Source organism: Myxocyprinus asiaticus, chromosome 4 (assembly GCF_019703515.2).
Source record: "Myxocyprinus asiaticus isolate MX2 ecotype Aquarium Trade chromosome 4, UBuf_Myxa_2, whole genome shotgun sequence".
Taxonomy (NCBI): Eukaryota; Metazoa; Chordata; class Actinopteri; order Cypriniformes; family Catostomidae; genus Myxocyprinus; species Myxocyprinus asiaticus.
The window spans coordinates 21,571,979-21,644,067 of NC_059347.1; the positions used below are offsets into that span (position 1 = coordinate 21,571,979).

The 72,089-nt window shown below is 39.6% G+C and overlaps 2 protein-coding genes across 2 annotated transcripts; both read left to right on the forward strand.

The window, feature by feature from the left end:
* The first annotated feature begins 6,173 nt into the window (after positions 1–6,173).
* On the forward strand, positions 6,174–14,568 carry erap2 (endoplasmic reticulum aminopeptidase 2). Its single transcript, XM_051696015.1, has 19 exons — positions 6,174–6,289; positions 6,782–7,383; positions 7,718–7,856; positions 7,995–8,129; positions 8,225–8,345; positions 8,455–8,609; positions 9,029–9,142; positions 9,549–9,680; positions 9,793–9,924; positions 10,018–10,086; positions 10,259–10,434; positions 10,573–10,652; positions 11,020–11,203; positions 11,373–11,529; positions 12,473–12,657; positions 12,976–13,137; positions 13,262–13,402; positions 13,536–13,617; positions 13,708–14,568. Exons 2-19 carry the CDS (start codon positions 6,890–6,892, stop codon positions 13,852–13,854), a joined length of 2,805 nt encoding a protein of 934 aa, XP_051551975.1. The 5' UTR covers positions 6,174–6,289; positions 6,782–6,889; the 3' UTR covers positions 13,855–14,568.
* Positions 14,569–34,351: 19,783 nt separating this feature from the next.
* LOC127439800 (leucyl-cystinyl aminopeptidase-like) lies at positions 34,352–53,472 on the forward strand. The gene is made up of 18 exons (XM_051696010.1): positions 34,352–34,712; positions 37,981–38,803; positions 38,945–39,083; positions 40,454–40,585; positions 40,663–40,783; positions 40,950–41,101; positions 42,202–42,315; positions 42,415–42,546; positions 42,690–42,821; positions 42,960–43,108; positions 43,501–43,592; positions 45,287–45,470; positions 47,461–47,617; positions 47,760–47,944; positions 48,323–48,484; positions 48,586–48,726; positions 50,947–51,028; positions 51,138–53,472. Exons 1-18 carry the CDS (start codon positions 34,694–34,696, stop codon positions 51,267–51,269), a joined length of 3,048 nt encoding a protein of 1,015 aa, XP_051551970.1. The 5' UTR covers positions 34,352–34,693; the 3' UTR covers positions 51,270–53,472.
* The last annotated feature ends 18,617 nt before the right edge of the window (positions 53,473–72,089 follow it).

Genomic DNA, 72,089 nt, shown 5'->3' on the forward strand with positions numbered 1-72,089 from the left:
AAATGAGTTTCCCAGGCACTGAATATAACTACAACATAAGCAGCTGTAAATTCTCCTAGACCATGCAAGACAGTATCCATTAACCTTCGAAAGGTAGGGGGCGATCCACGTGAACCAAATGGAAGAACCGGGAGTTGCATGAGGCTAGTAGGGGTGTTAAAAGAAGTCAGTTCTCAGGACTCAGGGAACAGGGGGACTTGACATTGCCCTTTACATCCTGTAGATCTATAGTACTAATGAACTTGGCTTTCCCAAATTTTTCAATGAGTTCCATAATACGGGGCATAGTGTAAGAACCGAATTTGGAAACTGAATTAAAATAACCTAAATCAATACAAAAACGTATGCTACCATACTTTTTTGCATCATCAAAGCAGTAAGCACTTTTACTGGCCAGGGATGACTAAGGACATAGCTGAATTTTGTAAAATGTGTCAAGAATGCCAACGCACTGCCACGCAAAGTCTTTCTAATGTTCCTCTTATGCTTTTGCCAGTCATAGATGTTCCTTTCCAGCAACTGGGCATGAATACTGTAGGCCCCCTACACAGAAGCAGAGCAGGTAACAAGTACATGTTGGTAATTTGTGACTACTCAACTCGATATCCTGAGGTTTTCACTCTAAAGAACATCAAAGCCAAACCTGTAGCCTTCTGCTTTATTCAGTTCTTTTCTTGAGTCGGCTCCCCCTAAGAGATACTTACTGATAGAGGGTCCAATTTCACCTCCATACTATTGCATCCAGAAACTGATGGGCTTGTTGAACATTTTAATCAAACCCATGTTCAAACCCATGTTGTATGTGTGTATGTATGGACAGGTGCATCTCAATGAATTAGAATGTCATGGAAAAGTTCATTTATTTCAGTAATTCAACTCAAATTGTGAAACTCGTGTATTAAATAAATTCAGTGCACACAGACTGAAGTAGTTTAAGTCTTTGGTTCTTTTAATTGTGATGATTTTGGCTCACTTAACAAAAACCCACCAATTCACTATCTCAAAAAATTAGAATACATCATAAGACCAATAAAAAAAAACATTTTTAGTGAATTGTTGGCCTTCAGGAAAGTATGTTCATTTACTGTATATGTACTCAATACTTGGTAGGGGCTCCTTTTGCTTTAATTACTGCCTCAATTCGGCGTGGCATGGAGGTGATCAGTTTGTGGCACTGCTGAGGTGGTATGGAAGCCCAGGTTTCTTTGACAGTGGCCTTCAGCTCATCTGCATTTTTTGGTCTCTTGTTTCTCATTTTCCTCTTGACAATACCCCATAGATTCTCTATGGGGTTCAGGTCTGGTGAGTTTGCTGGCCAGTCAAGCACACCAACACCATGGTCATTTAACCAACTTTTGGTGCTTTTGTGTGGGCAGGTGCCAAATCCTGCTGGAAAATGAAATCAGCATCTTTAAAAAGCTGGTCAGCAGAAGGAAGCATGAAGTGCTCCAAAATGTCTTGGTAAACGGGTGCAGTGACTTTGGTTTTCAAAAAACACAATGGACCAACACCAGCAGATGACATTGCACCCCAAATCATCACAGACTGTGGAAACTTAACACTGGACTTCAAGCAACTTGGGCTATGAGCTTCTCCACCCTTCCTCCAGACTCTAGGACCTTGGTTTCCAAATGAAATACAAAACTTGCTCTCATCTGAAAAGAGGACTTTGGAACACTGGGCAACAGTCCAGTTCTTCTTCTCCTTAGCCCAGGTAAGACGCCTCTGACGTTGTCTGTGGTTCAGGAGTGGCTTATCATGAGGAATACGACAACTGTAGCCAAATTCCTTGACATGTCTGTGTGTGGTGCCTCTTGATGCCTTGACCCCAGCCTCAGTCCATTCCTTGTGAAGTTCACCCAAATTCTTGAATCGATAAGGCTGCGGTTCTCTTGGTTGGTTGTGCATCTTTTTCTTCCACACTTTTTCCTTCCACTCAACTTTCTGTTAACATGCTTGGATACAGCACTCTGTGAACAGCCAGCTTCTTTGGCAATGAATGTTTGTGGCTTACCCTCCTTGTGAAGGGTGTCAATGATTGTCTTCTGGACAACTGTCAGATCAGCAGTCTTCCCCATGATTGTGTAGCCTAGTGAACCAAACTGAGAGACCATTTTGAAGGCTCAGGAAACCTTTGCAGGTGTTTTGAGTTGATTAGCTGATTGGCATGTCACCATATTCTAATTTTTTGAGATAGTGAATTGGTGGGTTTTTGTTAAATGTGAGCCAAAATCATCACAATTAAAAGAACCAAAGACTTAAACTACTTCAGTCTGTGTGCATTGAATTTATTTAATACACGAGTTTCACAATTTGAGTTGAATTACTGAAATAAATGAACTTTTCCACGACATTCTAATTTATTGAGATTCACCTGTATGTGTGTGTCTGTACGTATGTGTATAATTATTTTTTATTTTTTATTTTTATTATTATCTATGTCTTGCTGCTGTTTTTGTATTGTGTTTGTATTGTTGTACACTGGAAGCTCCTGTCACCAAGACAAATTCCTTGTTTGTGTAAGCATACTTGGCAATAAAGCTGATTCTGATTCTGATTCAAATGCTCTGCAAATTCATGAGTGACATGAGTGGTTACCATATTTGTTATTTGCGTATAGAGAAGGTGACCCACCCAGGGTAAAGAATGCCACAATGTCTTCACTGTTTTACACATACTCACAGAAGAACCGTTTGCTGCATTTCCCATGATATTAAAGGATATCATTCACCAAACCATTAGTACAACCTTTAAGAGAAACTTAAGAGCTTAACAGTTTATCTGGTTCCTTTATGTCTGTGACCTAAGCTACTGTTCCCTGAAACTTGTTTCATCTCTTTACCACCCCGGACTTCTTAGATTTCACTGGACTGTTTGGCAAATCACATTCATAAAATTCATAAAACATCTTCATTCTTCCTATGGCCTGATCTGATCTGGACTGAGCTTATGTTAACACCAAATTACAGGTACTACTGGGGAGCAACAGATCCATCAAAACCAGAAAGTAATTGCCTATAGTAACTAGATAAGGCAAGTTCTCAGCTAACCCTAGTTTCATAAGATAGGACTGCCCATTTCCTGTACTACATCAGCAGTTGAATAAAATTGTTCTTCACCATAAATACATTTAACCAGTACAAGAGCATCATTACTAGGAGAATATTCAGATACAAGATGAGTCCCTACTCTGGTCTACATACCGACCATTCAGTTCAACAGAGGCTGTGACTTGACTTGGTATAAGAGTAGTACTGGGCTCAGGCATTGCTATTCAAGGAACATAATAAATGTTATTAAGCTTTTTGGTTAAATTTGGACACATTGGTTGCTTATGACTCATCTGGCCACAGCTATCACACTTAATAGTCTCAACTGTCACCAAGCTTGGGTCTTCAGTTAGTTTCAAATGTACCTCACCTGTTGTCTCACCACCCTCTGACACTGAAACTGGCTTGTGGGATGGAAGTATCTCTCTTGCAGACTTCCACTGGGCAAAACTCCAATGCTCAGTCTTACGTCTAGCTGCCACGAAGACATCTGCAAGTCCTGCTGCCTCCTCAGTAGAGGATGGATCATGCTCTTTAATTCATGTTTGTAGTTCTAGGCACAGCATTCTCAGGAATTGTTCTAATATAATCGTCTCTCCAATCTGTTGAGCAGTCTTTCCTGCTGGCTTCACCCACTTGTGAAACAGGTCCTCTAGCTGAACATACAGTTCCTTGGGGTTTCTTTCACCAGAACCTCTACAGAGCAGAACCAAAATATAGCTTCTTTCACCTGTACATAATCAATTGCTTCATCCACATCAATAGAAACATAAGCCACACAAGCCTTGCCAGTATGCAGGGAAACAAACCATATGGCACTAAGTTTAGTGATGTCTCCTGATGGTGTCAGCTCAGTAGTGTCCCCAGTAGCTCCTTGCAGCACCTCCCTTTCACCTTTGACAGGCTCCACCTCCACTACCGCCTCTACACGGACTGGCATTTTTGGTGCCATCACAACTCTGCTTCTGAAGAATTAACTTACATCTTTACCAAACACTGCCCCCTTGCTGGATGCATCCCACCCCTGCTACTATCTTATGAAAATGCGGACCAAGCAAGCATCACAAAGCAGTATTCAGAGTCCATATTTTCTTTTATTGACTCATTCTGACAACTTTATACACATTTCTGGTCAAAAATGTACATAAAATAGAACAGGTAAAGTTTTAAGCTCGAGACAGACAGCACAGCACAGCACAGCACATTTCATCTAAAGGTCCAAACCATTTGACTCTAACAGGGAGAACACAACCATTTAATAAGCAGTAAATAAATTTCTAAGCATTTTACAATAAATGACAAACAATCTAAACATAAATTTATGAAATATTTCAAATAAAATAAGTGGAACTGCTGTGCGTTGAACATGCACTACACAGATGCCTTTCACGATTGCGCACCATCTCCGTGTCAATAACCGCATCTCCCGCTGCAAGTGTTTAGACGCGCTTCTCCCATGAACATGGATGGGGAAAATGGGGTGGTGGATGCCGCAAGCTGGGTCCTTGAGAGTTGTGGGCCCCTGGGCTTCAGCCTGTGTAAGCCCGTGCGTTAATGCACCCCTGAATGTGACAGGAACCTCACGCACTCTAATATACCGCTCACTGACCCATACTGTAGCCACAGATCCTAGGCGAAGCAAGAGGAAACTTATCCTTTAAATTGTATTTTAAACAATGAAATGAATAAGAATAAATAAAAAACTATATTGTTCTCCTCTTCCTTTGCTAGTGTGCACTCAGACAAAAAATTCAAGATAGCCTATGCTTTTCTACAATTCATCATACCATACTTGTAAAGAGAGAACAATTGAGTTATAGAAGGACATCAGGTTTAACCATACAACTAACATAAGATGGGAACTGAACAACATTCATTGTGTTGTATACATGTAAACCTATATCACCAGTGAATATGTATTGCCATTATGGAAGCACACAAACAATATATAAATGGTATGTATTGCCATTATGGAAGCACACAAACAATATATAAATGGTACAGGCTCAGTATAAACCTTTGAATGTGGGCAATGCATTAAAATCATGTGCAGACTCGGGCAACATAAAACAAATAATAAAAATAATAAAAATTTATTTTATACAATTATTATTGTTTATTATATACTATATTATTACTTTTATTACTAATTCATGTACTAATTACTAAATACTGCATATATATTTACAACAACCACAAAAATAATAATTATTTGTATTAGTATTGTTATTATTTAATATAATAAATATATTACTATAAGTAGTATAATATTAAATAATAACACTAATGATAATTGCCATTATTTTTATATTTATTAAATAATATATTTGAATTATATTAGTAGTGATAGTATAACAAATGTTTGCTGAGATGAGACATAGGATCTATGTGCAGGCTTTAATAAAAATGATGACAGGGAAACAACAAACAAGAACTGACAAAGGAATGCAAAAACTAAAGGGTATTTATACGAACAAAAGCTAATGAGGGAATGGAAAACAGTTGAGAACAATCAGGAACTAATGACAGTGATGAGGGCAGTGCATACTGGGTAACGTAGTCTGGGGGAAACACTTCAAAATAAGAGTCCTAGGGAACACGAAGGAGACAGCCTGTGGGGGGTGGGGGGTATATTTGTAACTTTATACTTTGTTAATTAAAAATTTTTTTTTAGAACATGTTAAAATTAACATTAACCAAGATTAATAAGTGCTGTAAAAATATTGTTAGTTCATGTTAACTAATGTAATTACAGTAACCAATGTTAACAAATTCAACCTTATTGTAAAGTGTTACCAAAATATATTATCCAATGTTAGATCATTATACCTAATGCATTTACTAATGTAAACAAATGGAACCTTAATGTAAAGTGTAACCCAACAATGAATTTATCTGCCAAGGTTATTTCCCACAAGTCACTTTCACTATATGCCCCATCATATAACAGAACCACAATTCAGAATCAGAAATCACAAACAAATTTAGCATCTTGTTTTACAGTAATTGGGCTTGGCATGTTTACTACCCTGACATGACCTGGCTGTTTGTACTTGCTGATGACTGTAGGTCATTCCTTTGTTCTGTGGCTTGAGCCCCACTCACTGTGCTGTCACTGAAATACTGAAACACAGCCAGGCAGCACATGCCCAGCAGCTGCTGCAAACCAGGAAATTGAGGGCAGGACAAATGAAAGAGAAAATGAAAGCAGCAGCCACAGTAATACAGCTGAAATTCAGGTAAAAGCACATTTGCTGTAACAGTTAAATGGAGTGTGTTCAGAAATAATGTTTTTTACTTTACAGAGACCCGATTACAGTGTCACAGAACCATGCCAGAATAAGGCTAGTGAGCTTGTACTGTATCTGAGTAGATCTCCGTGTATTATCGTGAAGAGGGTGCTGTATCACATTACAGAGTGTTATGATAGTGAAGTATGATGGGCACTGTTCTGTTCCCATGCATGTTATTATAAGCACACTTGTGTGGGTCTTTTATTTTGCATGACATATCAGTATTTTGTTTATAGATAATTCTAGCATGTTCCAGAATGCTCTTTTTCAGTAACATATGCTCAGTGTGCAATGCAAATAATGGGACCAGTTGATTATTGCAAGCAATGTACAGCACCTGTGCTAATTTACCAGCATTATGTGCTGTAAGAACACATAGCGTTACATTTGTTTACACAGGCACCTCATGTGAGCCTTAACTTTCCTTTCTTTCCACAGGGTACAGTGACTGCCGTTATGTCAAACCATTCCACAGTGCGACAGTGATACCACCATCAATATCGACTAACTAACACTAAATACAATAACCACAAGTTATTTTCCAATATGCATCTCTCGCTTTACATCTTACTCTTTATTAAGTTACTGTTTTGTATTCAGTTTTCTGAAAGTATTAATTCTGCAGGCGATAACCTGGCAACAAATGGTCTTCCATTTCCATGGAGTAAAGTCCGCCTGCCAAACTACATAGTGCCTGTCCATTACCATCTACTTATTCATCCCAATCTTACCACTTTGAGGTTCAATGGTTCTGTAAAGATTGAAATCGATGTAAAAAACAACACAAATTGGGTGGTCCTACACAGCAAGAACCTTAAGATCTTCACAGCCACTGTTTTGAATGAAGAGGAGGCTCATGTGTCAGATAGGGTGCTCCCTGTGCTGGAATATCCTTCACATGAACAGATCGCCATCTTCTCCCCGAAGATTCTGACCTCTGGTGAAAAATACTTCCTTTTTTTGGAATTTGGAGCACCATTAAGTGATGGGTTCTATGGATTTTATAAGAGTACTTACAGAACGAAAGGAGGAGAGACAAGGTATTACTGAAGTTGCTGATGTCTAATATTAAAGAGATAGTTTACCTAAAAAAGACATTTCAGGCATTATTTACATAACCTCGTGTTTTTCCAAACCCATATGACTTTCTGTCTTCCGTGGAACACAAAAGGAGATATTGGCCAAAATGTTAACCTCAGTCACCATTCACTCTCATCGACTGTTATGATTGAAAGTCATATAAGTTTGGAACAAAATGAGAGTAAGTAAATGATGACAGAACTTTCATTTTTGAGTGAACTATGTTGCATTACATATTGAAAATAATTGCTAAATAATAAAATTTGGTTTTGTACATAATGTTTTTCCCTAAAGGGTCCTGGCATCCACCCACTTTGAGCCTACATCTGCCCGAATGGCACTGCCATGTTTTGATGAGCCCATTTTCAAAGCCAATTACTCTGTCAAAATAAGGAGAGGACCATCACACATAGCTTTGTCAAACATGCCATTAGTAAGCACATTACACATGCATTTATTTCATCAATGCACAGACCCATTTTACAAAAGAAAAGCCACTGCATTTTGAAAACTCCAAAGAATTATCTTTGTGTTTGTTTTTTTTTTTTTTTTTTTTTTTTTTTTTTTACAGGAACAAACTGTTGAAATTGATAATGGTCTGTTTGAAGATCATTTTGAAGTTAGTTTGCGAATGAGTTCCTACCTGTTGGCCTTCATTGTTTGTGACTTCAAATCTGTTAGTGGAATAACTGCAACTGGAATCAATGTAAGTAACAAGAGCTTAGAAATGTTTAAACAAAGTGTTGCATCAAAATCTGTGAACATGACATTTGAATTAGCTGTTTTGGTTTTCTCCCAAAGATTTCTATTTATGCAGTTCCAGAGAAATGGCATCAGACACACTATGCTCTTGAGGCTGCTTTGAAGCTTTTGGAGTTTTATGAAAAATATTTCAACATTCTTTATCCGCTTCCAAAACTGGGTGAGTACATCTGGCTTGTACTTATCTTTTAATGTGTCAAGGAATAATTTATAGGCACTTTTCTTTAGTGGATTATTTACATCGTTGTTTATTTCATGATCTGTGCCAGATCTTATAGCTATTCCAGATTTTGAGTCAGGCGCTATGGAGAACTGGGGTTTGACTACATACAGGGAGACCTCTCTGCTGTATGACCCTGACATCTCATCATCCTCTGATAAGCTCTGGGTTACAATGGTGATCGGACATGAGCTTGCCCATCAGGTTAGTAAATAAAAAGGCTGAATTTAGGAACATCACATGGTGAAATATCCAGTTTAAGATGGTAGCTGTTTTGGAACATGGCTTCTTGTTTCTAACTTGTCCGAGCTGGTCAATTATGGATTGACAAGCCACTATGTTCCTCAAACCAGCTTGACCACAATAAGGTATGACCAAAAGGTAGCTGGTTTTGTTGCTGCTCCAAGATGGGCTACCAGCTAATGTCCAGACTGGATCAGCTAGAAACCAAGTACTGCACCCGAAAACAGGTGCAATCTTAACCTGGATTTACCAGCAGGGTTGTTCAAAAGATATTAGACTATATCTACAAATAAAAACTCCTTAAAATTAAAATACATCTTTATATATATATATATATATATATAACATTCTTAATCTTACCTGTTATTGTTGTTTCTCAGTGGTTTGGAAACCTGGTGACCATGGAGTGGTGGAACGACATATGGCTGAACGAAGGCTTTGCCCGATACATGGAAATTGTCTCAGTTGAGGCAGTATACCCTGAGCTTAAAGTTGTATGTCCAAGCTTCAGACATCTCTACTGTCACAGTTATAAAAAACATATTATATGGGTCCATTCAGACTGAACGTGTTTTTGCATTAAAAAAAAACCTAGATGCAGCTCAATGAATGCAACAAAATGTTTCTTGAGGCACATTTTTTAAAGTTTAAGTTCCTTTAACTTGGCACAGCATCTAAAAAGTGCAGTACTTTTGAGCGAAGAGCGGGATGCGGCGCCGTGGTCAAAGACATCCGTCTTGAACATGTTTACAAAGAAAAACAGTTGAAAACAGCGTAGCCGGACGCACATATGTGTTCAGTGTGAACGGCCCCTTACTGATACATTCTACAAAATCCAAACCCATGTTTCTGTAGCTAAAACTTGTTTTGAAAAAGGACTCGTTTTCTAATGCATGATAGGAGGACAACTTCCTTGACACCTGCTTTGGCGCTATTGGACGGGATTCTCTAAATTCTTCCAGGCCTATTTCCAGTTTAGCCGAAAATCCCACCCAGATTAAAGAAATGTTTGATACTGTGTCCTATGACAAGGTGAGAAAACACACTTCAATAGCATAAAAAGTGATAATTATTGGCACTTTCTGGATAATACCAGCTCTGGATTGTTTTGCATATTCATCTACTTTGTCACTGAATATTGTAGGGTGCATGTATTCTCCACATGCTGAGACATTTCCTGACTGATGACGGCTTTCAGAGTGGCATAATTCGGTACCTCAGGAGGTTCAGGTACAGCAATGCCAGAAATGAAGATCTCTGGGACAGCCTTATTAAAGTACATCACTACTTCATCGACTGCCTTTCTCTGTCATACATTTATAATTGAGCATCATGACAAAAACTCATGTTCTCTTCACTCTTTGTACAGACATGTTCTGAGGAGGATTTTACAGCAGGGGAACACTGTTATAGCAGTGCCCAAGCCACCAAAAATGCGGTGAATATATCACTCACATCATAAATAAAATATGTGATCTTAGCTTTTTAAAATTTGCAGCACTCCACAAATACAAAATGCAGAAAATGTATGCCATTCACACAATGCCCTCTTCTGAGGAGTGATTCTTAAAGTGAGTTTGACCATTTTTTGTTTATTCTTCTGTGTCCAGTACCGTTTTGCTGGGGAACATATAGACCTAAAGAAAATGATGTACACATGGACTCTACAAAAGGGCGTCCCACTGGTCACAGTAAAGCAGCAAGGAGGAAGACTTTATATTGGACAAGAGCGCTTCTTAAAGATAATCCAGCCAGATGATCCCTCATGGCATTCACTGCAAGATGGGTAAAAACAACACTAAAGCACCCTATGCAGTTCTTTCTAACTTTGTTTTAATTGTCACTGAAACACCATAACATTTAAGGGCACTGAAAAGTTCTCTCATATGTCTCCTCATAACATTATGCAAATTCTTCTCAATAGCTACCTGTGGCACATCCCTTTGACATATAAAACAAGTCACTCTGATCATGAGATGAGGCGCATCATGGATACAAAGTCAGGTATGATTAAAGCTAAATCCTTCACAGGGTTTACAGTGGCCCCAAAAAGTATTTGGATTGTTAATTCACACTTAAAATGTCATTACGTTCGATAAGAAGTGCAAGTGTCATCTGCAAGAAAATTATCCTTGAACATTTCTCTGAACTAACTTGCCTAACCTAACTAACTGAACATTTTCAAATTGTTTTTAAGGTCATTTTCATTGGATGTTAGAAGTCATTTCTTTAAAATAAATGTTATTTAATGTAGTGACATTCATACATTTTTAACTGTGTCTTAAGTGTCCAAATACTTTTTGGAGCTACTGTATATACTGTACATTTGTACTGTACATACATTTTAAATATACCAATTTCTCAAACCCAGATGTGTTGACCCTGGATAAAGATGTAGACTGGGTGAAGGTCAACACAGACATGAATGGATACTACCTTGTCAATTATGATGAGGATGGCTGGGATGCCCTGACGGAGCTCTTGAGAGTAAATCACACTGCTCTGAGCTTTAAGGACAGAGCCAGTCTCATTCACAACGCCTTTCAGCTAGTCACGTAAGATACTGTGCAATCCACTGGTCTCATCAAACCAACTGAGATTATAAAGCACTCAGGATTCTCACAGTGAAAACAATTCTATAATAAATTGCAAAAATAGCATAATTGTATTATGTGATGACCTCATTTTGTAATGCAATTTTCTTCATTTTGTATTTATCTCCAGTGCAGGGCGACTGTCGCTAGACAGAGCTCTAGATCTGATCAGTTACCTGAAATCAGAGACCCACAATGTACCATTACTGCAAGGGCTTGGCTATCTACAGTCGTTCTACAAGCTGATAGAGAAGAGAAACGCAGCTGATGTTACTCAAAATCTCAAGGTATGACAAGAAGTGGATAGTCAATAGTGGATTTTGCTGATAGCGATAACCAAGGTGGTGGAAAAGGCCTATAACTAATTAATCGGCTGATAGTTTTTAAAATTTATTTATAGAATGTTACATATTTTTGCTTTTAACTCTAAACAAGCCTGAAACACACAGGGGAATCTTATTATAAAATGACAGAGACTTGGCTCCATTAAAATGCTCTATATTTAGGTATTAACCAAATTAAGATTTAATTTTATAGCCTATATAATCAACAGATGACAGGTTTTGTACATTATGTATATATTTCAACAGATGAGGTTTAATGAGGAATACATTTTATTATTATTCGCAAGATATGAAGAGACATGTAGAATGTGCTGACGAGGGACCTTTCCATATAGTCGCATTTTTCTTTGCATGCCCTTGCATCAATTTAAAACACTTGATTATCTAATAAAAAAATATATACAGTATATGCATTGAAGTGAGGTTAAAATATGGGTGAACGTTGTCAATGATGAAAGATTTTATAGACAGAAAATCACCAGGAGGTGTCAGTGACTCTCATTTTCATTTAACATATATTGCCATTTTAACTTTAGAATTCCACAGAGGAATAAAAAAATAAAAAATTGGCAACTATCGGCACAGATTTTTACGATAACTGATGGTTCCAGAAGGTAACTATCGGCACCAGTTAATCTGTAAAACCAATATATCGGTTAACCTCTAATGTAAAGAAGATTATGCTGGAGTCTAATCCAATTTACTGTCCCTCATTCCTCCACACACTACTGTCAAAGAGTCATTCATTTCAGAAAGGGAGCCTGCGGACCCACCTATTGCATTTTAATTTGAGATATTTCCTGACAAAATCAGATCTCCAAGGCTTCTGAGTTTACTTTATCTTGTATGTGTGTATAGCCACTATATGTCTGGTTTTGTCCTACAGATCTACATCTTGCAGTATTTCAGAGATGTGATTGACAAGCAGTCGTGGAGCGATGATGGAACAGTCTCAGACCGGAGACTGCGTGAAGAGGTTCTTTCCCTCGCATGTGATTTTGATTATCCGCCCTGCCTGGAAAAAGCTAAACAACTCTATGATAACTGGGTGGAATCTGATGGTACAATCAGGTGACTTGGCAACAATACACCCATCACCACCCACTTTTTCATACATGACTATTAGAAGAGGAATACATGGAAAATTTGCCACTAGAGATGAGTGAGAAATGCCTGATTCAATGTGTATATGAAGCAAAAATCAGTGTGAATAATTTGAGCGACTCTTAAAGATATGTCTCAAATTTTGCCCTGTGTATCGTGGCTTTAGATCAGTTACAAGACTAATAAATCATAAGATCAACAGGGTGCATGACAAAATGTGGCAATAGAACAAATCACATTATTATAATTTAAAATGATTATGGCATTGCTTTCTGTATTATACAGCCTACCCACTGATGTGTCGAAGACAGTCTACATGATTGGAGCTCAGGGTGACAACGGTTGGACCTACCTCCTGGAAAAGTATGGCGTCTCCATGTGTGAAACAGAGAAAAGCAAATTTCTCTCAGCTTTAGCAAACAGCAAGGATTCTGAAAAACTATTAAGGTGCTTTGGTATCATTACATCAAAATTAATTGTATAATACATGCAGAATGATGAATTAGGTTTAAAATCATGCAATGCTTTGTACTGTATGTCTCCATATTTTCTGTCTCCATCTTTTCTGTAGATTACTGAAACTTGGATTGAATGGAACTGTGATAAAAATTCAGGACTTACCCTCACTTATATACCTTGTGGCCAGAAATCCAGTGGGTCATTTTCTAGCATGGGACTTTGTGAAGAAACACTGGGATGAACTAGTGGAGAAGTAAGTGCAATCCACTGCTTTTTATTTTAATGTATTTTTGTTATAAAGTTAAAAAGGTCAATTATAAAGAGCAGTATACTGTACAGTAGTTGATACTTGCATCTTCAGAGTTTTTGTTTTCTCATTATCAAAGGTTTCCACTGGGATCTTTTGGAATCAGAGAAATAATTGTTGGCACTGTTACTCAGTTCTCATCCACAGAGGAGCTGAGCGAGGTAGGTTGGTTATTTGTTGTTCAGAGGGCATGATCATCCACATTTTAAAAGTTCATTTACAGTGCTGCTATTTATTCTTTATGTGTTAAGGTCAAGGCTTTCTTCAAGTCCATCACAGAGCAGGTATCTCAGCTGCGTGCCACACGTGTGGCCACAGAAAATGTGGAGAAGAACATCCTGTGGCTCACAAGGAATCTAAAGACCATGAGGAGTTGGTTGCAGAAAAGACTCAACTAAACTAGAACTACAGACCAACATTTTAAGTATTCTAGTCCTGATTTTCACTCTATGGGATAATCACAAGAAATGTGTGCCGAAATAATGTTTTACTGTTCGGTATCATAAGTAAATCAAGCTTCACAAGACTTTTCACAAGCTTTCGATTGCTTTTATTTGTTATTCTTACCTGTTCGGTTTATGTTTTGATGAAGTTGAGTGATAGCTTGTATAATGCCTGATATGTTTGCCTTTTTGGTTTTCTTAGATAAGGGGGTTTAGAAACAATTATGCTTTTCTCCTGTGTTTTAAACCTCTAATGGATTTTGTGTTTGTTTTCTGCTCTTTGTCTCTGACATTTTTTAAACGAATGTGAATAGATGAATGAGTAGCACAAAACTGTACTTGAAGCAGATGAACTGATGGAACTGTGTGAGGTTTGAATAAATACATTGTTTTGCTTTATATAAGGTATTAAGGTATGTCTCTAGAGTCTAGCCCAAAAACAGCACTGTTTTCCCATGAAACAGAATGATAAGGTTTCTTCAAAGGAAAAAATAAGATTTTATAGTTTCTATGTTTCACAGTTTTATTTGAGTATGTATATATAGGTATATACTGTATGTAGGGACCTTACTAATATCGTTTTTTGACAGAAGCCAAACCATAATTTTTTTTAAACAATTCCATAACATATATCAGTAATGTACCAGCAAGTATACACAATGTTGTCCAACACTCGCAAATTTTTTATTATTATTTATTTGTCAGGGTCAATACATACAGTATTAATCTCACTGATGTAAATGTGCCAGATTTAGCCAAAACATCTAATTTTCATTTGCTGTCCATGGGCAGGTTGATGTCACAATACAAAATTACACTAAAATACAGTCTATTCATACAATACACAATTTAGAAATCATCATAACAATGAAAACCAATCTCCAACAAATCATAAAAACATGACATTTAATATATATTGACTGGCGGCCAAAAGTTTGGAATAATGTACAGATTTTGCTCTTATGGAAAGAAATTGGTACTTTTATTCACCAAAGTCGCATTCAACTGATCACAATGTATAGTCAGGACATTAATAACGTGAAAAATTACTATTACAATTTGAAAAAAAAAAAATAAACTTCTTAAACTACTTCAAAGAGTTCTCATCAAAAAATCCTCCACATGCAGCAATGACAGCTTTGCAGATCCTTGGCATTCTAGCTGTCAGTTTGTCCAGATACTCAGGTGACATTTCACCCCACACTTCCTGTAGCACTTGCCATAGATGTGGCTGTCTTGTCGGGCACTTCTCACGCACCTTACAGTCTAGCTGATCCCACAAAAAGCTCAATGGGGTTAAGATCCATAACACTCTTTTACAATTATCTGTTGTCCAATGTCTGTGTTTCTTTGCCCACTCTAACCTTTTCTTTTTGTTTTTCTGTTTCAAAAGTGGCTTTTTCTTTGCAATTCTTCCCATAAGGCCTGCACCTCTGTGTCTTCTCTTTACTGTTGTACATGAAACTGGTGTTGAGCAGGTAGAATTAAATGAAGCTGTCAGCTGAGGACATGTGAGGCGTCTATTTCTCAAACTAGAGACTCTGATGTACTGATCCTCTTGTTTAGTTGTACATCTGGCCTTCCACTTCTCTTTCTGTCCTTGTTAGAGCCAGTTGTCCTTTGTCTTTGAAGACTGTAGTGTACACTTTTGTATGAAATTTTCAGTTTTTGGCAATTTCAAGCATTGTATAGTCTTCATTCCTCAAAACAATGATTGACTGACGAGTTTCTAGAGAAAGCTGTTTCTTTTTTGCCATTTGTGACCTAATATTGACCTTAAGACATGCCAGTCTATTGCATACTGTGACAACTCAAAAACAAACACAAAGACAATGTTAAGCTTCATTTAATGAACCAAATAGCTTTCAACTGTGTTTGATATAACTGCAAGTGATTTTCTAGTACCAAATTAGCAATTTAGCATGATTACTCAAGGATAAGGTGTTGGAGTGATGGCTGCTGAAAATGGAGCCTGTCTAGGTTTGATAAAAAAATAGTGATAGTGCTGTTTTTTTTACATCAGTAATGTCCTGACTATACTTTGTGATCAGCTGAATGCCACTTTGGTGAATTAAAGTACCAATTTCCATCCAAAACAGCAAAATCTGTACATTATTCCAAATATTTGGCCGCCATTGTGTGTACAGTTGTGCTCAAAAGTTTGCATACCCTGGCAGAAATTGTGAAATGTTGGCACTGATTTTGAAAATATGACTGATCATGCAAAAAATCATTTTATTTAAGGATAGTGATCACATGAAGCCATTTGTTATCACATAGTTGTTTGGCTCCTTTTTAAGTCATAATGATAACAGAAATCACCCAAATGGCCCTGATCAGAAGTTTACATACCCTTGAATGTTTGGCCTTGTTACAGACACACAAGGTGACACACACAGGTTTAAATGGCAATTAAAGGTTAATTTCCTTTTTAAATTGCAATTAGTGTCTGTGTATAAATAGTCAATGAGTTTGTTAGCTCTCACGTGGATGCACTGAGCAGGATAGATACTGAGTCATGGGGAGCAGAAAAGAACTGTCAAAAGACCTGCGTAACAAGGTAATTTCACAATTTCTGCCAGGGTATGCAAACTTTTGAGCACAACTGTATATATATATATATATATATATATATATATATATATATATATATATATATATCCCTAAGACAGCACTGCTAGAATTAAAGGAATAGTTCACCCAAAAATGAAAATTTGCTGATAATGTACATGACCTTCTTTCTTCATCAGAACAGGATTTAAGATTTTTGGGAAAGTATCCCAGGTTTTTAGCTTCATCCAATGCAAGTGAATGGACATACATTTTTGACAGTCCAAAAAGCAAATTTAGGCAGCACCAAAGTAATCCACGCAACTCCAGTCGATTAAGTAATGTCCGACGATATGGGATTTTTTAGACCAATACCGATTTTATGGTGGCCGATATATTTAATTTTTGAACTGGAAGGAAAACAGACCTTTTCTATGTGGATTGTTCACCGATTTTGCACCAATATGACTATGCAAAGGTACTCAGAAGGCTGCTTTCTCAAACAAATATTTTTATGAATTTGACATTATTATTATACATTGTCAACTAATTCTAGAAATGAAAATTGAGAAAATAAAGAATAAATAAAAATACAATAAATAGCTTAATAAACATCAGTACTGTTTAGTATCAGTCAAATGCTGACCATTAAAATAAAGAATACAATAAATAGCTAAATAAACATCAGTACTGTATGTTTAGTATCAGTCAAATGCTGACCATTAAAATAAAGAATAAATAAAAATACAATAAATAGCTAAATAAACATCAGTACTGTTTAGTATCAGTCGAATGCTGACCATTAAAATAAAGAATAAATAAAAATAAAATAAATAGCTAAATAAACATCAGTATTACTGTTTAGTACAAGTCAAAAGCTGACTATATTAATACTGCCGAGTCAAGAGATAAACAGCGGCAGCAGTGTTACACCGTATTCTGCTGTACAAGTTCAGGGGAAACTTTCAATGGTGGAAAACCAGACTTTTAAATATTACATTTTATAAATGCAATGACTGGAATTGTTCGGCTGAAGGGGGTACCAAACTGTGAATCCTTAACAAAACAGTTTGGTGAATACATGTTTACACATTAGCTTCCACTCAGCTGACAACAATGAAATTAGCTACATGATTAGCTAGTTAGCTATAAGCTTGTTGTCAAGGAGAGTAAAAGACAGACATTGTTTATTTTACTTCCCAGAATTGTGTCTCACCAACTAGGTAATAACATAGTGTGAAATCAACACTCAACAGACACAATCCACCACCGCACCTTTGTCTGCTGAGCTACAAAAAGATGCTCTGATGTTTACCTTTCAATCTGCTACATTACTGACTGCACTGACAAACTATAGCTGGCTATATACAAACAGACATAAGTGACATGGTTGTCAGGGACAAGGTTAACGTTATATTAGTTATACTGAAAAGGGGAAATGATGGAGTCATTGTTTATTAAGTTTCCAGTATGTATTTAACACACTAGTTAACAACTTACCGTGTGATGACACCGCTGAACTCCGCCCTGTCTGCAGAGCCACCGTCAGTTCAGCTCTGTAAACAATGGAGTTGGAGCGCGCTCTGCTGGACAAACTACGTAATGACACCAATTCTAAAGCATTGTTTTCTGCATTATATGTTCTGAAAAAAAGTTTCATATTGGCGCATATTGGTAAAATATACACCGATACCGATGTATCGGTGAAAGTCTAATATCTCGGTCAGGCACTAATCTATACATTTGTGTAAAAAACAAATTGCTAATTAAAATGCTTTTAACTTTAAATCTGTGCTTCCGCTAAGTTGTGGATTACTTTGATGCTGACTAAGTGTGCTTTTTGGACAGTAAACATATCCTCTCTATCTGTTCCCACAAGATCCCCTTCTCCCGAGTACTAACCTCAACCCCGCCTACACTTCCCAGAATCCCCCTCTTCCCACGTTGACTCTCACACCTGATCTTCATTCACTAATCAACTCCCTGTGTATATAAACTCTGTTCTCACCACACTTCTCTGCAAAGTCTTGTCAATTAATCCTGTTGTCTTGCATTTCTGAGCGTTATCGTTATCTACTGCCCGCCCACCCACGCGACAAGGTTTTTGTCTACCTTTACGTGCATGCTTGTACACTGTTACAACAGGTATCTGTCTGTGTTTTTACAACTTCGTGTTTTTTTTTTAAAAAAAAGAAATTTAAGAGTCAATTGTGATTCCCAACTACTTAAATTCCTGTACTACATTAAGCTTCTGTCAGTTTATGGACTGTCTTTGTTAGTATTCATTGATTTTTTTCCTACCAACATTGTATTGGAAATTTGGAATTGATTCAATACACTAACTATACATCAAAGTACCAGCAGAACTTAAAATAGCACAGGCATAAATTTAGGTAGGGGTTATATGGACATGTCCCTATCAGCTTTAAGAAAATCTGAAATGTCCTGACCAGCATTTGGAAAATTTTACCACACAGAAAATACTTTTAACTTTATACTTTATACTTTTTATTTACATTTTAACAATTAAAGGTACTTACTAACAATTATTAGACCGATAATTTGACTTCGGCAATTATTGCAATGATTAATCATTAGCTCTTAACAGATTATTCAGCATGTGCCCCACTCAAAAGGTTATATTAAATGTGCTTACTAACAATAGAGGACAAAATCATCTTTTAAAAATACCTCAAAATGATATTCACTGAATTAAAGGGGGGAAAAAATACTTTTAAGTTTAATTCAGTAAAGAAATTCACTGCAAAAATTCCTGTTATCAAGTGTTTTTGTCTTCCATTTAAAATGGTCTAAAAATCCTTAAAACAAGATACATTTACTTGAAGCAACAAATAAGATAATTTAGATTTGCTTTAAGAGAATGTTTTTGTTTTTTGTAATTTTTAATTTTTTATTTTATTGATTCATATATACATGACAAAGCAAAACCCAACATATATACAAGGAATCAACATTTTACATTCAAACCCCACTAATACAATCCCACCCTGACCCTCAATGAACACCCCTGTGGTCCCACGTAACACAATAATAAAAAAATAAATAGAAATAATAATAAACATACATAATTAAACTAAACTACACTCTCCACATCCCTTCCCAGAGAGTCCCACAAAAATAAAAATAATTAATTGCTCCATTTTTTTTTTTTTTTTTTTTTTTTTAACAAATAAGTCCCTAAACTCTAGCAAATCTGAACTTTTAACCAAAATTCTTGAATCTTAGCACACCCCCAAAAAACATGGATTGTGTCTCTATCTTTTGAGTGGCATCGCCAGCAGGTAGGTGTGTCTTTAAGACCAAGCCTATATAATCTAGATGGGGTCCAGTAGAATTTATGTAAAATCTTAAATTGCATAAGGCGAACCCTTGCATCTCTAGATGCAGACTTGACATTTTTTAGAATCTTAGCCCACATTTTCTCCTCCAACACCAAGTTTAAATCTTTCTCCCATAATCTCTTAATAGAAGCCAAAGCTCCGTCCCCCAGACTCTGAATTAACAGGGAGTAATACACTGATGCCTCATGACCTTTTCCAAATGCAGTAATCACCTCTCCCAGTGTTTCTGCTGCTTTAGGGGAGTGTGAGCTACTCCCAAAAATATTATAAAGCAGGTGACGCAGCAGTAATTACCTAAAGAACTGAGATCTAGGAATCTCAAAGTGTTGAACCAAATTTTCAAAAGCTCTCAACACTCCACTCTCATATAGGTCACAGAGTGTAGTAACCCCCCTCACAATCCACTCTGACCAGCAGAAAGGGGACCTTTCAATACATAATTTAGGGTTCAGCCATATGCTCGATGCAACATTTAAATAAATGTCCGAATTACACACTCTGGACACTCTTTTGTCCATACCGAGTGCAAATGCGGGATAATGGGTGTGACTTAACTACTCTGATTAGTTTGATAGGCTTTGTAATGGCAAAATGGGGCAAGAACTTCCTGTTCAATACAAAACCAGGGAGGGGCTCTCTCAGGTGGAAGCGACCAATGAGCCAAATGTCTGAGACCGAATGCATAATAATAAAACAAAATCTCGGGTAGGCCTAGCCCACCTTTGTCAGTCGGCCTATGTAACTTGTTAAAATGTAATCTGGGATATTTACCATTCCATATGAAGGACTTCGCTATACTATCAAATTGCTTGAAATAAGAGAGGGGGACATCTACTGGGAGAGATTGTAACAAGTAGTTAAATTGTGGAATACAATTTATTTTAATAACATTAACCCTCTCAGTCATAGATAAATGTAATGAAACCCACCTGTTCACATCGCATAAACCTTTTAATTAAGGGGTCAAAATTAACTCTAAATCAGACAAATTTGCTGGAAATAAAATGCCCAAACACTTAATGCTCTATTTGGGCAACTGGAAGGCGCCCGGCTGGAAAGCCGTCAATGGGCCGTACGCTGTCAGAGCCAAAGCTTCGGATTTAGACCAATTGACTCTGCATTGCCTCCACAGAACTTTTCTAAATTCTCAGGATACATAGATCTAGTAGGGTCAGAGACAAATAACAATATCATCTGCGTAAAGCAAAAGCTTATGTGCCATACCTCCCACCACCACCCCTGAAAAATCATCTTCCCTTCTTATCGCTGCTACTAATGGTTCCAGGGCAAGACAGAACAATAATGGGGAAAGAGGGCAACCCTGCTTGGTGCCCCTATCCAGAGTATCCTGAAATTAATCAATTTGTTTGTACCGCTGCTACCGGGTGTCTATAAAGTAACTTAATCCATCCAATAAAAGTAATCCCAAATCCGTATATTTCCAAAATCTTAAAGATAATCCCATTCTACCATATCAAAAACCTTTTTGGCGTCAAGTGAGATGGCCGTGACCAGAGTCTGATCATTCGCCACTGACCACATGATATTGATGAAATGCCTAATATTATCAGAAGAGCTACGACCCCAAATAAACTCCACCTGATCTATTTGTATAAGAGAAGTCAAAACTTTACTTAATCAGTTAGCCAGAATCTTTGACAATATTTTAACATCTAGCTGGATGGGGGAAATTGGACGATAACTCGTACACTCACTTGGATCTTTGTCTTTAAGAATCCAACTGATCTGGGCTTGTGTCATGGTTGGCAGAAGCTTCCCATTCTTTAATGACTCCATATAAACTTCTAACAAAATTGGAGTCAGCTCTGTAGCATAAGATCTAAAAAAGCTCGGCGGCAAAGCCATCTGGCCCTGGAGACTTGCTTGTAGGCAAGGCCTTAATTACCTCACTAAGCTCCTCCAAGTTTATCTCAGAATCAAGATAATTTTTATGCTCCATCGTCAGTTTAGGGAGTTCTAATGGTCCACAAAAGTTCTAATATCTTCATCAGTAGACAAGGATGTGGAACTATAGAGTACTATAGAGAATACTTTAAGAGCATTATTAATATCACTGGCCAAGGTTAATATTTTACCACCAGCAGATTTCACTGAGGGAATGGTAGAAAAAGACTCTCTGCTTTATATATCTATCCAAAAGCTTCCCTGCTTTGTCCCCCGACTCAAAGTATGACTGTCTTGCCCTGAATAGCCAAAACTCCATCTTCCACGACAAAATAGTATTATATCTGTGTTTCAATCGGGTCAATTCTCTGAACAAATCAGATGACATTCGCCACTTCAGCTCTGCTTCAGCACTTTTAATATTTCCTTCCAACCCCATGAGTTCTCGTGCTTTGGATGTTTTTAATGAATGAAGCATACTGTATGATGTAAGTGTAAAAGCAATCTTCCGTCAATGCAAAAGTTTCTTGAAGGAGTGTTATTCCACAAAAGAAACTCCAGCCGCTAGGTGGAACCAACACAAACAGAAACAAAAAATGGTGCCCAGCTTCTTAGGACAGCCAAATATATGTATATCGAGACTCACCCATTGTTTCTTGATGGACAGTGCTTGCTTGGGACATGTAAATACTTTGCAGACATTCTTTGTATCTATTCTCAGTTTGACCAGAAACATCAGTGCAAAAGTGATCTTCCATTGATCCAGTCCAGGAACAAGAAAATGTTTTGATTCTTCCAAGAAAGCTTTCCTTTGCTCCTCGCCTTGCTTAATGCAAGATCTTTATTGGATGATCTCAGAAATTTGGCCAGAATTGATCTGGGCCTGTCTCCCTCAGTGGATCTGCGAGCCAGGACTCAGTGAGCTCCATCTTATCGCCTGTTATGTCGAGCAGACACGGGAAGAGCTCATCTAGGAATTTCACCATATCTCTGCCTTCATGCTCAGGAATTCCAACAATTCGGACGTTATTTCACCGACTGCAATTCTCAAGGTCTTCCAGTTTTTCCAAAATGCGTTCCATATCTATCTTGGTCTCTAGCGGATTAGCAGCTAATTCCCTCTCCGATGACTCCAGATAATCAATCCATCTCTCGACCTCCGACAATCTTGAAACCAACCAATTTTGTTTCCATCGTTTCCATTCAGTCCATCGACATATTACAGTGTGATCTAAGTCAGCAACAACTTTCGTCAGCATCACAGACATGCTCGCCAGTTGATGCTGGATTTCTACCGCCGCACCGTCCAAACCAAGTCCCTGGTCTGAGGGCCTGTCAGGGGTTTCAGCTTGAGCATGTAAGTGTCTTTTAATATCTCTAGAGCTCGAGGATTTTGAATTCTTTACCATGTTGACTTCAAAGAACAGATATGTAGCAGGGTGTATCGAATCTCACCGGATTATAACATAAAAATAATTCAAAACTAGCAAAGTGCACAGAGCTCGCCAAGTACTCCCCCACTTTTCCAGAGCACTTGCAGAGACGAAGTAGTCTTTAACAGACTATAAAAGAAACAGGTCTCATAGTTAAGCCTGAAAAGTGTCATTTCTTGCAGCAAGAAGTAACTTTCTTAGGTCATCAGATCTCAACTCGAGGTATTGGGACTGATCCAGCTAAAGTTGAAGCGGTTATGCAATGGACAATTCCCAGTACAGTTAAGGAATTACACTCATTCTTAGCGTTCTGTAGTTACTACAGAAAGTTCATTGAGGGTTTTTCTAGAATTGCCAGCCCCCTTCATGATTTAGTGAATCTGTGTATCAAGCAGTTTGGCACCACAAAGAGAGAGTTTAGTGCTTTGCTGTCATCAGAGTGCCAATCAGCATTTGAGCTGCTTAAGGAGAAGCTTCTGCTCCTGTGTTAGGGTATGCAGATTTCAATCTTCCTTTCACATTGTAGACTGATGCGAGCAGTGAAGGGCTGGATGCTGTCTTATACTAGCAGCAGGGTAAGTGTAGGAGAGTCATAGCTTATGCCAGTAGTAGACTTCGTAAAGCTGAAAAGAATGAAATAAATTACAGTAGCATGAAGCTTGAGATACTGGCCCTCAAGTGGGCTATCTCTGAAACATTCCGTGGTTATCTACTGGGTTCCAAGTTTGTGGCCATCACAGATAAGATTCACTTCTCCTCTCACACCACTCAACACACCGGTAGGGGTGGGGGAACAGGTTTGCTCATTCATAAAAAATGGACTTTTTCACCACACTCTTCTCTATGTAACAATACCACTTTTGAATTCCATGTATTACTACAATGGAACCCACAAAAATAATTGTTGTTGTCATCTATCACCCTCCAGGTCAGCTGACAAACTTTCTCGGAGTTGGATGTCCTGCTGTCCTCCTTCCTGGAGGATGGTAGGCCACTTGTGGTTCTTGGTGATTTCAACATACACACAGACAAGCCCCAGGCCACTGAACTTAATGCTCTTCTGGCCTCATTTGACTTAGTCTTTCCAAGCACCACAGCAACTCACAGATCGGGCAACCAACTGGACCTCATTTTAACACGTAACTGTACCAACTCAAATATTCTTGTTACTCCTTTAGATTGCTCTCATCACTACTTTGTTCAATTCAACATGACTCTCCCATCTATATTAAAACAGACTCCACCTTTGGTTTCCTTTCACCGTAACCTCCGTTCTCTTTCACCCTCTTGCCTTTCCACTGCTGTCTCTACCTCTCTTCCCACACAAAATGTATTTTACACCCTTGATGTAAACACTGCCACAGACACACTAAGCTCTACTTTAACAATCTGTCTAGACAAGATCTGTCCTCTCTCCTCTAGGCCAGCACGTACTACACCACCCAGCCCCTGGCTCTCTGACATCCTTTGTGAACATCGGACTGAACTCAGGGCAGCTGAGGGAAGGTGGCATAAATCTAAAGATCCAGCAGATCTAGGTAAGTATCAGTCTCTGCTTGTAACTTTTTCAGATAATGTTAAATCTGCAAAAACTTCCTATTATCAGAACAAGATCAACAGCACCACAGACACTCGCAGCTTGATTAGAACATTCAACACACTTCTCTGCCCTTCTCTGTGTCCAAGCCACATCAGCTACTTACTGGGGTACCTCAGGGTTCAGTGCTTGGGCCACTTCTGCTATATGCACAACATCAATGGGACCTATCATTCAGACACATGGTTTCTCTTACCACTGCTACACTGATGACACGCAACTCTACTTGTCTTTCCAGCCCAACGACACCACAGTGACTGCTCGAATCTCTGCTTGCCTGGCAGACATCTCAGCCTGGATGAAGGAACACCACCTGCAACTTAACCCAGCCAAGATTAAACTCCTTGTCTTTCCAGCCAACCCTGCTGCTGAACACAACATCACCATGCAGCTGGGTACAACTACAGTAACGCCTTCCAAAACGGTCAGAAATCTAGGGGTAACCATCGATAACAAACTAAATTCCACTGACCACATCTCAAAGACAGCAAAATCATGTAGATTTACACTCTACAGTATCAGGAAGATAAGACACTTCCTCTCTGAACATGCCACACAACTTCTTGTTCAGTCACTTGTCATAACTAGACTGGACTACGGTAACGCTGTCATTGCAGGCCTCCCTGCATGTGCAATTAGATCCCTGCAAATGATCCAGAATGCAGCAGCATGTCTGGTCTTTAATCATCCAAAGAGAGCGCATGTTACACCACTCCTTGTCTCTCTTCACTGGCTGCCGGTTGATGCACATATCAAGTTCAAGGCTCTGATGCTGGCATACAGAACAGTCACTGGGTCTGCTCCAGCATACCTAAAATCATTTCTGCAGAGCTATGCGCCCACTAGAAGCCTGGGGTCGGCTAAGGAATGTTGCCTTGCTGTACCAACACAAAGAGGCACCAAAACACTTTGCCGAACTTTCGGCTTCATCATACCACGTTGGTGGAATGACCTTCCCAACTCCATCCGTGAAGCTGACTCACTTTCTGTCTTCAAAAAATGGCTAAAACACATATTTTCCATGAGCACTTAACCAGTCACTAAAAAGATATATATATATCTTGTTGCACTTTAATCTGTTTTGAATCATACTCTGATGCTAGTGAAACTTTGTAATATGGCACTTTTCATACCACTGTCTCCTTAACATGATTCGCTTATGTTTTCCTCTTTTGTAAGTCGCTTTGGATAAAAGCGTCTGCCAAATGAATAAATGTAGATAACAACTCTCTGTGCCATCTAAAAATGGTCAAGCTCTGTGCAATTGATCAAAGATGGATCACTCAATTAGCCATCTTTGATTTTGAGGTGAAATACCGCCTAAGGTATTTCAGCATAATGCAGCATAATAGTGAAATACCGCCTAAGGTATTACGGCATAATGCAGCTGCTGATGCCCTCTCTAGGCAGTCATCAGCAGGGGAGCCTGCCACTCCTGAGGATGCAGAATATGATGACTGTATTTCCATATGCAATATAATCAACAAAGGAACAGCCTTAGAGCCTGACTTAGTGATGGTTGGTGAAAAGTGCTGTAGGATTAAACAGATTCATGCTTTAGAGTGTGGTGTAGAGAAGGCAGTAACCCTCATGGAAGTATGCCTACTCTGCCGGGTTATACAACAGCTGAACTGAAGGATTTTCAATTGAAAGATCCCACTCTTAGTTCTTTCTGAACCGTTTGGGAATGTAAGCAAAAGCCCACCACTCAAGATGGACTCAAGATGGCGCCGAGTATGGCTGCTGCGTTGCGAGCTCCGACACAACATAGCAATGGTTTGTTTGTTTTGTTTACAATTCTTATGTTTTTTGTCTTGGATGTTGTCTGCCTTATTGTCTACGACAGACAAACACTTTTGGACATTGGCTCAGCGATCTCACACCGTAAACCGGACTTCACATTCCTCAATGCCGACCCGCTGTTTACAAACACGCAAGCGGAGCCCTTTGTCTGGGCAGCACGGCCGCGGAAACGCAGGAGGAAAAGGGGAAACAGAGCCGGCGTTCTCATCAGAGTAAGACGCCGCGCAAATCGACCCCCGCTACCCACTATTCTACTGGCAAATGTTCAGTCTCTGGATAACAAGCTCTGCGAGCTGAAAGCGCGGATCTCTTTCCAACGAGAGACGAGGGACTGCTGCGTTATCTGCCTTACGGAAACTTGGATGTCTGCGGAGATTCCAGACTCAGCCATTGAACCCGCGGGGTTCTCCATGCTCCGAGCGGACAGAGCGAAAGACCTCTCAGGTAAAACTAGAGGAGGTGGTGTATGTTTTATGATCAACAAATCCTGGTGTGATCAGAGGAACGTACATTCCATCAAGTCTTTCTGTTCTCCTGATCTGGAATTTCTTATGCTTCTGTGTCGACCATTCTGGCTACCGAGGGAATTCACAGCGGTCATTATCACTGCTGTGTACATTCCCGCCACAAGCCGACACAGACCGGGCACTCAAGGAACTGTATGGGAGTATAAGCAGGAAACCGCGCACCCTGAGGCCGCGTTCATTGTGACCGGGGACTTTAATAAAGCCAGTTTAAAATCAGTCGCACCAAAATACCACCAGCACATTAGTTTCAACACACGAGGGGACCGGGTTTTGGACCATTGCTACTCTCCGTTCCGGGATGGCTACAAATCCCTCCCCTGCCCACCATTTGGCAAATCGGACCACTCTTCCATTCTGCTTCTGCCCGCTTACAGGCAGAAACTGAAACAGGAAGCACCCACCCTCAGAACGATCCAGTGCTGGTCAGACCAATCAGACTCCACGCTACAAGACTGTTTTGATCGCACGGACTGGGAGATGTTCCGGTCCGCCTCTGATGACGACATCGAGCTTTACGCTGATAGCGTAATGTGTTTCATCAGAACGTGTGTAGAGGAAGTGATTCCGACCAGAACTGTGCGAATCTATCCGAATCAGAAGCCGTGGATCAACAGCGATGTTCGCGCGGCACTTAATGTGCGGACCTCCGCTTTTAATTCCGGGAACGCGGAGGAGCATAAACAAGCCAGTTATGCCCTCCGAAAAACTATCAAAACAGCAAAACGCCAGTACAGGAGTAAGATTGAAGGACAGTTTAACACCACCAACTCTAGAAGCATGTGGCAGGGAATTAACATCATCACGGACTTTAAAGGGAATAAAAACTCCGCCATGAACACCGCTGCCTCTCTACCGGATGAGCTAAATACTTTTTATGCTCGTTTCGAGGGAAATAACACCGCCCTCGCGGAGAGAGCTCTCACGGCCGAAGCTACAGAGGTTAGTTCACTCTCCGTCTCTGTAGCGGATGTAACCCGATCCTTCCGACGGGTGAATATCCGCAAAGCCGCGGGTCCAGACGGCATTCCGGGCCGCGTCATCAGAGCGTGCGCGAACCAGCTGGCTGGTGTTTTTACGGACATTTTCAACCTTTCCCTCTCTTTGTCTGTAGTCCCCACATGCTTTAAAACATCCACCATTGTGCCTGTTCCAAAACAATCGAACATAACTTGTTTAAATGACTGGCGTCCTGTTGCTCTGACCCCCATCATCAGCAAATGTTTTGAGAGACTAATCAGAGATTACATCTGCTCTGTATTACCACTCAATCTTGACCCGCTGCAGTTTGCTTACCGCAACAACCGCTCCACTGATGATGCCATTGCATCTACAATACACACTGCTCTCTCCCACCTGGAAAAAAAGAACACTTATGTGAGAATGCTGTTTGTAGACTACAGCTCAGCATTCAACACCATAGTGCCCTCCAAGCTAGATGAGAAACTCCGGGCTCTGGGCTTAAACAGCTCGCTGTGCAGCTGGATCCTGGACTTCCTGTCAAGCAGACGCCAGGTGGTTAGAATAGGCAGCAACATCTCCTCATCACTGACCCTCAACACTGGAGCCCCGCAGGGCTGTGTTCTCAGCCCACTACTGTATTCCCTGTACACACATGACTGTGTGGCAACACATAACTCCAATGCCATCATTAAGTTTGCTGATGACACGACGGTGGTAGGTCTGATCACTGACAATGATGAAACAGCCTACAGAGAGGAGGTGCACACTCTGACACACTGGTGTCAGGAGCACAACCTCTCCCTCAACGTCAGTAAGACAAAGGAGCTTGTGGTGGACTTCAGAAGAAAAGACAGAGAACACAGTCCAATCACCATCAATGGAGCACCAGTGGAGAGAGTCAGCAGCTTCAAGTTCCTGGGTGTCCACATCACTGAGGAACTCACATGGTCCGTCCACACTGAAGTCGTTGTGAAGAAGGCTCATCAGCGCCTTTTCTTCCTGAGACGGCTGAGGAAGTTTGGAATGAACCGCCACATCCTCACACGGTTCTACACCTGCACTGTGGAGAGCATCCTGACTGGCTGTATCTCCGCCTGGTACGGCAATAGCACTGCCCACAACCGCAAAGCACTGCAAAGGGTGGTGCGAACTGCCAAACACATCATCGGAGGTGAGCTTCCCTCCCTCCAGGAAATATATACAAGGCGGTGTGTGAAAAAAGCTCGGAGGATCATCAGAGACTCCAGCCACCCGAGCCATGGGCTGTTCTCACTGCTACCATCAGGTAGGCGGTATCGCAGCATCAGGACCCGCACCAGCCGACTCCATGATAGCTTCTTCCCCCAAGCAATCAGACTTCTGAACTCTTGATCTCCCACGATCAAAATACATCAGCCCTGCACTTTATTACTCTTTTATCTCACACCGGACTGTCATAAATTATATTACTGTCATTATATTATGTCTCTCTTAACAACTGACTATCAACCGACAGCCTGAATGTCAATACAGTACAATACTGTACATTCTATATATATACTTTTTTCATATATATTTTAATTTTTATTGAATAATGTGTATCTATATAGATTTTGACCACTCGTGAGAGATTTGGTCTATCAAAGTCTGTACTGTCACTGATAAAGCAGTGGAAGTGTGTTAGAGAGCTGGATGGCTTGCTTTATAGCTTTGTGAATGATGAACATTGTGGTGAATGTCAACAGCTACTCTTACTCTTATGTCTAAAAGAACAGGTCCTTGAAAGTGTTCATGACAGTATGGGACATCAGGGCATAAACCTGTTGAGGCAACAATGCTTCTGGTTTGGCAGGTACAGTATAATGATGTGGAGTGGTGGATCAAAAAGTGTCAAAGGTGCATCTTAACCAAGATGCCACAGCCAAGGACACACGCTTATATGAATCCATTTCTTTCCTCAAGGCCCCTTGAAATAGTGGCAGTAGATTTTACTGTGCTTGAACCTGCCTCGAGATCATGGCCTCGAGAACATGTTAATTGTGACTGATATTTTAACAAAGTTCACAGAGGTGTTTCCAACCAAGGTTCAGAGGGCTGATACCACTGCCAAGATCCTTCTGAAAGAGTGGTTTATGAAATATGGTGTGCCTGAATGATTGCATTCTGATCAGGGCAGAAATTGCTGAGCTGTGTAAAATGTATGGTGTAAAGAACCCACTCCACACCGTATCGGCCTTAGGGTAACTCTCAGTGCGAGTGCTTTAACAGAACACTCCATGATCTATTACGTACACTTTTCTCTGAAAAGAAAAGGCATTGGCCAGAGTTGGTTTATGCTTATAATGTAACACCACATGCAACCACTGGATACTCACCATATTACTTGCTGTTTGGATTCAACCCGCATCTTCCAGTAGATGCACTTCTAGATCAAGAGCAAATTGTGGACAGAAAACATGATTGGTTAGTGAGCGAAGCTCATGAAAAAGCCAGGGAATATGCTGAACACAATACTGCTGAGGGACTTCCCCCTTTGAATGACAAGGTCTATTGCCCTGTGATTGATGTTGGTCAGCAGGTATACTTGCATCACAGTCCTTTGGGTAGGAATAAAATACAGGATTCATGGTGTAGTAGGTAACAGCTGGGTCCTCAATATGTGTATTGAAGAATAAAACTCAGAGCCAGGTTTTGCAATATCAAATGAGAGATATTTTACTGATTGTTCTCTGCAGGTTCAATAAGCATCACGAGTTGATGAGATACAACAGTTAGAAAGACAGGAAGTCAAAGAGAAGTTCTACAAACTTTCCAAAGTAATTATAGTCATATGCAAATTACATTAAAGGTGTCATTGTATCACAATTCCTAGCATTCTGGTAGGTCAGCTACTTCAAACATTTTAACATATTACAAATATGGACTGCTTCCATCTTCATGCAAATAATAATTGTTAGCCACAACATGAATCGAGGTCCCATCCTTTGTTGAAACAAACTTATGGTCAGATATCAGAGGTTAGCTATCAGTTATGGTTACTCCTTATTCCTTTACATCAAAGGGGTACCAAGGAGAGCAATTAAAATCCTTGGAAGTTGTTTTTGACAATGGCAAAATCACGTTTGAGAGGGCACAATAACTGTAAATAATTCAGAGACATACTGTAAGTTATCTAGACATTCAATGTATCGGTGCTATCTTCTCCTCCTAAGACTTGCTGGAATGTTGGACCTCATCATCTGTGGAACATTAAGACACACAGAGAACACAGAGAAAACACAGAAAACATATACAAGGCCAAACGAAACATAGTATAATATCACATTAAAGAAACTAAAATATCTCTGTCTCGCTCTCTCTCTCTCTCTCTCTCTCTCTCTCTCTCTCTCTCTCATACAATTAATGATTGAATAAAATAGAATCAAATGGTTATAGAAAATTTGATTTGAAGATACAGTAAACGCATATTCTCCAGAAGCCGGGCTAAATGAGTAATCACTTTTACTGCGCTCCTGGTATAGGCCAGACCCTCAGTCACCCCTCAGAGTACATACATGTTACTTGCACCTTATAGGAAAAGAAAAATAGAAAATGTATTAATATAATAATAAATGAGGACGATAAAAGATAAGGTATAACTTGTAAAAAAATAAAAGGATTTTGAAAATCCACCCCTTCAATGGGGTCCTACTGTATACAGGGTAATAGATGTGCAGGGAACCACACATACCATTGAGAACCTTGAGGGTGTTCCTATAAAGAGAGTCCATAGATTTGACTCGCGCTTTTTGTTAACTCTGTTCCTAAGCCAGAGGTGATTGAAAGCCATTCTCCCACGACACCACAATCGAGGGGAGAATCTGTTTCTGAGCAGGTGGAGGTTGTGCATTCTGATCCTGATTTTGTTGTATAAGAAGAGGTCACATATCCTAGTCTGCAAGAGACAGAGAATGTGAACCCTGAAAACCCTGTGTCAGCCACTGAAGCCCTTATAGGTAAACCTGTACTGATTTCAGGGAACATTGAACAACAATGTTCAGTACCAGAGAGAGTTGAGACTGGCATGTCTCCTAGGGTGTCTGAACCAGAGATGAAAAAGCCTGTACCAGCACCAAGAAGAGCTCAAAGAGCCAATGCTGGCATACACTCAAACCCATTTAATGAGCCAAAATCAGCATGCGATGCTGTTTTACTCAGTCCTGAAGTCTTCTCTCAGGTTTTAACAAGCCTGGGTAGTGTGTTATTTAGAGAAGCTGTTAAAGAATTGAGAAATATGTATTAAGTCATCGGGGACAATGACTTTTAGCAGGGGAGAATGTAGCCAAATGGAGAATTTTTTTGTAATATGCATATGGATTGCATGTGTGGAGTTTGACCACATTTGCTGCATACGTGTGATGACTGGGTATGTAAGTTTAGTATTAATGTCTTATTTAACGATTTATAGCCCAGAGTGTTTTCCAGTTGAGCGAACATGTGTAATGACAACATGTGTAAAGAGAATTTTATTGTTTTAAACTGTTGTACATGTCCTGGTTGGAAATGCATGGAATGCTTTGAGCAATTTAAGCATGTGTTAAATGCATACAATACTGTGAATGATTTAAGCATGTGTTAAATGCATAAAATACTGTGTGTGTTTAAGCATGTGTTAAATGTATAAAATGCTGTGAATGAAATAAGCATGTATTAAGATGATGTATGCTGAAGTCTAAGGGTAAAGCTAATGCCCTGTTTTTCCATTTGATTTGAACATTAGCCTTGACCGTATTTCATTTCCATATTTCATTTTGTCGTATTTTGTTGAACCATATTTCTTTTTCTATTTACAACCCACCAGCTTCATTAAAAAAAAGTAAAAAAAAATCAGCAATCATGATTCATAAAACGTCTTTCCCTTGATAAAGTACGGTAACTGATTGTGGTGGACCACGTTGCCAACAGCAAATGGGACATCTAGCATATTTGTAGATAACTTATTTACATATCTGGCCGATAGAGATGGCTCCAGGCAGTCTAGGATTACTGTATAATGTGTATATCTCTTATTGGAATGGTTGTGACTGTAGTGCTGATAGTGGGAAGAGCTGGCCCCATAGTAAACAGTATACTGCTGTTCTTTGAGGACAATGACACAACTATTTTTTAACTGTTCTCTTGGTTCCCAAATGTGCTGCACACTGCAGGCTCTTAAGAGTACACCAGCCTATTGTAGTGTGTTTTTACAGAAAAATAAATAGGCCCTGACAGTGAAATTGTTTGCATGTGATAGTCCAAATTGCTGAACAGTGGCAGTGTTGCGCTTTTCTTGAGCATGACACTCTGTGTCAGCGCATGGAACCTGCAAACCATTTAAATCGACTGGAATATGGAGCCATTGGTATGAATTACATATATAGCCTATATTCAATATATATATATATATATATATATATATATATATATATATATATATATATATATATATATATATATATGTGTGTTTATTTATTTATTACCAATTTTTTTTAATACTTTATTTATAGTTTTAAATGCACAAGAACAAATGCTTGTTTTAAAAAGGAATAGCTATGAAAATGTAATGTGTAAAGACAACTTCAGATATGTTCATGCATAAGTGAAAGAGGACGGAAAGGTCTACACTACAAAGTAGACATGAGGATTGTTGTCTTATTTTCCGATAAAAATATCGAAACATCATTTAAACATGAAAAAATTACTTGAGAATGATGACATGAGAGATCTTGTTTTCAGATAAATCTAACAAAATATATTAAGGTTTATGCTTAAATCATGAAAAGCTAATTGCCAATGGGGTAAGAAAATAAAATGTGAATAATTTTTTTCTTGTTATAAGCATAAACATTACAATTTTTTATAGATTTCTCTGAAAACAAGGCAAAATATCATCTCATTTAGCTTCTAAAGTAATTTTTTTAATTGCAGTTTAAACCATTCCATCCTCTTTGACTTCTATGTATGAATATAGCTATTTATTAAAACACACACACACACACACACACACACACACACACACACGTTTGTTCTTCTGCTTTTTCCATTCATAGACTTTTTCATCCTCTTTATATTCTCTCTATATGTGTGAATATATCTGATGTTGTCTTTATATATGATGAATTTGTTTGAATTGTGTGTGTCTCTTTTTTATTACTTGTTTATTTGTTTAGCTTGGTTTATTTTTTTAACCAAACATTTGTTCTTGTGCATTTTCCATTCTCCTTCAGTTCTAAGTGTGAATATATCTGAAGTTGTCTTTAAAGACGATCAATAGGCCAACGAGTCTGTACAGTGTGTAATTTCTAGGAGTGCAGCAGCAGGAGGAAGTAAAGCACAAGTCGCTTGTCGCACAGCAGTGAATGTCACTTTCAGCTTGTGTCCTCTGTTATACCGATATGTGCCATAGCCAGTGTGCTGCTGCAATGGCTCAATAAACCCCTCTCGGTACTTGCTGTGCGGATCGATGATTTTAATTCGGTGAAATTAGTCAGAGAGCTGTAGACCTTGCTAACAAAGCTAAACTAGCACCAGTTGATCTGATGATGCGTTCCAGCGTTTAGTGAATGTGTGTCTCTTCGAATAAACCTCCTTTCAGCTCCAAGAGGAATCGTTTTTGTTTTGTTTTGTTTTTACTTCAGACTGAATTGTTGACATCTAATCATGGAGTCGTTTGAAAGCGGTAAGATTCTCTCACTTATAGACTCTTTATTTACACGCGAATGTCTGTGCACTGCCACTGTCAAAAGTTATCGGCTAACAGGCTACTAGCCACTTCGCTTTATAAGAATAATTCAATGCAGTCCCATAAAGTGTTACTCTCGTAGTGTGATAACGTCTTTTATTATGGCAATGATTCTATAACAGTGAATACAGAGTCAGTTATAGAGCTAATTTGGTTGAATACATAAAGACAACATGCATGCAAACTCCATGCTAGCCGACAGACAGATATATAATTAGCATAAACAGTAACAGTGCATTGAAAGTTTATTATAGTGTACAACAGCAGAAGTATAAGGACATGACATCACCTCTGCTGAAGAATGATAGAATGATAATAGATATGATTATGTATTATTGTTTATGGTGGAGGTAATAGGAGGAAATAGAATCATTAGTGTGTTGTTTTGATGACTGGCATTCACGTGATGCTTTTCTGTCTGTCAGCAATTTGAGTTCATGTGATTGTAGTCATCAGATCTCTTAATATGAGACTGAATTTCTGTCTTCTGTCTTCGTTGTTTGGTTCACAAGTTTGAGCCTTCTAACTAACAGCCAGTGAATGGAGAAGAAAAAATACCTTCTATTGCTTGTTCTTTTTGACTTTCTGAATAAAAGTTTGGCTGATAACAGGGTGAGCCTCACAAAACCAGTCAAGAACGTGTTCAGGTCTTATTTTGCCTAAACATCAAATTAATGAAATAGAAGTTATCTTTTATATTAGTATACACTGGCAGCCAAAAGTTTGGAATAATGTACAGATTTTGCTCTTATGGAAAGAAATTGGTACTTTTATTCACCAAAGTGGCATTCAACTGATCACAATGTATAGTCAGGACATTAATAACATGAAAAATTACTATTACAATTTGAAAACAAAATGTTCAGAACTTCTTAAACTACTTCAAAGAGTTCTCATCAAAAAATCCTCCACATGCAGCAATGACAGCTTTGCAGATCCTTGGCATTCTAGCTGTCAGTTTGTCCAGATACTCAGGTGACATTTCACCCCACACTTCCTGTAGCATAGATGTTGCTGTCTTGTCGGGCACTTCTCACGCACCTTACAGTCTAGCTGATCCCACAAAAGCTCAATGGGGTTAAGATCCATAACCCTCTTTTACAATTATCTGTTGTCCAATGTCTGTGTTTCTTTGCCCACTCTAACCTTTTCTTTTTGTTTTTCTGTTTCAAAAGTGGCATTTTATTTGCAATTGTTCCCATAAGGCCTGCACCCCTGAGTCTTCTCTTTACTGTTGTACATGAAACTGGTGTTGAGCAGGTAGAATTCAATGAAGCTGTCAGCTGAGGACACATGAGGTGTCTATTTCTCAAACTAGAGACTCTGATGTACTTATCCTCTTGTTTAGTTGTACATCTGGCCTTCCACATCTCTTTCTGTCCTTGTTAGAGTCAGTTGTCCTTTGTCTTTGAAGACTGTAGTGTAACCTTTGATGAAATCTTCAGTTTTTTGGCAATTTCAAGCATTCCTCATTCCTCAAAACAATGATTGACTGATGAGTTTCTAGAGAAAGCTGTTTCTTTTTTGCCATTTTTGATCTAATATTGACCTTAATACGTGCCAGTCTATTGCATACTGTGGCAACTCAGTTAAGCTTCATTTAATGAACCAAATAGCTTTCAGCTGTGTTTGATATAATGGCAAGTGATTTTCTAGTACCAAATTAGCAATTTAGCATGATTACTCAAGGATAAGGTGTTGGAGTGATGGCTGCTGGAAATGGGGCCTGTCTAGATTTGATCAAAAATGACTTTTTTCAAATAGTGATGGTGCTGTTTTTTTACATCAGTAATGTCCTGACTATACTTTGTGATCAGTTGAATGCCACTTTGGTTTATTAAAGTACCAATTTCCTTCCGAAACAGCAAAATCTGTACGTTATTCCAAACTTTTGGCTGCCAGTGTGTGTGTGTGTATATATATATGTATATATATATATATGAAAATGAAGGCTATTTTTTAGGAACATTAGCCTAATGTTTGTTGACTATGCTGCTGTAACATAACAATTTCCCTTGTGGGATCAATAAAGTATATCTAATCTAATCTATTAACTTTGTGACCTCACTTTCATGACAATTAATTAAACACACTCCCACATTCTCATTGTTGTCATTCAAAAAAAACCCTTGGTATTATATGTTGTAATATAGTAATAATGAGAATCTAATGCATATCACCATTGAATAATGAACTAATGGAAATTCCAATAAAAATTAAAAAATGGGGTGCATTGGTTTTATTTTAAGAAAAGGTATCATATTTATATCTGTGTCTAAATAATATATAAATTATAAAAATAATAATAATAATTTATGAATTAGATCAAACACAACTGTTTTAATGTTAAATTCATGTTTATTTGTTCACTTTCAATATTTTAAAATAAAAAATTAAATTAAATTCAGTATCATTTAATTGTCATTAAAATAATGTCACAATGAAAAAAATCCTAATGGTTTATGAAAAGGCTTCTTTTATTTATGGGTGATGTGTTTATGGCTGCAAAATTCACAAACTGTGCACAGTGCTAAATGAAAGGGTTACACTAATATTAAATCACACATATGAATTGTCAAATTTCAGGTTACTGCACAATACAAAAATAATCACAAAAAAAAAAAAAATTAGTATTTGTGCAACAAACCTGAGATTGACCCCAAGGTCTGTAGGTAGGACATTTGTGGTTTCAAGCTCTGTGTTAAACAGGGTAATTTGATCACTGTGTTTGCTCAGACATTGTGCCATGATTTGTCATTCTATTCAGTTATTCTAATTCTCTCTTGAATGAGGAAGTCGAAAGAGGAAGAATGCGGTCAGTTTATTTTCTATCAGGGTATTGACAAATCTTATGCAGACAGTCACAGTAGTTTAACAAACATTTGACTAAGGATAAAGTATGTTATGTAGTGCATTGGTCACAGCTTGTGGTAATGTAGGGTTGAAGGATTTACTGGAACCTTCTCAAAGTCTTCAACACTTCTTCAAGGTGCATGAAATGTTGCTTGTCCTACATCTTAAGTTTCACTTTCATATGTTGACTTTACACTATGACATAGAAAGCTTATGTAAACAGACTATAAAATAGTTCTGAAACATTTGCAGTAACCCTACATGACATCGGTTATGCTGCTTGTCAACAAGAAGCCACTTCCAACAACAGCGCTTTCATTCACATTTTGTCTGTTGCCACTGTAACCTACAGAAAGAGCTTCACTGCCCAGGAACATGATTGAGAACAGCATGTTTGAGGAAGAGCCAGATGTGGTGGATTTGGCAAAGGAGACCCCATCCTATCCCATAGATTCAGACGATGTGGTCTATGAACCACGGAGCTCACGACTGTTAGTCCGAGGCCTGGGAGAAAACGACCTGGATGAAGATGAGGAAGACTATGAGTCATCTGCTCGGCTTCTTGGAATGTCCTTCATGAACCGCAGTTCCAGCCAGCGTAGTGCTGCCTCATCCTACACCCGCCAACAACCTTCCGGATGGTGCTCGATGCTTTCTGCTAAAACAATGGTGGTAGGAGTTCTCATCTTTGTGCTGGTGGCCTCCTTGATCATGGTCATCTACTTCCTGCCACGTTGTACTTTCACCCAAGATGGCTGTAAGAAGGCCAACTCGACCATGGACACTGTCTATCCCATTTCCTCAAGTGGAGAACTTTTCCCATGGACAGAGTTGAGGTTACCAGTTAGTGTACACCCTGTGCATTACAATATATCAATTCATCCTAACCTGACCTCCATGTCCTTCCAAGGAAATGTGTTGATAATTGTGCAAGTCTTGCAGGAAACGAAGAAGGTAGTCCTGCACAGCTCTGATATGAAAATAATCAAGGCCACTTTTGAAAGTAAGGAGGTCAAGATCTTGGAGTACAAACCATGGCAGCAGATTGCCATCAAATTTCCAGAGGATCTTAAGAAGGGACAGTATGTTCTAAAGATTGACTACACAGCAAACTTCTCCAGCAGCTATGATGGCTTCTACAACAGCTCCTATGTCGATACAACTGGTACCAAGAGGTAATTGTAGCCCAATTAACCTTTGTGTAACTTTCTAGATATTTAAGACAGTTTTGAATTAACTCTTCAGCTCCATTGTTTTGACTGACAGTCTTAAGTCCTCTCACACACTTCCTGTAATTTGCTCCAACTTTCTTCCAGAGTTTTGGCTGCTACTCAGTTTGAACCCCTGGCAGCCCGAAAGGCTTTTCCTTGTTTTGATGAGCCAGCTTTTAAATCTACTTTTCTAATCAAGATAACAAGAGAACCCAAGTACATCAGCCTTTCAAACATGCCTAAGGTAGTTATGCCAATTTATTAGTTTTTTTCTTCTTTGTCCTTTAATTTAAGAGGCTAAGACACCGTTTCGGGGTTAAGATGCGTTTCAGGTGATCCGATCACATCTGGTCAGGTGATACACATCACTGTTTACACCTGGTCACTTAAATGCGTCTCCTGTGGTCACTTGTGATCGGATTTGGAGGGAGGGACTCTGTTTCATGACGACATACATCAGTCACTATGTCAGTGTGTTCCTGCATGATAATAAACCGCAACAAAGTCAGAAAAGACAAAGTGTGAAAAAAACGGTACGCTATTTCTCCCAGATGCAGCTGAAATTTAATCTAAGCACAAACGCAACATTTCGAGCAGAATTGTCCATTATTTTAGTGGATTGCCTGTATTAACCTGAGCTGCAGATGTTCGTGCTTCACATAAGTGTCCCTGAATGTTGATTTCAGACACACTGAAGGAGAGCCGTGAAGTTCTCATGTTTGTGTTTGTATCCGCTTTTCAACGTTTTCCGATCGGACGGTTATTTACTGTTTAAACCGCTTGTAACCGACAAAGCTTAAACTTTCTTTTAGCACAGCGGTTGATTGACAGGTGAGGGGTGGCGCTTCTATGCTGCCGGGACGCATACAGGACGGATTAGCGTTTACACATCAAATGTGATGCAGTTGAATGCGTTTTTGACCACATTCGTATGTGGTTATTGCATTACAATCACAAAACGTTTTAGACCCTGTTTAGACCTGTATTTAGTACTGACCACATGTTGATCGGATCACCAAAAATGCATCTTAATACCAGGTGGAAACAGGGTATAATACATAAAATCTGTTTATTGCAATTTGGTTAAAGGTGCACTCAGTAATTTTTTCTTCATTAGAAAAAGTTTTAATACTGAAGAAGCAAATAGTATTTTTGCTATTTTACACTCACATGAGATGAAGGCTCCAGTCATATCAGTAACCTTATAAATGCTGTTTTATTTTACATGGAGAGTGTCCCCTCATTGAGATGGCCATGTTAGGATCACATGACCAGCCAAACACTACTAACCATCCTGTTATTGGACACTTTCACTCATGGATTAAATTAATCATGGTTGACTTGATTTAGTGAATTATATGATGGCTTTAGAAACTATTGCGTTTGAATGATGTTGTGTCCATGCCCCTGGGTGTCAGTGTAATTCCAAGGCAACTGCCATATTTTCCAGCACAACATAAATAAGATGACTGAAGGCACCTTTAAATTGTCACGTACAACATTTTATATATTTATAAGTGGTTTGTTAGTATTATACTATTATGCAAGTTTATCTCAAATTATAATATGTATGTTAGGTAATCTTATTACTGATACATTTTTATTATTTTCTAGGCCACAACCTCTAATTTAAACAATGGGCTTCAAGAAGATGAGTTTGAGAAAAGTGTTAATATGAGCACTTACCTGGTTGCATTTATTGTGGCCGAATTCAGCGGTGTCAGTAAGAATGTCTCTAAAACAATGGTATGTATACTTATTTATTTATTGAAAACTGTAGTACATGCTGGTATAGTTAATTATTCTTTCCAAATGTTGTGCAGGTGTCTGTGTATGCCATTCCAGACAAGAGGGACCAAGTGTATTATGCTTTGGAAACAGCTGGCAAATTGTTGGAGTTCTACAACACATTCTTTGAAATTGACTACCCGCTAAGCAAGTTGGGTGAGATAGCCTTCCCTTACAGAAACTCAAACTTCAAACAGGGATTATTAGATTACTGGGATAATGAGAAGTACACTTTAATGATGTTTTACAAATAACAAGCTTAATGTTTTAAGTGTTTATTTCTGTCAGCTGCCTTGACCAAGTGTCCTTGCATAATCAATAGATTTAGTGGCCATTCCTGACTTCCTTGCTGGAGCCATGGAGAACTGGGGACTAATTACATTCCGTGAGACAACTCTGCTAGTGGGGAATCATTCCTCCCCTATAGACAAGCAACTGGTGACCTCTGTCATTGCTCATGAACTTGCCCACCAGGTAATTAAGTTTCTAAAAAAAGTAATGTTCCCATGACAGGGTAATAATAGTCACATTCAAACAGTTTACATCACACTTGATGTGAAACAGAGATTCTGTGCGTGCCTAGTGGTATTGTACAGTGTTATCTTTTAACCCAGCTGGGTATATTGAAGATAAACCTGATTTCTCCTTCCTTTTTTCACATTGTATTATTTTGGCATGAACATGGAGTATGTCTATGTCATACACGTGAGTAGTACCACAGCTGTTTACCATGTGGGAGAAGTCACCAGTTTCACTGTTAAAGGAATATTCTGGGTTCAGTACAAGTTAAGCTCAATTGGCAGCATTTGTGGCATAATATCGATTACCACAAAAAATATTTTCAACTTGTTCCTCATTTGTTTAAAAAGGAATAAAGAGCAAAAATCGCAAAAGTGAATGGGGCCAGTTCATAAACATTAAAATACACAGTGTTTAAAAAGTATAGCCACAAGATGTAAACATTATATATGTTAACATGATTTTAGTTTGATAAAATCACTTATTAACCTTTTCAGTGCGAAGTTATTACATTATATATCACAACTAATATTTTTACCACAGTAAAAGAGATTGTATCATGCTAAAATCATGTTAACATGTATAATGTTTACGTCTTGTGGCGATACTTTTAAAACCGTGCGTATTTTAATGTCTGTGTTCTGGCCCCGTTCACTTCCTTTGTAAGTGCCTTACGTTAATTGTGATATAAAATGAACAATGAACAAGTTGAAAATATTTTTGCCAGTAATCAATATTATGACACAAATGCTGTCAGTTGAGCTTAACTTCTACTGAACCCAGAATATTCGAAGACAAGCACATTACAATACATCATCAGCAGCGGTTCACTCACACAAGTTAGGATGGTTTGCTCTCTTTCTTACCAATTTTGAACCATATCAGAGTTCACACATACCGCACTTGGGGCTACACCAATAGTGTTGCAAGTCATCGTTGCACGGGTGTACTACAAACAGTGTGATTTATAAAACTCAAAATCCAAGCATGATTTTGAAAGCCATTTCCTGTTCCTGTAATATGTCCTGTTCTATACTGTTACTTTTTCTTTACAGTGGTTTGGAAATCTGGTCACTATGAGATGGTGGAATGATCTTTGGCTGAATGAAGGATTTGCAACCTACATGCAGTATACATCAATTGAAACTGTGTTCCCTGACCTTGACATAGTAAGTTTTAGTCTACATGAAGAAATATACCTTTTGTTTCAATCCATACTTGTAGGTTTTAATGTTTTATTAATCTTCTTTTGCCTCATTCATTTCCAGGACACTGAATTCTTAAGCGTTCGTTTCAGAGCACTGGCCAAGGACGCATTGAACTCGTCTCACCCAGTGTCTACTGTAGTGAGCAGCCCAGAGCAGGTGGAAGAGATGTTTGACTCTGTGTCCTATGAGAAGGTATAGCATAAATGACCTGTTGCTTGTTTACAGGCTTCATCTTACCCGCTTTTGAAAATAGCACAAAGTTACTATTTCTCCTTGATTGTATGCTATTCTTCGAACTTGTGTGCATATTAACATGTTTTCTGTCTTCTCACAAGGGGGCTTCAATACTTCTTATGCTCAATGCAACACTCACAGGTGAAGAGTTTCGAAAAGGAGTGATTGAATATTTGCAGATGTATACATTCAGAAACACAGAAAGTGAAGACTTATGGAACAGTCTTTCCCAGGTCAGGCCTAATGAAAATTAAAAAAACTCTCCACTGGCCATGCACTGATAGCATTTCAGCATTAACGATAAAAATCAAATGCATGTCCTATGCATGTAATTGTAACATTGTGCTGACATCTGCACTTGTTTTACATAGGTGAGTAAACAACCCTTCAATATAGTGCAGATGATGAATACTTGGACTGTACAGAAGGGCTTCCCTCTGGTCACAGTAAAGAGAAACGGCACTCAAGTGACACTGACCCAAGAACATTTCCATCTGAATGCTGAAAGCACCAACCACAGGTATTGCACTTTTACAGCAGCTTTGAACATTGATCTAAAAATGTCCCGTAAAGTGCCAGGATGAGATTAGATCTGTCTGCAGGTGGTTAGTAATGTTCTTTAGCCTCTTTGTACTAAATTAGGTACTTGAATTTCCTCTTTAAAGGCTAACTCTACTACAAATCAGCTTACTTTTTTTACAAGGTTTGTTGATGTCACATCTCATGGGATAGAATGCTGTTTTTGTTTTAAGGTGTCAAAGGGTCAGACAAGCTTTGCTTTATTGATCGGAGTCAAAGTCTTAGATCGGTCTGTAGTAAAAGCAACATTTATGTGAAGTCAGCCTTTAGTAATGTTGAACCAATGTTAAGTGATCCACACTTACCACAGTTCTTTTTTTTTTTTTCCTGTAGCAGTTTGTGGCATATTCCCCTGACGTATGTAAATGACAGCTGTGGTGCTCTCAGCTCCTGCAAGCAAGTATTCCATCTCAAGGACAAAACAGGTGAAAATTGTCACTTACATCACATGGGAAACCAGCTATGGGAAAACTGGCTTCAGATTTGATTATTGTATATTGTAAAGTCAATGTGCTGAATCAGCACCACAGTTTAGCAAAACATGCGGTTGTTAGCCCTGTGTATTGTGTTATACAAATGTTTGATCATTGATGGTCTCAGACAGCACACCCACGGACCGCCCACAATCAAATGCACACTGCACACAAAAATGACGAAAGCGCTGATTCCAAGCATGCATCACATCAGTTTGCAAAGAATGCTGTGTGTGTGTGTGTGTGTGTGTGTGTGTGTGTGTGTGTGTGTGTGGTATTATTAGTCTATTTCAGTTAACTCTGCTCCCTAAACAGCATGTAAAAAACAAAAACTGTTGCTTGTTGCATTATTAGTCAGTCAGTCTCTTCCTGTATTACAGTGGTTCTTAACCTTTTTTTGATGAACGCCCCCCCACACACTTCATTCCCTTACCCCAGCCACCCCCAATTATGTGACATAATTTGTACCAAAAAAAAAAAACAAAACTCAATATTTGTGTTATTTGCTTAATTTGCTCAATGCAACTTCGATGCATTGCATAATTGTAAAGTTTTGTTAATAAATTCAGCAGGCTTACGCGTCATGAATGTGAGACCAAACCTTGCGTTTCTTGAATTCAGGCAGATGGAGGGCTATATCTGGGGCCTATAAAATGAAAATGCGAAGACAGAAACTAATAATAAAAGTGATATTGTTAATATATTTTTGAAACGTTTAATTTATTCATGAATTATTTATTTTTACAGTTTTAACAGTGGAATTTGTAACAAGACCATAGTAAACACATGGAAGCATGGATCTTCACTACCATGGTTAGATGTAACATGATTTCTATAAAACAAACTATGGCATTTTTGTAATTATAAACAGTAGATCTACTCTATACACATGTAAAAACAATAAATACAAAATATAAGTTGTAGCAAAAGATAATTATATTCCCTCAGTCCCTTAATGTAGCCTATGACAAATTTAATAGAGCTGAAGTAGTGATATGATATTTTTTATAAATCTGTTTCTGCTTAAAGTTAGTGTTACTATAGTAAATTCAAGGTTGGTGATGTAGAATTCTGTGCGGAATTCAAATGGTTTCCGCTTCTCACGCCTTGCTTTTCACTGATTCTCGCAAAGCTGTGAATTTAAGAGCTCGAGCTTTAAGAGCTTTGCACTTGGCTGCTCTATCCATTGAGCCGTATCCATCTACAGAGCCATACAGGTGCATTAGCTGAGGTTGTGCCTCTGCCTGTGTATTTGACACTGCTTAACCAGATACTTTAGATGTGTCGCTAGACTTCAAAATCAGATGAAGCACAGTACAAATATGTACCAACCCGTATAATTGAGAACCAACTGATATACTCCAAGTCTAGATAAACGTTTTAATGCAAAGAGGAACTAGATTTGATTATTATGACTGATAAACGCCCCCCATTTGTAACCATTGCCCCCCTCTCTACTAATTTGCTCTCAGCTCCCCCGGCATCCTTTGAACGCCCCCGTTGAGAACCTCTGCTGTATTATGTGGGTGGTTCTTGGCCAGAAATAGCTACAATGAGGGCCCGACTAGATGCTGTATTCAAACGTCTGGCTACTAGAAACTAGATCATGATGTGTTCATCATTTTGTCACTTGAAATCTTTTACAGCCACATTAAAACTCCCAGCTCAAGTGAAGTGGTTGAAGTTCAACTACAGGTGCGATGGCTTCTACATAGTAAATTATGACGTTGAGGGGTGGTTGGCGTTGAAGGAGGCATTGAGCGTGGACGTGAACATTCTTCCCCGTGAGGACAGAGCAGCACTCATCAATAACATCTTTTCTCTCTCCAGGTAGATTTCAAGGGAACTTTACAGTTATTAGACAAGACTTAAAGGGATAGTTCACCCAAAACTGAAAATTATCATCATTTACTCACCCTCATGCAATCCCAGATGTGTATGACTTTCTTTCTTCTTCCGAACACACAAAAAAATGTTGACGAATAGTTCAGCTCTGTAGGTCCATAAAATGCAAGTGAATGGGTGCCGACTTTTTGAAGCTCCAAAAAGCAAATATAGCCTTCATAAAAGTAATCCATATGACTCCAGTTGATTCATTAATGTATTCTGAAGTGAAATGCTAGGTGTGTGTAAGAAATAGATCAATATTTAATGAAAAAAACAGAACCGCAGTGTTGATTACAACAGAGGATTATAGATAATCATTCATAGATGCCTCATTCGGCTGGTTTGGATACGTCTACTGTGGCGCCATCTTGGAACGGTCAGAGCTGTTTGAATCGGTTTGAATGCAAGTGAATGATTGAGGAGATGCCTCAGACTCCTCGTTCAGACCACTGCATAAACTGCCTTTTTGTGGAAACAGTACCGTGGTCCAAAGAAACAACTGCTAATAAGGGATCTACATATGAATTTCTGTGCAGAGGAGGCTTACGCGCATACGTCACGTGAGAGGCAGTTTGCACTCCACCCTTGTCAAATTTTCATTTTTGGGTGAACTATTCCTTTAAACAAGGTGATTGCACAGGTTTCCTGTCAAGGAAAGCCTGGAAACATCAAGGAAATTGTGATTTTTCCAGCCAAGAAAATTCATGGAAATTAATAAAATCTTTAAAAAGTCATGAATGAAATATTTTCTTGTTATGCTCAGCACTAAAATGTTGTATCAGCTAAACATTGCTATTTGTGAGTACAGTATGTTTGGAATTATTCTTGAAAATACGTTACTTTTTTGCACAAAAAACAGTCATATATTTGTAAAACATTATTATTTTCCACACTGACACTCTGTCAGAAACGCTCGGTTTTATTGCTGCTTCTCTAAGACATGACAGTAAACGCCCACTGTTATGATTGGCTCTCTGCTCTTGACTGACCTGCTCTCTACTTACCATCTCACAGCCCCGCCCATTAGCGTTGAGCAACAGAAGTGATAAGATAAAGTAGGCATTGATGTGTTGTTGTGGAGGTGGTCATATGCAAATGTCTACCACAGTGTGACGTCACAATGTGCAGGAAGTCGAGGATGAGTCATTTTAGCAGCTTGGTTTCAACAAATGTTCTTTTTGCAGTGAGTCTGAAACTTGCAACATGTTTTTATTGTACAATGGCCTCATATGTCAAAAGATCAAGGAAAATCTTATTTCTCATGTCATGACCCTTTTAACTTTTCATTGAAATTCATAGGAAACAATTGATTATACAGTATGTGTGAACCGTGATTTTAGTACATTTATAGAACATCTCACATTGATATCCATAATACTTTAATGCTCATCAAAACCAGCACGCACCATATTGTACTCTAGCATCATATGCTTTTTTAAATAATTTTGAAATAAATATAGGATTAGTCGAAATGTTATGCTTTTGGAAAGTTGCACTGTGACATGCTGTACTTTATCCAAAACTATTTTAAACAGAAATGTTCTTATTCCAATAGCCAACTATGCAGCTTTTGTGACCACATGTGATTTAAGAGACTACGTTGAATATTTGTACTTTAAAAAATCCAGCTGTCACGCTGCAGGACCATTAAAATTATCTAGTGAAGGCACAAAGGTGATTAAAAATGTTAAAAACCTTAAAGTGGTAGCTCATGAAAAATGAAAATTCAGCTATCATTAGCTCACCATTATGTTGTTTCAAACTGTAAGCATACTTTCCCTTATACAGTCAAATTTTACCCTATAATCTTGATATTTATTCATGTTAAATGTCATATCCCCATAGGCCTCCATTAATAAGTGGAAAATAAGATTTCTGAATGTTACCAATTGCCTTTAAGGATGCTCATAATTATGATTATGCTTTTTTCCAGATTGGGCAAGGTGCCCTTCAGGCAGGTCTTAAATCTAATGGAGTACATCAGTAAGGAGACAGAGACTGCTCCTCTCACTGAAGCTCTGTTCCAGCTTGCTCAGATCTACAGACTGCTTGACAAAAGATCAGAGTTGAACTTGGTCTCTAGAATGAAGGTTGGTGTTGCATTTCGCTATTGTACATCTTGTGTGGCAGTTGTAGTAAAATGGTGTTTTTTATTTTAATTGTTTGTTTTTTCTTAGGAAAAAGTATTTAGTGTTTTAAATTGTTTGCATGTTTTGTGGTTTGTTTTTTCAGAGTTACATTTCTGAACACTTTGGCAGTTTGATGGACAGTCAATCATGGGAACAGGAAAGCTCTGTGTCTAAGATGACACTTAGGTCTGCTCTGTTGGAGATGGCATGTTCCTTGAACAGACACAACTGCACAACACAGGCTAAACATATATTTGATCAGTGGTTGGCTTCCAACAAGACTAATCAGTAAGTTTAAGCAATGATGCTCAGAAAGCGCTGACTCTGTGCTTTTCCTGCGGGTTACTGTTATTGTCATAATAAGCGTTCATCTGGATAACAGTGTATTTTCAAATCATGGCTAGCTTGATCGGAGTCAAGTGATGTGTTTTTATTATGGCATGGCAAGTTAGAAAATGTAAACACACAAACTTGTAAATGTGTTGAGCCATCTATATTTTAAATGTGTATACTGTATTTATCTGTACACACCTGATTTGTTTGCCTGCATCACACCCCTTTTGATGCAGTTTTGTTTTTGATCCTTTTTGCCACATTTGTGTTTAATTGTTGTGATTAATGTGTGTATAATTGTGTATAAATGGTGTGCTTGCCATGTTGTTTCAGGATTCCCAGTGACCTCATGAGAACAGTCTTCAAAGTTGCTGCCCAAACAGAAGATGGATGGACCACACTTTTAGACTCATATAAACACTCCATCTGTGACACAGAGAAGCGCAAGACACTGGAGGCTTTGGCCAGTACTCAGGATGTAAAAAAAATTATATTGTAAGGCTGGACCATATATTTGTTACAAGGAAACATTATCTTGCCTTAATTCATTCTGAATTGTCTACACACTTTAACACTTAATTTGGTTTTCCCTTTAGGATTCTACAAAAAAGTCTTGACGGAAGTATGATTCAAACACAGGAGTTTCCATTTGTGATTAACACAATTTGCAAGGACCTTGCTGGGTACCTCTACGCTTGGGATTTTGTAAAGGAAAGCTGGGATAAAATCAGTCAAAAGTAAGTGGTGAATTCATTTTATATTAAAAGTACTACAAAACTCCTACAAAAAGATAGGTTCTAAGATCAACATTTTAATACAAGTAGTTTAGTGCCATTTAAAATCCACACATCTGACGCAAGTACCATGACGCTTTTCAGCGTTTACATGCACGTTCGTACTCTGATTACGCATAATAAGCCAGCAAGTGACATTCTTTCTTCTGCAGAACACAAATGAATATTTTTAGGAGAATATCTCAGTTCTGTAGGTCCATACAATGCAAGTGAATGGTGTCTAGAACTCAGAAGATCCAAAAATGACATAAAGGAGGCATAAAAGTAATCAATTCTATTCCAGTGGTTAAATCCATGTCTTCTGAAGCGAGATAGTAGGTGTGGGTGGGAAACAGATAAATATTTAAGTCCTTGTTTTACTGCAGGGGTTTTCAAATTGGGTGAAAGTGAGCCTCCCCCTAGAGAACTTGAAGACAGCCGTGCCCACAACCAACCACTAATTAGGCTATTATTATTGGTACTACTAGGCTACTACTATTAGTAGTAGTAGTAATACTATTATAGTATTGCTTTTAGGCTATGTTCCACTCAAAATAAGTTTCATCAATATACATTTTTTAATTTTTTTTTTTATTAAGAAACTTTTTTATTAAGCTATCAATATTCCATTTTAAATTCAATTTCATTTTGAAATAGGTTATATTATTTCAAAACATTTCAAACACGTTTGTCTTTCTTTTTAAAACATATTGTGAACACATACTTTGCAACACATTTTTACCGCATTCAAGCAATTTGGAAACTGTTAAAATTAGCCTTCTGAACAGAATCATCCACAGTCAAAAAACTAAACGAAGTATTCTCAATAGCCCTATAACCAAAGAGCCAACAAAATCAGACATAGAACGAAATCAGCACGATGGTCAAATAACTAAACTGGAAACATGTTCATTAACAGTCACAGGCTACTAACGTTATCTCAATTGAATAAGAGCTATTTTGGAGATTTTAGGCTACTTAAGCCAATTCAACTTTGAAAATATCAACATCAGACATCAAACAACATCAGCAAGATGGACAGCGCTGTTTTGTCACAGTATCAAATGCATAAAAATCACTTCCATATAGGTTTACGTTAAGCAAAAAAAATCTGATTGCCGATTTTGCCTCTTCAGTTTCATCGCCCCTACATCAGTGGGAACAATGAGTCTGACTTTGTGATGCGCACAGGTGATCGATGCGGGGCTGCACAGTAGAAAGGAATAAACTTAAATTGTCCTCCACCTGCAGCCTTGATCGGTATTTGCTTTTAAGCAGGGTCAAAGCGGAAAACCCGCACTCACATAAGTAAGTGTAGGTGAAGGGAATCTGCTTCCTCTCCTGTATACTTTTGTATTGTAGACAATAATAAGCGATCCATTTTGCAACACGCATATGCATAACACACACTTTAACACACAAGCTAGCAGGACAGATGTGTACAGACGGGAACCGTTATGTTTGTTTTTTTTCCCTGCGCTGCGCCTCCCCTGGGGCTCTCTGGCGCCCCCCAAGGGAGGCGCGCCTCACCAATTGAAAACCTCTGAAGTCTCCACTTTCACGTTTATTTCCACATTCTTTTGTTTTTTGTATTCTTTGTGCTTTTGCCGCCACCTACTGGTTAGGGCTGGTCAAATGTGGAGATTTATAGTAAAAAAGGACTTAAATATTGATCTGTTTATCACCCACACCTATCATATTACTTCTGAAGACATGGATTAAACCACAGGAGTCATATGGATTACTTTTATGCTGCCTTAATGTACTTTTTGGAGCATCAATGTTTTGGTCACTATTGCAATTTGAGGAACTACAGAGCTGAAATATTCTTCTTAAAATCTTAATTTGTGTTCTGCAGATGAAAAAGTCATACACATCTGGCGTGGCATGAGGGTGTTAACTTGACCTGGTTTTAACTTTAGATGTAAACACTTTTGATTATCCTTCTGTCAGCTTTTTCAATGTGCACATGCGTGACCGGAGAAAAATAATTTAAAAATATGATGTTAACACACACGCACACAGAAATATATATATGTATATATATATATATATATATATATATATATGTTGTCACTTTATTTGCATGTAAACCATTAACATATTTTGAAAGTTACCATCATTGTGTTGTACATGTAAAGCACTCAGTTGCATATTTAACATTCTTCTTAATTTTCACGAAAGGTTTCCTGTTGGATCTTTTGCTATTCAAAGCATCATAATGTCTACAACCAGTCAGTTTTCCACAAAAACACATCTCACGGAGGTCTGTTCATCCAAAAGAAGACATACTGATTTTTCTGCTTCGTAAAGTTTTCATTAATTTGATTTGTACTTTATTATTATTTTTATTTTATTTATTTATTTTTTTTCAGGTACAGAACTTCTTCAGTTCTCTGGGGGACAGAGGTTCACAGATGAGGATCGTGCAGGAGGCCATTGAGACCATTAAGCTCAACATGCGATGGATGGAGAATAACCTCAACACACTTCAGAACTGGTTGTAGTGTGTGGAGGCGGCTCCTCTCTCATGCCTCTCACTCCTCAGGTGATGTCACTGGGCACATGCAGTTGTAAGTGATGTTACCATGACAACAGCCAGAGCCATAAATGTACAAAGTTAGGTCAGGGTCTATACAGAAGGGCACATTTACTTTGATGTAAACGGCCATGTAAAAAATTTTCTTTTCAGGGGATTGTATAGGGAATTTTCCTGAGTACTCGCCAGCTTACCAAATATCTGCCTGCAAACATTTAAAAAGGAAGCCTTTAATACTGTCATAAGTAAATAAACATGTTTGTGTGTTAATGTCAAGTAGATGCATTTTCTTTCATGAAATGAAACTATGAAGTCAGCATATGGTTTCTTATTTCATTTCATAACTTTAGCATTAATTACTGCTTTGGAAAAGTTGGTGCAGTGTCTTCTCCCGGTTCACTTTGGGGGCCCAACTCTGTATGTGTATGGCTCTGGCCTCTAGCAATATTTGCACTATTCAAAGTACTAGCTTGCTCAGGGCAATTCTGGTTGTTGTTGAAATACCAGGATGCGTTTGATCCCTTTTACTTAATGTCATTGGCTACAGACCAAAATCTCAGTATCTCTTAAATATGTCCTTGGCATGCATTGCCAAAATGTATAGTTTCCTAGTTTATAATAATTGAAAGCTGAAATTGTGCTACAAGAGAACTGTCATCAGATCCCCCTTTTTCGGCATTAAAGCAGAGATCTGCCATACACAGATATACTGGTATTTGCAAAATGTGCAGACAGTCGATTGTTTACTTGTCTTTATTTATGTGTTTGGAGGCAAAGTTTTTAATTATTTGCATAGTTTGCCATGCGTGTATCAAGTACTGTGTAAATGTTTTTGCCTTTTTTCCGTATAATTTTCATCTTTTGCACAAGATGTATTTTGGATAATCTAATTAGAGTTGAGTGTGTATATTATGTACTAAAGTTTGTGCAGGCTTGCATATAGGTTTCTTTATTGTCAAAGTTTAAGTTAGCATTTATAAAACTTGGCTTTTTAATTTGGGGTTTTGCTGTGCACATTCTGAAGCTGAAAATATTTTTAATAAGTTTTATTGTTACATAGGAAGCACATGTTACATTGATTCTTGCGCTACGATAAATTGAGTTTTTGTGTGTGTGTGTGTGTGTGTGTTTTATAGAGCTTTTTTGTTTTTGTGTTCTGCCTTAAATATATATGTAGACATGAATGTCCTTTTGCATTTGTGGATACTTTTGAATGTTTTTCCAGGATGATGATGAGTATAATATTTGTGTATTTATGTGTGCATTTGTGGATCTAATGTGTCCTTAAAAATAGATGGTTAGTTCTCACCATAGGAAATGAGAATCTGTGGTCACTCTCGATTTATCTTGTGTTAATATGATAATTACACTTCCAGGTTTAGAGCTCAGTGAACTGACCTCATGAAATGTCAGATATGACTGGTACATTGTCATTATTTTGATTATAGCAGTTGTAATTTGGCTCCTAATCAAAAGCTTTATTAATGTATTTGTCTTTACTGGACAAACAACATTGCTTACACTGTATGGCAGTTATTTTGAGACTTCTAATGTCATGTTGGAGAGTTACAGTTATTAATGAATGTATTCATGTTTTATTGACTGTGGATTTGATCAAACACGAGCACTGTGATTGTAATTCCCTTGTATCTGGATTTTTATGGTTAAGAGCAAACAGAATGGAGTGTTATAAATACTGTTCTTCTATTCAACCATTTTTTGGGAATTATTGAAATGTTGCTTCTGCTATCATGCTGTAGGGTTCATTTGCACCTGTTAATTTCTGTCATTTCCCTCATCCTGGTTTGAATTGCGTTGGCTGCCATTCGCTGCCTCCTGAAATTACTGCTTGAGCAAAGCCTTATTATAGAATTTTTTTCTGCTTTTTTTTGGCACTCCAGTTTTTAGCATGTTAGGCTTGGCAAAATGTTTAAAGCTTAAATATGCTTGCATTTTAAAATTTGTTGTTTTAAATTTCTTGCCTCAAGGGAAAAAAAATAATATACGTGTTTGGATCAGTTGTGGGGGAAACTGTCTGTTGTTTATTTTGTGTTAAACAGCTTTACACTGTATTTGGATTCTAAGTTTGTAAGATTTTGCTTAACAATGGGAAACCAGTGGCCCATCTTAATAAAAGACAAAAAAAAAAAAAAAAAAAGAATTAATAAAAACATTTTGTGAACAAATATTCTTGAAATACATTAATACGAGCTCAGCTGTTGTCCTTCTTGAAATTCAGCAGATGGCGCTGTTTTCCTTTATTTTCCAATGAAAATAGTTTGAACAGTTATAAAGGAAGACATCATGTGACTTGATTAATAGGGAAATTGACTGAGAATAGGAAAAATATTTTGCTTTATGGATAGGGCAGACTGGGGGTGTGTTGCACCAACCAGGATTAGTCTTAAATTTAGATTAAATCAAGGTTTATCTGATAATTTTGTTGCACCAAACTTTAAACCTTGTTTAAAAATAATCAGGGTTACATTTTAACCATAGATTTGATCCTGATTTAAATTTCACAGTAAATCTGAATTAAATTTAATCCTGTTGCTCCAATACTTTAAACTCTGATTTAAATCTCAATTAGGGATTAACTTCAAACTTGCAGCTGAGGTGGTTTAAATAAACAAGAGACCTACAATTAAACATGAATGACTAGGTAAACAAACAGTGGATGTGCCGTCAGCCCTCTGAGAGACCTGTATCGTATTGTTTATGTTTATTATGGTCCGAAATGTTGTCATAAGGGCTGGATGTCACTTAGACGAGTCAAAAGTGATTGTTTTCTCCAGCAGTGGTTAAGTTTGTTGGTTTCAAACTTTAATTATATTGTATTTAAGTATATTGTTTTGTGAATTCTATCCACCAAGCTAAAATTTGTGCTATAATATTTGTGCAGTAGCACTATTTGTGTTGTAGTTTATAGCTTCAGTACTCAGCATGCTTTACACACTTACGTTTGGAATCACTTTTATAAGCTACTATATACATTTTTATGTTTTTTAAAGAAATTGATATATTTATTCATCAAGGGTGCATGAAATTAATCAAAAGTACATCAAATAAATGCACATTTAGTTATATTTGACTATTCAGTTTCAAATAAATGCTGTTTTTTTATGTTTGTTCATTAAAGAATTCTCCACCTATGACAGCTGTGCAGATGTTAGGCCAGGGCTTTACAGTTGACTGCCCGCGGGCAAAATCCGGCCTGCTAATTATTTTTATTTGGCCCTCCGTGAGGCTCAGGCTGATTATGATAATCATCTCGCAATCGCTCTGCGCAACCACAGCAGTGAGTTTAACCAAAGTCTTTCTAGCAACTCAGTCCACTGTCGGCCATGTTTGTAACACTCTCAGGAGACTATTTCCAGTCATGCCAGTGCAGCTCCTATCTACTTGAATGGAGAAAGACCGAAATCTCAAAAACGATTGGTCAAGATTACGATCAAAGAACATGTTTCAAATCAGCATTTAAATCTGACAATACTGGTATCATATATTGGGTAACACTTTAGAATAATGGTCGATCATTAATAGGTAATCATGCAGGAATGAATACAGGATTAATGAGTAGTACTATATTAACACTTTAGTTACTACTATTAACTAAAATGGAAACATGATTAACCAATCAGTAATAGTGAACTGATGACTGAGGTAGTTCACTGTTAGGTAATCAATAATTACTGAATTTGATCTGTCTCATTGAGAACTATATACTTACAGTGGCTAAATTAAAATAACTACTAATTAATTACTAATCAAAACATAAATAGTGTCTGAAATGTGAATGATTATGTTTATATCGTGAAGATGATCATGAAATGCACCTTCAGAGAAACATGTGCCTCACGTGTGTTCTTTGCTGGAATTAATTTATGAATGTAACAGCTCTCTAAATCATGGCTACAGTGTCTGGTACAGTATTACAGCCAGTTTACAGATGTATGTGCCCAACATGTGGGATATTTCTTCTGTTCATTACAAATTATTAACTTCAGCATGTTAGATATTGCTGGAGGTCTTTTTTAAATAATTCTGGTAACCCATAAGTAATGAGTCAAGTGTTACCACATAAACACGAAGGAATTACTAATTATTTTTCACGAGGGCCATGGTAATGCATTATTAATTAATGAATACACACTTGAATATATACAAAAAATATATATATATACATTTACATTACATTTACATTTTTACATGTACATTCATTTTTCATTCATAATTTTATTATTTTACTTTATGTTATGATATAAGACTTTTAATACATGTAGTAACCATGAGCACCAGCAATTAAAAGCATTATCCTGCTAAAGGTTTGTAGCCTATGCACAGGGTTGTGAGGGTTACTTTTGAAATGTATTTCACTACAGATTACAGAATACATGCTGTAAAATGTAATTTGTAGTGTATTTCGTTAGATTACTCAAGGTCAGTAACGTATTCTAAATACTTTGTATTACTTCTTCAGCACTGGTAGATTTTTTCACTTGTTTTGACTATAAAAACTCTGCCAGTACAGTAAGACAAAATACACATGTTAAAAATACATTCTCTGAAAAACCTAAATATCTTATGCATTGTTGTTTCTAAAACAAGATAAATCTAATTGATCCTGTTTTAAGGATTTTTAGATATTTTTACAGGAAAACAATACAAAAATTATTATCAAGAATATGATTTTTGCTCTAATATCAAAGGTCTTACTAGAAAAAAAGAAATTATGATCCAACGTGAATTTTCTTATAAAAAATATAATCATGCCTAGTAACGTGCATGTAAAATGGCTAGAAATAGCATTTTATCTTAGCGTAAAGCTGACAATTTACACAACATTTATTTCTATTTCTTGTGCTCCAAACTTACTTCAAACTTACTTCTCTGTCTGCTCGTATGAATGAAACACATCATAAGAAAGTGTTTCACCGCTGTTCAAACGCACTTTTGATCACATCATTTATATGTATAAATGTTTTCCATCTGAAAGGACTAAATATTAAATGAAACAAATGACAATAAAATGCAAAGTAATCTCTTCAGTAATCAAAATACTTTTTGAATGTAACTGTATTCTAAATACCAATTATTTAAATTGTAACTGTAGTGAAATACAGTTACTTACAGGTGCATCTCAATAAATTAGAATGTCGTGGAAAAGTTCATTTATTTCAGTAATTCAACTCAAATTGTGAAACTCGTGTATTAAATAAATTCAGTGCACACAGACTGAAGTAGTTTAAGTCTTTGGTTCTTTTAATTGTGATGATTTTGGCTCACATTTAACAAAAACCCACCAATTCACTATCTCAAAAAATTAGAATATGGTGACATGCCAATCAGCTAATCAACTCAAAACACCTGCAAAGGTTTCCTGAGCCTTCAAAATGGTCTCACAGTTTGGTTCACTAGACTACACAATCATGGGGAAGACTGCTGATCTGACAGTTGTCCAGAAGACAATCATTGACACCCTTCACAAGGAGGGTAAGCCACAAACATTCATTGCCAAAGAAGCTGGCTGTTCACAGAATGCTGTATCCAAGCATGTTAACAGAAAGTTGAGTGGAAGGAAACAGTGTGGAAGAAAAAGATGCACAACCAACCGAGAGAACCGCAGCCTTATGAAGATTACCAAGCAAAATCGATTCAAGAATTTGGGTGAACTTCACAAGGAATGGACTGAGGCTGGGATCAAGGCATCAAGAGCCACCACACAGACATGTCAAGGAATTTGGCTACAGTTGTCGTTTTCCTCTTGTTATGCCACTCCTGAACCACAGACAACATCAGAGGCATCTTACCTGGGCTAAGGAGAAGAAGAACTGGACTGTTGCCCAGTGGTCCAAAGTCCTCTTTTCAGATGAGAGCAAGTTTTGTATTTCATTTGGAAACCAAGGTTCTAGAGTCTGGAGGAAGGGTGGAGAAGCTCATAGCCCAAGTTGCTTGAAGTCCAGTGTTAAGTTTCCACAGTCTGTGATGATTTGGGGTGCAATGTCATCTGCTGGTGTTGGTCCATTGTGTTTTTTGAAAACCAAAGTCACTGCACCCGTTTACCAAGAAATTTTGGAGCACTTCATGCTTCCTTCTGCTGACCAGCTTTTTAAAGATGCTGATTTCATTTTCCAGCAGGATTTGGCACCTGCCCACACTGCCAAAAGCACCAAAAGTTGGTTAAATGACCATGGTGTTGGTGTGCTTGACTGGCTAGCAAACTCACCAGACCTGAACCCCATAGAGAATCTATGGGGTATTGTCAAGAGGAAAATGAGAAACAAGAGACCAAAAAATGCAGATGAGCTGAAGGCCACTGTCAAAGAAACCTGGGCTTCCATACCACCTCAGCAGTGCCACAAACTGATCACCTCCATGCCACGCCGAATTGAGGCAGTAATTAAAGCAAAAGGAGTCCCTACCAAGTATTGAGTACATATACAGTAAATGAACATACTTTCCAGAAGGCCAACAATTCACTAAAAATGTATTTTTTTTTATTGGTCTTATGATGTATTCTAATTTTTTGAGATAGTGAATTGGTGGGTTTTTGTTAAATGTGAGCCAAAATCATCACAATTAAAAGAACCAAAGACTTAAACTACTTCAGTCTGTGTGCACTGAATTTATTTAATACACGAGTTTCACAATTTGAGTTGAATTACTGAAATAAATGAACTTTTCCACGACATACTAATTTATTGAGATGCACCTGTATATTTTGTATTTTAAATATGTAATCCCGTTACATGTATTTCGTTACTCCCCAACCCTGTTCCTATGCAATTATGTTCAATTTTTTCAATGATTCATAATTCAATGGCAGAATTTTTTTTTTTTTAAATGTCTGTGAATGTTTGTTTGATCTGTTTGATTAAATGAATAATATGCTGGAACAAACACTTGAGTATACATTACTAACTGACAAGTAACACCTCAGTTACTATTAATGGTTTATAATGTGTTTTCACTTTAGAATAATGGTCCAGATAACCTTTAACTCCCAAGGAAGGAAACAGCAAGATCTCATTAATTAATAATGCGTTACCATGACCCTCACTTTAGAATAATGCTCCAGATCATTAGTAATTCCTTCATACTTATGTGGTAACACTTGACTTATGGGTTACCAGAATTATTTCAAAAAAGACCTTCAGCAATATCAAACATGCAGAATTGAATAATTTTCTAATGAACAGAAGAGATCATGGCCATAACCACCATAGACATTGAGAGGGACATGCCCCCCCCCCCCATAATATTGGTCTACTGATATGGGTTTTTTTTTCCCCATGGTTAATTATTACTTTATTAAATTGTTCACCATCAGTCCTGAATATGTTGTTACATTCTTGACTATGATACTCTACCAGATACAGTAGCCTTGATTTAACAACCTGTTACATTCATAAATTAATTCCAACAAATAACCCATGCATGATCATGTTAACGTCATGGTTACTGGTGTAACCTCCGTTCCCTGATGGAGGGAACGAGACGTTGGTGTCGATGTAGTGACACTAGGGGTCACTCTTGGGAGCCCGAGACACCTCTGGTCTTTGATAAAAGGCCAATGAAAATTGGCGAGTGGTATTTGCATGCCACTCCCCCGAACATACGGGTATAAAAGGAGCTGGTATGCAACCACTCATTCAGGTTTTACGCTGAGGAGCCGATATAAGGTCCGGCCATTTCAGCGGGTAGTTCAGCGTTGTGGCAGGAGGGACCAACGTCTCGTTCCCTCCATCAGGGAACGGAGGTTACACCAGTAACCATGACGTTCCCTATCTGTCACTCACTCGACGTTGGTGTCGATGTAGTGACACTAGGGGTCCCTATACAAAACGCCACAAGGCTGAACTGTGTTACGTGAACTGGCGGTGTGTGGTGGGCAGACTTGCTGTGTGCCTCATAGCCAGCACACCAGGTCGACACGTAACCTCCCCCAACACAGTTATGAGTGTCGAACGGCCCTTTTTGGGGATATGTCGACTACCCAGAGATAGAGACAGGCTTAACCCAGTCGTGGCCTCTTTCCCCTTCTCTTTTTCCACTCCCTAAAAAAGAAGGGGATTATCCGACTGGGCCGCCAGGTCTAGTCGGGGGGTGTCCCTCCCAAGGGGAGGACACCGCGGAGACCACACCTCGCCCCAAGAGAGGGGGGGATATTTAAGTGGAAGAATACATCACATGGTCTTTCCAACCATGTGGAGAGCCTTCAAGGTAGATCCTGCCCAATGGGGTTACTACAACATGGAGACTGAGGGGCTCTGCCCAAGGAAGACGCAGTTTGCCAGTAGGGAAACGAACTAGCGGAAGATATAGATCGCATGGGGTTAGCCTTACAGGGAACCGCCACATGCGGAGCACCTACCCCAGAACAGGACTCTTAGTCAGCGCGTGTACTGGGCCGGCAGCGAGTCTCTCCGAAAACTCGACTGCCACAGGGCTCGGAGGAAGTCAACCAGGGAACAACTTTCGTGAACACTACTGGGAATTAACAGCGCACGTCTTCAGCTCAAAAGGAGGTGGAAGGCGCTATGTGCAAGCGATACACCCGGCCGGCTATCCTGGGCTTATCCGCTTGTGTTGCGTGCCACTACCTGGGACGAAACCGGTTCCACCCGGAGGTTGTAGAACCTTGCAAAGGTGTTGGGTGTTGCCCAGCCCACTGCTCTGCAATGTCTGTTAGAGAGGCACCTCTGGCCAGGGCCCAAGAAGCCGCTACACCACGGGTAGAATGGGCTCGTAGCCCTACCGGGGGCGGCATGTTTTGGGCGAGACATGCCATAGTTATGGCGTCAATGAGCCAGTGGGCGATCCTCTGCTTGGAGACAGCGCTTCCTTTCCGCTGTGCACCAAAGCAGACAAAGAGCTGCTCAGAGATTCTAAAGCTCTGCGTGCGATCCAAATAGATGCGTAAAGCACGCACCGGACACAGCAACGACAGGGCTAGGTCTGCCTCCTCCTGGGGCAGCGCTTGCAGGTTCACCACCTGGTCTCTAAAAGGAGTGGTGGGAACCTTGGGCACATAGCCCGGTCGGGGGTCTCAGGATCACGTGAGAATAGCCCGGACCGAACTCCAGGCACGTTTCGCTGACAGAGAACGCTTGCAGGTCACCTACCCTCTTGATGGAAGTGAGCGCAGTCAGGAGGGCAGTCTTCAAGGAGAGTGCCTTAAGCCCGGCTGACTGCAAAACTCAAAGGGGGCTCTCTGTAGACCCTGAAAAACTACAGAGGTCTGATGAGGGAACAAGGCGTGGCCTGGAGGGATTCAGCCTCCTGGCGCCTCTTAGGAACCTGATGATCAGATCATGCTTCCCTAAGGACTTACCGTCGACTGCGTCATGGTGTGCTGCTATGGCAGCAACGTACACCTTCAAGGTGGAAGGGGACAGCCTCCCTTCCAACCTCTCTTGCAGGAAGGAAAGCACTGATCTGACTGCGCACCTCTGGGGGTCTTCCTGATGGGAAGAACACCACTTAGCGAACAGACACCACTTAAAGGCATACAGGCGCCTCGTAGAGGGAGCCCTAGCCTGAGTGAACGTGTCTACCACCGCAGGTGGGAGACAGCTTAGGTCTTCCGCGTCCCGTCCAGGGGCCAGACATGGAGATTCCAGAGGTCTGGGCGCGGGTGCCGGATGGTGCCCCTTCCCTGAGAAAGAAGGGCCTTTCTCAGGGGAATTTGCCCGGGGGAGCTGTCACGAGGAGCGTGAGGTCCGAGCACCACGTCTGGGCGGGCCAGTAGGGTGCTTACCAGGACGACCTTCTCCTCGTCCTCCCTGACCTTGCACAGGGTCTGTACGAGCAGGCTCACTGGGGAAAACGCATATTTGCGAATGCCAGGGGACCAGCTGTGTGCCAGCGCATCTATGCCGAGGAAGGCCTCGGTGAGGGCGTACCAGAGCGGGCAGTGGGAGGATTCTTGGGAGGCAAACAGGTGCACCTGTGCCTGACTGAATCGACTCCAAATCAGCTGGACCACCTGAAGGTGGAGTCTCCACTCTCCCTTGAGGGTAACCTGTTGTTACGGCGCGTCCGCCGAAGTGTTGAGGTTGCCCGGGATGTGAGTGGCTTGCAGCGACTTGGTGCTGCTAACTCCGTTGGAGGAGACGGTGGGCGAGTTATGACATACAGCGGGAGCGCAGACCGCCTTGGCGGTTGACATATGCTACCGCTGCCGTGCTGTCTGTCCGAACTAGCACGTGCTTGCCCTGGATCAACGGCCGGAACCTCCGCAGGGCGAGCAGAATTGCCAGTATCTCGAGGCAGTTGATGTGCCAACGCAGCCGCGGACCCGTCTAGAGGCCGGCGGCTGCGTGCCCGTTGCCAATAGCGCCCCAGCCCATTTTGGAGGCGTCTGTCGTGACCACGACGCGCCTGGAGACCAGTTCTAGCGGAACACCTGCTCGTGGAAACGAGAGGTCGGTCCAAGGGCTGAAAAGACGGTGACAGACCGACGTAATGGCCACGCGGTGTGTCCCGTGGCGCCATGCCCGTCTCGGGACTCGAGTCTGGAGCCAGTGCTGAAGCGGCCTCATATGCATCAACCCGAGCGGGGTGGCCACCGCCGAGGACGCCATATGCCCCAGGAGCCTCTGAAAATGTTTCAGTGGAACCGCTGTTTTCTGTTTGAACGCCTTCAAACAGGCCAGCACCGACTGGGCGCGCTCGTTCGTAAGGTGCGCCGTCAAGGAGACTGAGTCCAACTCCAAACCGAGAAAAGAGATGCTCTGAACCGGGAGGAGCTTGCTCTTTTCCCAGCTGACCCGAAGCCCTAGTCGGCTGAGGTGTGAGAGCACCAGGTCCCTGTGTGCGCATAACCCGTCTCGAGAGTGAGCTAGGATTAGCCATTCGTCGAGATAGTTGAGAATGCGAATGCCCACCTCCCTTAACGGGGCAAGGGCAGCCTCTGCGATCTTCATAAAGATGCGAGGAGACAGGGACAGGCCGAAAGGGAGGACTTGTACCGATACGCCTGACCCTTGAACGCAAACCGCAGGAAGGGTCTGTGTCGAGGAAGGATCGAGACGTGAAAGTACGCATCCTTCGGGTCTACCGCCGCGAACCAATCTTGATGCCGGACGCTCGCTAGAATGCGTCTTTGCATCAGCATCTTGAACGGGAGTCTGTGTAAGGCCCGGTTCAGTACTCGCAGGTCCAAGATTGGCCGCAACCCACCGCCTTTTTTCGGTACAATGAAGTAGGGGCTGTAAAACCCCTTCTTCATCTCGGCTGGAGGGACAGGTTCTATCGCGTCCTTCCGTAGGAGGGTAGCGATCTCCGCGCAAGGTAGCAGCGTTTCCATCTTTCACCAAGGTGAAGTGGACACCGCTGGACCTGGGCGGATGCCCAGCGAAGTGAATCGTGCAGCCGAGTCGGACGGTCCGGACCAGCCCTCGCGACGGACTGGAAAGCGCAAGCCATGCCTCCGAGTTCCGCGCAAGGGGGACCAAAGGGACAACGTCATCGGATGTACCGGCGGGTGGGGCCTCGCGGCGGGGCGGAGCTTGAGGTGCCACACCACATCGTGGCCGTGCTGAGTCCGAGGACATCGAAGCACTTACCTGGCTCCTTGTGACCACCCCCGGAACAGCCTGGGACAGGGGAGGAAGAGGCCTGTCCTCATGACCCGTGGAGACTGTCACATCGGGGGCGGATTTGTGCCACAGCTGGGCGCTCAGGGCGGGAGACCGCTGCTGGAGTGCCAACCTGCCAAATGGAGTGGTGGACGGTGGTCGTGATGCCAGCCGTACACACCGAATATGTGACCCAGGGAACAAGGAAACCACTCTTGCGGAGCTCTTGAGTACTGCAGCCACTTGGGCATGCAGCGCAATTAAATGCAAAAGGTAACAAAAAGAAGATCTGCTTACCAGCTCCAGAGCAGCGGGTTTCGTTGTCCCTGGGTCGCCCGTCTCAGGGGCGCTTCGAAGACCTCCGTGGGTTCTTCGGTGCCGGCTGTGAGACGGGTGGCGTCGGCTTCCTGCGGTGGGCTCCACGCTGGGGCCGGGCCGGAGGAGCGGGCTGCGGCGGAGCCGGTGCAGTCACCGCAGGGGGACGCCCTCGGCGATGAGTAGATGGGGGGATCTTGAGCCATGCCGGGGCAGGACAAGCCGGCTAGCATCCATCTACTGCTCTACCATCGAGAACTGCTGGGCAAAGTCCTCGACGGTGTCGCCGAATAGGCCCGCCTGGAAAATGGGGGCAGCAAGGAATCGTGTCCTGTCGGCCTCACCCATCTCGACCAGGTTGAGCCAAAGGTGGCGCTCCTGGACCACTAGTGTGGCCATCGTCCGCCGGGGACACCGCGCCGTGACCTCCGTCGCTCGGAGAGCGAGGTCGGTCGCCGAGCGCAGTTCCTGCATCAATCCCGTGGCGGAACTACCCTCGTGCAGTTCCTTTAGCGCCTTGGCGGACTTGCAGGAGAGCCATGGCGTGCAGGGCGGAGGCGGCTTGTCCAGCAGCGCCGTAGGCTTTGACCGTCAGAGACGACGTAAACCTACAGGCCTTGGACGGGGGCTTTGGGCACCCACGCCAGGTGGCGGCGCTCTGCGGGCATAGGTGCACCGCGAGCGCCTTTATCCACCGGGGGATTGCCGAATAACCCTTGGCCGCCCCACCATCGAGGGTAGTGAGAGCGGGGAAGCTGAAAAGATCGGGACCGGGCAGTAAAAGGTGCCTCCCGCGACCTTGTCAGCTCTTCATGCACTTCCGGGAAGAAAGGAACGGGGCGGGGCGTGGCTTTGAGCGGCGCCGCGAGCCCAGGAACCAATCACAGAGCCGCGAGGGTTCAGAGAAGAGCGGTGAAATCCACTCTAACCGACGCTCGTGGCTGTCCGGGAAAGCATGTCGTCATCTCCGCGTCAGCCTGTGACTGGCCGATCGACCCCGAAGGGAGGAGCCCAGCCGAGGCTTCCGACTGGACGAGCCCGCTCTCCGATGCTGCGCTCGAGAGCTCATCACTTTTGCGGGCTCCGAATAAGAGGTCGAACTCGCCGTGAGACGAGCCGGCGGACTCACCCGGAAGCCCGATCGGGGCAGACGAGCGTGCTGGGGAATGGGAGGTCCGCGGGGGGATACCCGGCGGAGGCGGTCCCATTGGGGTCCCCAAATCGCCCCCAGTGCTAGCCACGCCGGCCTCAAACCCATGGGTAAAATGACCGAGGCGGGAGCCTCTGGGGTGGCTCGCTTCCTTACGAAGGCGAGCCGCGACCACAACGTTGCCATGGACACATTCTCGCAATGAGAATGTGACCATCCACGAACGCTGTCTCCGCGTGAGCAGTGCCCAGACACGAAAGACAGTGATCGTGACCGTTAGAAGGCGAGAGATAACGAGCACAACCAGGAATAACACACAATCGGAAAAGCATCTTTAAAAAGACGCGTCTTTAAAAAGACGTTCCGTGTGTGCGCTCTTTTAGAGAAATATATACTCTTTTAGAGGGGAAAAATGCTCTTTCAGAAAATATACTCTCTAGTTTTTCTGCCGAAGCGCCCAGGGGCATTCTCTGCAGTGCACCAGTGCAGAGGAGGGAGAAGCCGCTGAAATGCGCCGTCAGATCCAGCAGGTGAATGAACAGTAGTATTCAGCTCAATGAGCATGACCGTTCGGCTCCGAAGAGAAAATCTGAATGAGTGGTTGCATACCAGCTCCTTTTATACCCGTATGTTCGGGGGAGTGGCATGCAAATACCACTCGCCAATTTTCATTGGCCTTTTATCAAAGACCAGAGGTGTCTCGGGCTCCCAAGAGTGACCCCTAGTGTCACTACATCGACACCAACGTCGAGTGAGTGACAGATAGGGAACAATAAAAACATAATCATTCACATTTTAGACTCATTAATGTTTTTAGTTATTATAATTATTGTTAATTAGTACTTATTTTAAATTAGCCATAGTTAGTAGATATTTCTCAATGAGATAATTACAAAAAAGTAATTATTGATTACCTAACAGTCAACTACCTCAGTTATCAGTTCACTATTACTGATTGGTAAATCATGTTTCCATATTAGTTAATAGTAGTAACTAAAGTGTTAATGTAGTACTACTCATTAATCCTATATTAATTCCTGCATAATTACCTATTAACGATGGACCATTATTCTAAAGTGTTAAGCTAAAATACTCAATTTTCCTGGCTTGTATAGCTAATGCGCATGCGTTCTAAATTTGATTGACAGGTGATGTCTGTATCTAAAAGGTTATTGGCTTTTTTACCTGTAAGGTGGGACTTCCTTTTTACAGTCGAAGTGAAAAGAAATGCACAGAAAAGATTGCTTATATTCTCAATGCTTCATGTGTTAAACTGGCATGTCTCATCTGTTCATGGTCTGTAGTGCTCATAAAAAGTGATAACGTGAAGGGCCACTGAACATGCATTATGCAGATCCCTGACTATGTTTGGTTCTATATACAGATTTACTGTAAATCAGCGTTCAAAATCCCGAACATCATCAAATCAGTTTGTTCTCTGATGGCCATTGTTTTCTTATGTGGGTTGATACTGTCAAAGATATGGGCTTTAGCAGATCAAAATGTTAAAAGTAAAGTTGTTAAATCTAATTGTTAGTTAAGGTTATGAAGTCATGTTTGTTCTTCAACCAGATCTACAAATGTTAGTTGAAAAACCTATGACATGAAATTAAATTTTAATTCCAAAAACATAATGTTTTTTTAAAATGTTACTTGCAATAAAAGTGCTAGCTAAGAGAAAAACAGAAAAAAGTTTTCATTTGGATAATCTGGCCCCCACAAGAAAGTAATTGATGAGCCCTGCTTGAGGCATTCTAGGAGTAAGTTTATTAAAAAAGGTGAAGTTTCATTCCACGCTTTCTGCAGTACTTTCCATACATTTGCTTACTATCAAACATCTCCCAGAACAGAACAGATCAACAACTAAAACTTCATCCATCTGCGACTGAAAATTGGGCTTTGCTGAATAAATGTAAATGCAATATTGACCAAGGTTTTTTTCAGCAGAGATTTAGTTTTTATTTTTATTTTTTTTAGTTCATATAGTAACATAGTGACACCACTATAATAAACGTTCATGATATTTCCACTGATAATTTTAGTTGTGTTCTACACTAGCATAAAAATACATGTAATGTTATGTATGCCTTCTTACATAATACCTCCTTATCAACATTACTCTCATGGTTCTGGAAAATGTGGTGGAATGCAGAACATGTTATCTCATAGGCCATGATCACATGGCTGTACAAAGATAATATCAATTATATATATATATATATATATATATATATATATATATATATATATATATATATATATATATATATATGTTTTCTGCAAGAGTGATAACCAAAGTTCATGTCTCTTAAGAAGATCAAATAAACAATGCATACTGTACATCTAAAGTACTAATAAACATGATATCATGATATCTGCAATTGTTGTAAAAGGTGGTGTTTTGGCAGCATTTTTTCAGGCAATGATCTTTTGCAGAATCAAATCAGTGTAGACTTTCAAATCTGAGACCTTTAATAGCTCTGTGCAGGACATTTTAATTTTTAGATGGGTACTGATGAAGCAATGCTCCATAAATAGTCGATTCTGCCACTTTTGACGTGACACAAAGAACATCACATGATAAAGTACTTAGTCTGGTATGCAGGCTTGAACTTTAGTGTCAGGAAATTAACTCTACTACTGTGATTGTGTGCTGACTAAAGGTGCTTTAAAGGAGTATTCCAGGTTCAATACAAGTGAATGTGAAAGGCGGTCATTAGGACCCAGCAAAAATGCTTGTAAGTATTGCGGTTGTATATGGAAGTATTTAGGACCCAGCGGATATCTTGGTCTTTAGTGTCAATCACCCTGCTTGTATGACCTTATGCTGCAGAGAAATTAGCACGCAGCCATCTTGAAAATGTTGTCTTTGAACTTCCGGTCCAGCAGTTGCAATATACACTACCGTTCAAAAGTTTGGTGTCACTTGTCTGAAATGTTTCTCATGATCTTAAAAACCTTTTGATCTGAAGGCGTATGCTTAAATGTTTGAAATTAGTTTTGTAGACAAAAATATAATTGTGCCAACATATTAATTTATTTAATTGCAAAACTAAAATGTTATAAAAAAAAATATTTATTTTTTTAAATGGATGACTTGGACCGAATAATTAAGAAAAGCAGCCAATAAGTGCCCAGCATATAGATAAGAACTCCTTCAATACTGTTTAAAAAGAATCCCAGGGGATACCTCGAGAAGTTGGTTGAGAACATGCCAAGAGTACATGTCTGCAAAATCTAGGCAAAGTGTGGCCACTTTGAAGATGCTAAATTATAACATAGTTTTGATTTATTTTTGATTTTTTTAGTCACAACATAATTCCCATATTTCCATTTCTATTATTCCATAGTTGGGATGACTTAACTATTATTCTAAAATGTGAAAAAAAAGAAAGAATGAGTAAGTGACCCTAAACTTTTGAACGGTAGTGTAGATCTCTATGGTTTTAATATCAAAGTTTATTATAGCGAAGTGGATTTACAGGTTATAGAATTGCCAAAAGTTATCATGAGTATTTTAAAGTGTTCAGGGGATGTCATAAAAACTGGAAGCAGAGCGGGGAGATTTTAAAACAAGAGAACACACAAGATCTTCCCTTCATGCTGTGGATGTACTGATACGCCTCTGTGCTCATGAAAGTCTAACACAAAGTCATAAAAAAATATATCTGTAATACTGACCATCTTCTCGTGTCATTCAGCCATCGCGTTATAGTTAACGAGAGTTTTATGGGTGTTAAACTGAGACGGAGGAAGGGGTGGAACTATATTCATACATATACACACACACAAACGTATATACATGTAAAAGTTTCGTTTTATTTTATATTCTGTTTACAACTATTTTAATCACATTTAAGCTTTTTAAAAACATGGAGTGACAAATAAATTAAAAAAAGTACAAATGTAATTTCCTTTAATGTTATGAAATTGCATGTAAAATAATACACATTGTATTATTGTGTCACAGTTTGAAATTTCACTTCAACTACACATTTTAACAAATATTATTAACAAGTGTATACCTAAAAAATAAAGCAGAATTACAAGTATAATATTTAAACTCTTGTATCATGTTAAAGTGCAGTGTGTCATAGCTGTCTGAATGTGATCTGCCAGGTCCAATGTACCTCTGTGTGTGCCAGAAAAACGAACATTTCCAGAGACAGAAAAATCACCTCACTAGCATTTTCACATAGTAAAGAGGTGATGTAGACCATCAAATCTTGGTGGAAAAATACACTCTGTGCTCCCACACGAAATCCATTTTGATTGACTCTTCTCAGTAGCTTCAATACAAACAGGAAGTTAGAGGCAAAACATGGAAAAGCGGAGCGCTGAAAAGGGGCGGGGCTGAATAATGTCAATAAAAGCAGAGTGAGTAGAGTAACCAGGTAGGTGTCATCACTCAAGGCCAGCTAGAAGGCCTCGACCAGGACATATCCTAAAGATCACACCCGCCAAGAACAAATAAATCAATCTGATTGGCTGATGAATCTGACAGTCTGACTTTAGTTGCCCATTTATTTGCACTGTTGAGGGATTCTTTAGAAATTCTGAAGGCCTGAGGGGGTGGAGCTCAAACTCACGCGTTGCTTCGGCTAACGAGCTTGGCTTTGGGCATGTGATTTGTGAAACAGTTGTCAAGCTTCACTTGTAAGCATCAAGGAATATATTCTGACTGGATAAACTTAAAATATTTCTCTGTTTGTTTGTAGATTAAGAGTGGAAAGCGATTAAAAATACATAGGCAAAAAGGTGACAGAATGAAAGGATGAAAAATATGTATTTATTTGGCATGTTAGGCCAGCAGAGAAGGTTATGCAGGCCCTGAGAATTCGCCGCTGATATACATACAGTAAAAGGTTAAAAAGGTTTTAAAAAAGGTTAAATACTGGGTTACAGGCACTTACAATAAAAGTGAATGAATCTGTAAACATAAAAATGCTTATTGTTTCAAAAGTATAGCCACAAAATATACACTGTGCACGCATGTGCCGCTTCACACTGGTACATGTTTGTTTTGTTTTCATTTTGTTTAATTTTTTGCTGTCTTTGTCGGATCTCGCGTGTGCATCTCGCAAGTATCTGTCGGAATACTATGGATGACAACTTCTGGATTAATGGCTGTATTACCCGGGTTTGATTTTGCTCGCATCTTGATTTATACTGCTCATGTAACCAGTCCTGCTCAACCGCTCCAAGCGGGATTCGAACCAGCATTAGCTGTCATGGGAAGTGGCAGTGCTAACGAGGAGGCTTAAGGCTACAGCCTCTAGCGTCAGTTAGTAGTGCACCTCTAGAGGCCAGGGGAGTGAGGTTTAAACATACCGCACAGCTATTACGTACCAGCTGGCTCCCGTCATACTTGCTTGCATAGTGATTTATATTTGGGGGGGGGAATTAATTTGATCTATACACGGTTGGATAAACCACTTCTGGAATTAACGGTGACCTGGACCTTGTCTTGTTATGCTAAAGACACTGTTGACTGACCGGGCTTTTTCTGTGTGATTCCCACCACCGATCTGCTGCGAACCCTCTCCCTTCGTATCCATCTCCTCCTCGACACTTTGATACAGTGAGTTTCCTCTCTTTTTTTTATCATTTTTGTCTTCAATACTTTGTATGGTTGGGTAGCCTTCCTTCTTGTGGATTGTTTGGTGTGTGTCTAACACAGTTGTGGCTAACGTATCATTATCGTCCACTGCTCGTCTCCGACTGTTGTTCCTATTATTTGGTCGAACTGTCTGGTCCCTCGTAAATCTCCACCTTCACTTTGGAACCATGCAATTAATTATGTCAATCTGAGATCATTGCCCATCGATCCACACTATGGCAACCACAAACTCACTCCTTCCAACTTAGTCTATGCCTTGTTTAACTGTTGCTCTTTAACGGGCAAATCATCAATACTCTGACATAATTACTGATAAAAACCTGGACATGCTTCTTCTCATTGAAACATGGCAGGTGCCCAATAACTTTATGAATTTAAACCTGTTTACACCACCTGCATACACTCCTTTTTCTTAACCGCAACCTCATTGAAGGGGTGGAGGACATGCTGTTGTTTCCCATGAGAGTAATAAATCACTGTGACTTGATTTTCAAGATGTTTCCTCTTGAGTATTTAGCCTTTAAAACTGTTGATCATCTATCATTAACTTTAATCTTAATCTGTCTACCTCAAGTCTCATCCTGAATTTTTCTGAACTTAATGACTTACTAATGACTACATGTTGACTTAGCAACTAGGGGTCATATATTGGACCTTATTTGTACATCTGACTTATGTAATGTCTCTGGCTCTCATTTTGCCATATCTGACCACAAGCTCTTAGCATTTAGCTTTAGTTTTCCTATATAAACATTATGCATGAAATTTTTTTTTATCTAACCATGAAATCAGCTTTGTCAACCCCACGTCCTTTTCTGCTTTTATGTGTCTCTTCTCTATCAGACTCCATACTATCACACTGTCCATCACAGCTCTTTCATTACAATACAGAAGTCTAAATCTGCCACTGCTCCTCTCACACAAGGTGTTCCCCAGGGTTCAGTCCTTGGACCATTACTGTTTATTATCTTTATGCTCCCCTCCCTCTTGGTGACATCATTCATAAGCATGGCCTACATTTTCATTGATATGATGATGACGTTCATATTTACATTACTGCCAGCTATGACTCACCATCTCTTCCTGCTTCACTCATTGCATGTATTAGGGACATTAAACACTGGATGTTCTTGAATTTTCTTAAACTCAGTACCAACAAAACTGAAATGTTGTTAATTGGCTGTACTGCTCAAGTAAATAGGATGCACCTTGGCATTGATATTGATGAGGTTCATGTTAAGCCTTCCCCCTCTGTTCGTAACCTTGGTGTCCTACTTGACTCATCTCTTTCCTTTGATTCTCATATTTCCACTGTTGTTAACTCTCTGTTCCATTTATTAATTATTGCACGCCTCCGATCTTTTCTCACTTTGGCTGATGCCGAAACCTTGGTTCATGCTCTGATTACCTCATGTCTTGACTATTGCAATGCCCTGTTCATTGGCTTATCCCAAAAAAATGAAAAACATTGCTAGATAAAAAGTTCAAAATGCAGTAGCAAGAGTTCTCAACTTCACTAAGCACTCCACCCACATCACCCCTCTTCTGCATGATATCCACTGGCTGCATGTAGAATCCCTAATTCAATTTAAGATACTCATTTTAGCTTTAAATGGTCTTGCCCCAGTTTATTTGTCTGATCTACTCCACCTGTATCTCCCCATTTGGTCTCTTAGATCCTCTTGTCTAGAACTTGTTTTTTTTTTTTGTCTGTTCCAAGATTTCAGTTGTTCACTGTAGGTGGTAGGACTTTGTGTTGTTGCTCCAAAGCTATGGAACTCACTACCTCTTAGTCTTCATAATATCTCCTCTTTATCTATTTCAAGTCCCAGCTAAAAGCATATCTCTTTTCTATACATTTTGAGTAATATTCTGATGTTATAGTTATTTTTTTCTGTTATGTGTGTATTTGTAATGTGTTAATTGCACTGAAATATATCAATTATATCAGCTTATTGTAAATTAACCTTGATCTTGGGAAATTAGCTATATAAATAAAATGTATTCTTCTCATTAAGGAAACAGGTGTCACTCTATTGTGGGTGGGAAAGTGGATTCTGGGGGTGGGGGCCTACAAATAGGATTTCGCTTAGGGCCCCCAAATGCTCAGAAACAGACCTG

Coding starts and splice junctions, on each gene's coding strand:
- LOC127439800 (XM_051696010.1), top strand. Junction 41,102..42,201: donor CTCATGAACTTGCCCACCAG/GTAATTAAGTTT, acceptor TTTTCTTTACAG/TGGTTTGGAAATCTGGTCAC. Junction 51,029..51,137: donor CAAAAACACATCTCACGGAG/GTCTGTTCATCC, acceptor ATTTTTTTTCAG/GTACAGAACTTCTTCAGTTC.
- erap2 (XM_051696015.1), top strand. CDS start 6,890: ATGCATCTCTCGCTTTACATCTTACTCTTTATTAAGTTACTGTTTTGT. Junction 10,087..10,258: donor CCCAAGCCACCAAAAATGCG/GTGAATATATCA, acceptor TTCTGTGTCCAG/TACCGTTTTGCTGGGGAACA. Junction 10,653..11,019: donor CATCATGGATACAAAGTCAG/GTATGATTAAAG, acceptor TCTCAAACCCAG/ATGTGTTGACCCTGGATAAA.